Here is a 56066-nt window from a genome sequence, read left to right on the forward strand (position 1 = left end):
TGATTCCAGCTCCAGGGCAGGGGGCTGGGGCTGAGGGAACTTCAGAGAGACAGTACCCCTGCTCCCAGCCCCTCCCCATCCCCATCCCCCACCTCAGAAATGGGATCACAACCAGTGATCTTCCTCCATCCCCTCTCCCCTCTCTCCTAAGCCACCCTCCATCCCCGTGCCCTGGTGCTCACGTCCCTGAGCCCGACAAATGATTTACACAGACATGATGTACGACCCGCTTGCTCATCTAAGTTTTCCTTTAAATGAGGTGGGGTTTTTTTTGAAACAGCCTCACAAATCGATCCCCTGTCACCCATCCCCTGCTCCTGCTGTGGGTAACGGCAGGGAAATGGATCCCTGGGTCCTTGGGAGGAGCGGGGGCTCTTCCCTGTGTGTGTCTCCAGAGCCCCTCCGTGCACGTGTGGGGGGGTTTGTGCTACACGTGGCTGCACATCAGTATTTCGGAGTGTGTACCCTGGCTCTGGCTGTATATCTGGGTGTGCATGGCTTTATGACAACCGAAATGGAAAAGACAATTGGATGTCAAAACCTATCCGAGGAACCCATTTATACCCACAGACTTTTATGGGATTCCCACTGATTGATTCAAGCACCATAAAACTTCCCCCCAGCAGCTCCCACTCTTCACAGCCTTGGCTCTATAGGGGTGTGATTGACTCCTCTGCCTGTCCCCAGCATTCCTGTATGTGCAGCTTTTCCCCCAGATCCTTGTTGGAGCCCTTCCAGATCAGGGATGCAGCCGCTGTGCCATGCACTGTGCTGCTGGAGCATCCGGCGGGATGGGGGACAGGATCCTGCACCCTTTCCTTGGGATAATCTCTCCTCAGCCTCAGTTTTCCCTTCCCAGCTGGTTTTTCTCCTTGCAGAGGTGAACTTCACACTCTGCTGACGGTCTCCAAGTGACAGCCTTCGGTGCCACCAGCCCATTCCAGGCAGGAGCTGGGGTGCTTCTTGCTGTCCCCAGCAGGACAATCCATCATCCTGCACTGGTGCCACGTGGCAGTGGCACAGCCCTCGTGTGCCACCGTGGGAGCAGCTTCGGGAAGCCAAAAATCCATGTGTGGGCACAGCTCATCACCCCCAAACCCCAGCGAGGCTCTGGGACCCAAATCCCCATTTTTATCTGACCCCCCCATCCCCGTTTTTCCCCTTTATTCCCCTAAATCCTACTCAGACCCACCCAACACCCCATTTTTTTTGCTTTATTCCCCCAAATCCTAAGCAGACCCCAGAAATAAAGCACTTCTGGTTAGAAAAGAACGCAGTGTTTCCAGCTGGAAGGGATCTACACTGATCACCTCCCCACAGCCCTCCCAAAACTGGCCACAACCACCCTGAGCAGAGGATGTCCAGGGAACCTGGGCCAAGCAAGACCTCCTCTGCGCTCCCAAAAATAAAATAATTCCATGTCGGAAAGCTTTAAAAAGGAAATGGAAACCATAACGGAAAAGATGAGGAATAAAGGAGAAGAAATCTGAATGTAAAATAAATGAAAAGCATCGAAATGAAGGCTGTAATGGAGAAAGCACTGGCTGGAGCTGCAGGATGGGGGGGATGTCCCCGGGGAGGGCACGGCGGGGGCTGGAGCAGGTCACCGGTGTCACCAGGAGCCATCGAGGGACACAGAGCCCGGCACAGCCCACGGGGCTCCTCCCGTGGGTGTCGGGCCCCCGCGTGTCTGTGTTGGGGGGGTCTCTCCCGGAGGAAGGTGACGGGAAGACCTTCCCCACTATCCCCGGGGCTGCTGGCACGTGTCGGAGCGGCTCAGCCGGCAGTGCCCGCCAGCGCTCTCCTTTCCATGGCTGAGCACGCTGACCTTTCCCAGCGCTTCCCGGCTCAGCCTCCAGTCTCCGCTCCTGCCGGCTGAGGGATGCGCTGGGAGTGGGGAGAGGCTGCAGCCGAGCAGCCCCGGCCCCTTCCCCCCCTTCCCAGCCTCCCCCTCCCCAGCACTCACCCAGCACCTCTTCAAACTGAGACCTCCGGGGGTGTGTGGAGAACTTGGACACAATCAGGACACTGGAATTGCTGCACAGGGACAGACAGTGGGCGGCTGACAGTGTCCCTAATGTGTGACTGTGACACCAAGGAGTGATGGTGGCAGATGAGGGTGACAGGCAGAGTCTGGTCTTCCTGGTTCCTGGAGAATACAGAGGTCACTGCCAGGACTTCCAGAATTTGGGTTTGGTGCAGTCTTCCTGCCCCGCTTCCAGCTTTCAGAGCCCGCCTCCAGCCCAGCCCAGGGCACACCAGTTTCTCAGGGTGTCCCCCCACCACCCTGAAGGCCACTGAGGTCTCATCCTGGTGGCTTTTCCCCGTGGCAGCAAATCCTGGTTCCCCTGGGGCTGGGGCCGGGCTGCTCCATGTCAGCCCCCAGCCCGTGGCTGTCTCCCAGCACAGTGTGTCCCAGTGCCACGGGAAGGGCAGGCACACGCAGCTCCCTGTTCCGACATGTTCCCACCCCTCGTACAAAAGAGCTGCTCCTGGAATAAAGGATTTCAGAACCCGCTGTGCCTGTGTGGATAGAAACTCATTTATTTAATAGGCAGCAGTTTGGCTTTGTCATGTTCATTTAGTTTTTAATGACGCACAGTTGTGCCAATATTGATTTTAGCTTATAGGGACTCAAAAAATTTACTATCTGGAATTATCTGAAATGTAGGCGTTTTATCCGGCGGGCAGGAAGATGGATCTCTCCCGGCCTTGCTCCCGGCGTGGCAGTGGCACAAACCAGTTGGGAAGGGCTCAGTGTCACCCCATCCCAGTCTCCATCTCACCCGTGGTGGCAGCTGGACCTCACTTGGGGAAACTGAGGCATGAGGGGTGGTTCCCCAAGGTTTTTCCATGGGGTTGGGCTGGAAATTGGACCAGGAATTGGGTCTCTCCACCTCTATTCCATGAGGATGTTTGCTGTGGGAAGGAATGTACACGTGGAGCAGCACCACAGCACAGACCTGCCCCGTCACCCCCCACCCAACAGCCTCCTCCTTCTACAGGTAATGAGTCAGCAGCTCTCACGGGGTGACAAGTGACAGCAAATCCCATCGATGGCCCCTTGGAAGCAGAATTCCTCGGTGTGAACCAGCCCAAATCCATTTCCCGAGCACCTCTGTGCTCCCTGGGGTAACGTGGGTGATGTTTGGGGTGTGGTGACCCCCAGGAACACCCGGAGCCCCAGGGGGAGCAGAGCCGAGCTGGCTGGAGCAGCAAATCCAGCAGGTTGGGTGGGCTCAGCGTGGGGAGGGGGCTGGGCAGGAACCCTCCTGCCCATGTGCCCCCACTGCCCTGATCCCGACCCGACCATGGAATAATTCATTTTGAGGTTTGGCTGCTGCTAGAGGGATTGATTGAGGAGCTGGTAATTACATCACCCTAAAAGGCCCCTTGGGCTTTGTGGGAACACGAGTGGGGAAGGGAACAGCTGATTTTTAGGGTGGGACAGGCTTTGGGACCCCCACAGAGCCACGAATCCCTGTTCCCTTTGCTGGCCCTGCCAGGCACCGGATCACCCGCCGCAGCCTGAGCTCGGTGTCATCCATTATGCAAGTCTGTAAATATATTATTTACTATTTCCCCTATTTTCACTCATTATTTATCACCTGCAGGCAGGGCTGGAGCCCCCAGGCAGGATCCTGTCCCACTGCTGGGGAAGGGGCTCCCCCCTTCCCTCAGTAGCAGTGGAGGGGGTGGGAAGCTGTGGGTGGGGGCTCCAGGTACCCCCTGAGCACACCTGGAGGGGTTTAACCTGCAGGTGGATTAAATTGCTGGGTTAAAGCAGAGGAATTAAATGAGCCTGACCCAGCACAGGTGGGGTGAGGTGAGGATGATGGTTCTGTGGAGCTGCTCTGGGATGCTGGAGGTGCCCACCCTGTGCCAGGGTAAGGAGCTGCTGGACCTGCCCTTTTCCACGAGGGATAAGCCACGAGTAGTGCTGTCTGGGGACTGGTAAGATGGGCTTTGGGCTTATCTGCTTTTCTGATGCTTTTGTGGGGTTGGTTCTGCTGGCAGAAACCACAAGTTATGGGGTGTGAGCAGTGCCCAGGGCTGCTGTGGGCACCCACATGACTGTGTGTGCTTCAGGATGGTGATGGCAAAGTCAGAGGTGCTGGGAGAGCGTGAGCACATGTGATATATCCTCCTAAAAAGTGATCTGGTGTCCCCTCGAGTCCTTTTGGGTCTGGATTGTCCAAGAAACCGCCCCTTTTCTCTGAGCTTTGGATCCTGGGGCTCGGGAATGTGGTTATTGCAGATGCTCTGGCTTAGGGGAGGAGGTCTGGGGGGCTCTGTCAGCCCCAGCCTGGCCCTGGCTGGTGTGGGGGGTTCAGCAGTGAGCTGCTCTAAACCCCCCAGCTCTTGGAAGCGTGTGATTAAGTGAGAGTCTTGGATGCAGCCCCCAGCAAACCTGGCTTGTCCCCAGCTGCTGTTCCCGAGGAACGCTCGGAAGGTGGCCTTTAAATGTTAAGAAATCATGTTAAAATGAGCCAGAGCCTTAGTTTAAATTTTTAATCTCCTGATTTAAAAACTCAGCCTTGAGGTCTGGGCTTGTGGGTGGGGGCTGGTGCTGCTGAGTGGGTGTTTCTGTGCTGGTGGTCTGGGGGTGCAGGGCCAGGACTGACGCCGGTGGTTGCACCTTTGCCCTCTCACTGGACAGCAGAGCCAGCTTTTCCCAGATCCATGCTGGGGCTTCTCTTGGCTCTTTCCAGCTGGCAGGAAAAGGAAAACTCAGCTCTGCAGGGTAGTGTGTCTGGGGGCTGTGGGGGTCCCAGTCCCACGGTTCCAGTTTGTAGAAATGCTTCTGCCCCTCAGTACCTGTGACCTCAAAGATGCTCTGGAGGAGAGCTCACGAGTGTGAGCCTCTAGCTGAGGAAGGCCTGTGGGTCTGGAGCAGCAGGAATGATGTTTCCCCCCACTGTGGGGCTCACAGACCCTCTCACCTGGAGCAGCATGTGGGGATCCAGGTGGGAACCCCAACACTCTCCTCTTTACGAGGGGGAGAGGCCCCCAACTGTGTGAGCAGCTCTTGCCGGGCTGCCTCGAGCTCCTCCAGAGCTGCCTGTGCTGCAGGGAGGAGGACAAAAGCTTTGTATGGAGCAAAGGCTCCTGCTCTGCCAGCTCCCCCAGCAGAGGATGGTTGCTGGGACTGATGCCTCTTCACCTGCCCCGCCTGTGTGCAGGCAGAGGGGAAGGTGAGGAGCCTGTCTCGGGGTGCTCAGTTAGAGGGGCTTTTAGAGCAGGAGAAGGAGCTTTAACACCCAGAGGTGGGGGAACACTGGGCAGAGCTGCCCCTGCACCCTCAGCAGTGCTGGGGGAGCTGTGCTGCTCCTGGGGGGGTGTTTGTGATGCTGCTCCTGTGGTCAGTTGTGTGAGGGGGTCTGGGGAGGGTCAGGGCTGCTTGAGACTGCCAGTGTCTGGTGTTCATGGAATACTCAGGCCCATCTGCTGGGTGCTGAGGTGGAGCAGAGTTGTGGCAGTCATGGGCAGGTCTTCCTAGGAAGTTTCTGGCCTTTTATGGATTGTTCCCAAAGCACAGTTCTCCGAGGAGAGAGTCAGATCCCGCTCAGAAATGGGACTCCTGTCCCCAGAGCTGGGGAGGTGACACTGCTCTGCTCTCTGCCAGCTCAGAGCCCCCAGCACTGAGCACAAGATTGCTGTGGGCTTGAAGGGAGATCTTAATTGGGCTGAGATGGCCCAAACAGCTGATGCTGGGAGAGAGCTCTGGGCTGGGAAGAGGAGCAGCTCTGGTAGGAAGGAGAGGGCTTGCTCCTGGTGCTGTTCCTTTCCTCAGTATTTTTTAACTCATAAAATATTTAAGATGTTTCTGTTCCGAGACTGTTTGGAGGCTCCTTGCTCAGCATTCAAGGGCAGTGTGGGGCCCTGTTTGATGCCCCTTCAAGGAGAGGCAGCTTCAGCCCTGCCAAAAACGTGGTGTCTGCCTGTGACCTTCCAGGGTCTGGTGTGTGTGAGGCTGTGACTGATCCCAAGCCACAGCTCTGGGGAGAAGGAACTTGTCCTAAGCCCGGGTTTAAAGAGGGGAGTTAAATGATTGCAGAGGCTGCTGTGGCCTGCAGCACTACTCTGGATCGACTCTTCTGGCAGAGCTGATGCTTCTGGAGAACAAAAAAGCTGCTTTCAATCTTAATTACACAAAGAAGGTGTTGGGGAGCCTTGCTGCAGCCGGGGTTATCCTCACTGTCAGAAATGTGCACATTACTGCTGGTCTGGATCGCTCTGGCTTCTCCTCCTGCCTGTGGGAGTTTGTTACCCCATTGCCTGCGAGGCTGCGGAACCTCCCAGATCCAATTTCTCTTCCCTGCGCCAGTGCTGACAGCCTGGGGTTAGATCTATCTGCTTTCCCCTTTGATAGTGAGGAAGGACTGAGCTCCTGGAGTCTCTCACTCGCAGGCAGCACTTCCAACCTCTCCTTGCACTTCCCAGCCCATTCCCGGAGCAGGGAGCGTGGATGCTGCTCTCATGCTCAAGGAACAGGGATGCTGGGAGTCAGTGCCTCATCCCAGGAAGATGAGGGATGCTGAGGACGGCTGAACAAAGTTCTTGGCTGTTGTCCTGCAGCCTTTGGATAATGCTGATGGTCCCCAAAGCGCCTGACAACCCAGCAAAGACTTTTACATTTCAAACAAAGCCTTGATCTTTTTTTGGAACTTGCCTTGGTTTCAGAAAAGAGTTTTTAATTCAAGCCCAGCGCCGTATTTTGGGTTTGACTTTGATGCACCCTCTTCAAGCAGGAGGCAAAATAACAGCGTTCACATCCGCAAATAGCCCCGGGGCGGGTTCCTGCTGCCCGCGGGCGGCGGCTGCGCGGGGCCAGCCCCCGGCACTGGGGGCTCCGACCGCAGCCTGGGGACGTGCTGCTGCCGAGGGGGGCTGGAGACCCCCCCGCGCCGGGGTCAGGGGTTGAGAGAGGAGCTCAAAACCCGATGCACGCTCAGAGCTGTGGGTCTTCCTCCCTCCCGGAGGAGTGGGGTGATGTGGCTCGCGCTGGTCCGTCGGGATGTGCTGTCACGATTCCCAGTGTAATTACAAGTGGTGCTGCCTCGAATTGTGGCCCAGGTTGGGATTCTCAGTGACGTTGCTGGAGGATTGGGCCAAAACTCATGGGAGACGGAGAGATGCCCTGTGTGGGGCTGGGGTGGCTCAGCAGCACGAGGAGGACACAGACTTCCCACTCAGGCATCACCTGGAATGTCCTCAGGGCCACAGGGTGGGTGGCAATGTGGGGGTCACCAGAGCCCACTGCCCTCTCTGATCTCTGGGATGTGCCATCACTGCATGGAGCAGCTCTGGGCTCTTCCCCCCCCTCTCCTGGAGACAGGTGTGGCATTACCTGCTGGAACTTGCTCCCACTTGGAGGCATTTGGGCAGAGGAGAGCTGGCAAGGAGCAGGCAGGGCTGTGAGGGAGGATGTGCTCCGGGGGGAACATTGCTCTGAGATCCAAACTCAGTCAGTCTGGGTGACCGTGGGGAACCAGGTACCTGTGCAAGTGGGTAATAAACTGCTCACAGCTCCACAAGATTAATTGTAATAACCATAAATCAGTGCTGGCACCAGGGTCAGACCTGGATTTATGGCCCTGGAGACAGGAATTCCTGTTCTTTATGGAACAAAGCCCTGATCCTGCAGGGCTTCGGGAGCGTGCTGAGTGTTACTGAGGCTGCAGTGTGTGTGTAGGTGCCTGGGGAGTGGGTCCGAGCCCCCTGCGGGGACAGAGCTCAGCCCTGGCAGGGCAGCCTCTCCCCTGCTTGTTCCAGCCAGCACCGGGAAACACCTCCCCGAGGGGCGAGCCAGGATTGCTGCCTCCCACAGCACATCGATCCCGTCATCTCGGTTGAGAATGCCAGCCACGGAGCTGATTAATGCCGGGGTGGGCAAGTGCTGGGTTATTGTTCAGTCTCTCTTCAAGAGGTCGATGGGAAATTTGGCAGTAGCTTCCCAAGTACACACCGTGCACACAGACATTGTCCCCCCAAGGACTGTGTGGGTTTTACACGTGAGTGTGCACAGTGTGGTGGAAATACACACCGGTGCCCAGCACTGACACAGTTGTATTGATGCCTGTGGGAGAGTATTCCCTCCGTCTCTGCCCTGGTGTGACCCTGCAGTGCTGGGGCTGGCTCCAGGCTAATCTGCTCATGCTTTCGTTTCACTCTGATCCTTGCAGGTCCCTTGGCTCAGAGGTGCTGTGTGTGCTCAGGAGGCTGATCCAGCATTCAGGATGGATATTTCCTCCTGTGCAGATGGTGCAGGTCCTTGGGTGTTAATGCTCGGTAGCAGCCGTGACTGAGCTGCTCTCCCCCACCTAATGCAAGGCACGGTGACAGCAGAAAGCACAGACATCTTTGAAGGATGTGCGAGCCTTTGGGGAAATTTGGGCTTGAGGAATTGTGAGATCAGGCCTGGCGAGGTGGTGTGTTATTAGGGAGGTGCTGCTGGGTCATCTCAGGGGTTAGAGCTTTTTTTTTTTTTTTTTTTTTTTTTTTTGAGAACCCTAAAATGTTTGCTTTGATAGACCCGTGTCAATGAGTTCTGCTTTAGAGCTACCTGGGGGACATGCCGTGTCCCCTTCCCGGGGACCGGGCGCTGATGCTCGGAGCGCTGTCGGAGGGGCCGAGGCATCGCGGCGTGGGGATGGAGCCGCAGACGCGAGCTGCCGCTTCCACAGCGGGGGCACCGGGGGCGGGCGGGGGGGGAGGGGGGGGGACCCGCCCGCTCCTCACGAGCCGGGGGCGGCCGGTGGGGACGCGCCCGCTCCCTCCGCGGCCGCTGGGTAGCGCTCGGGGCCGCGCCGTCTCCCCGCCTCCCCGGCTCGGGCTGCCCCCGGCCCCGCCGTTCCCCGCCGCCGCAGCTCACTCCGCCGCCGCGCCGCGCAGGAGGAGCAGCAGCCGCGGCCGGAGCGCGCAGAGGGGTCGGCGCGGCGCCCCCAGCCCGCCCCCCGCGCAGCGCCCGCGGCTCCGAGCGGGACCCCCGCGCCGCCGCCGCACTTTCCTCCCTTCCCCGCGGGGGGGGGAAAAAAAATCCCCACCCCTGAGCCCCGTCGCCCGCAGCCGCCGAGGAGGGGATGTCCCCAGGCAGGAGCTGAGCGCCGGGGAGGGGCCGCCCCCCGCCCCCAAACTTTTCGCTCGGCCCCGGAGCGGCGGGGACCCGGCCCCCATGGAGCCCGGGCGGGCAGGAGGGGCCGGGGGCGCGGCGCCTTGCGCTTCCCGTCCCCTTCCCTGACGCGGGGCGCAGCGCTCGGGGAGGGGCTCGGCTGCCGGCCCCGCGCCGGATTTGGGGGGTCCCGGCTCCGCGCGTCCCCCGGGAAGCTGCCGATGGTGGGGAGCTGCCTGCCGACCCTCCCCAACCCCACGAGGAGCCCTTCAGCCCCGCGCCTTCGCCTCGCCCTGAGCAGCGCTGCTGCGGGGGTCCCTGCGCTGGAGCCGCCCGGATTATAAAGTCGGGGAAGTTGTCCCCCCCCAGCCCCCCCAGCCCGTCTCGGCGGAGCCATGGCGCGGCTCCGGAGCTGGGGGCTGCTCTGCTTCGCCGTGCTCGCCCTGCCCGGCCCCCCGGGAGCCGGCGCCCAAGGTAAGGGCATGCGGGGCATGGCGGGAGAGGGACCGCGGAGAGGTGGGGGGGTCTCCGCGCTGCGCCCCTCAACCGAGCGATCTGCCACCCCCGGGCTGGGAGAGCGGTGTGCCAGCCCGGGGGTGGGAGCGAGTCGGCCCCGGAGCTCCGCCCGGGGAGGGCACAGCATCCATGGTGTTCGCGAAAGCCTCCCCGGAGCCGGGACCCGGGGCCCGCCGGTGCTGGGCGCAACGCGGTGTCCGCGGGGGCTCGGGGGGACAAGCGGCGCGGCTCTGCTGTGCCTTCCCCTGCCCCATAACTGCCCCCAAGCTGGGGATGGGGGGAACGTGTTGCTCTGAGCTTGGGGTAGAGACTGAGCTGAACCACCTTCGGGAGGCTGAGCATGCCCGGGGGTAGCGGCGCCCATTTCACCCCCTCCCTTCCGACCCCCGTTGTACCGCGGAACCTGGGGTGCGAGTTTGGGGGGCTCCCAGGGAACAGTTCATACCATAACGTTGGTCTCGTGGACCTCCAGCCGCTGGTCTGAGGGGGCAGGGGCCTGGGGCTGGGGTGGTTGCACCCCTGTGCCCTGTGGGTGCCCGGGGCTCCCTCTGCACCCCAGCAGCCCTTGGGGGCCACGATGCTGCTAAGCAGCGTGAGCCCCTCTCAGCTCCTTGCCCTTGTGGCTTGGGCACGGCACAGGCTGGTTTTAGCCGTTCCACTGCCCCACAGGGATATAAAATTAGTTTGTGGCCCTTTGGGGTGCAGCTGGGGTTCAGAGATGTTGAGGGGCCCTGGAGTCTCCTCCTTGTCAGCGAGGGTTCCCACGGGGCCACAGAGGAGGCTCCCGGCTGGCAGAGCTGCAGCGTGGCCGCCTCCGTCCCTGTGCCTGGACTGAGCGGATCCAGACTGGAAACGGGGGGGCACAGTGGGGTGCAGCGCCGGGGGTCCTCACCCACGACATTTCTTGCCCTTGTTTGCAGCAGCAAGTGGAGCCAGAAGTCCCCGTGCGCTCCCGTCCTCCAGCTCCCCCCGAGCCTCCCCCAGCACTGCTATAATTTCTCAGTAATTAAGTTCAGAACATAACATCTAAAGCAGCAGTATATTATCCGGGCAGGCCCTGTGTGGGGAGCTCTGAAGGTCTCTTTGATTGATTCACTCCCTTGCCGAGTTTCTCTTCTCCTGGCTGGCGTCTCCGGCTGGCGGGTCCCCTGTGATCCGTTTGTTCCCTGCCTGCGGGACGGGCTCCTGGGGTGACCCAATCTCCTTCCATTTATCCGTGGGGCTCCAAGGTATGGCTGTGGGGTGGAGGACGTGGGGCTGCTGGTGCTCCAGCCCCTCTGGAAGGGTGGGGAAGGGGCTTTGCTCCGCTCTCCTGGCGCAGGAGCCGATCTTTGCGGCTCCGGCTCTCTGCGGCGCGTGTCACGTCCTCGCGGGTGCTGTGACATTGCTCAGTGCCCGGCCCCGGCGTGGCAGCGGCCACAGACGAGCTGGCTGTGCTGGAGGGATCATTCCCAAAGCCTGGCACGTGCCTGTCTCCCCTGCCGCGGGTGGCACTGGGGATGCACCGGCAGGGTCACCTCCCAGCTGCGGTGCCCGTGGGGTGCTGGCACTCTCCGCTCTGTCCCGTTGGGATGGACTGGGTGCTGGGTGATGGAGCTGGGGAGAGGGCAGGGTGTGGGCAGGGCGCCTGGCACTGAGCTCCGTCCTCTGGCTCGTTCCCACTGCGGTGGGGCAGGCAGGGCATCCCCGCAGGGCTGGCAGCAAGGGGCAGCAGCGCTTTGTGCCGGGTCTATTGATTCTGGCAGCCAAGGAAAATGGGATCAATAGGGAAGGGAAGGGAAGGAGGAGATGACGGCGTGAGACCTCCCTGGCCAGGGCGCGGGGGCTGCCCGGGCACAGGGTGAGGCGCTTTAACACCTGCGGTTGGTAAAACAAAGGCCCCTCGCTGCCTGTGAGAGAGGGGATGGAAGTTTAATTACAGCCCGTCTGCGCTGTGTAATTATTAATTACCCATGGCAAAAAATAACTTATTGATTAGGGGCCTGGCGCTAATTACCCGGAGCCCAATGCGGAACCGGGGGAAGGCTCACAGGCAGCGCTGCCCGGGCGGGAGCTGTCGCAGTGCGACCGGTGCCGGGCCTGGAGGGCTGTGCCAGGGCTGGGGGGCACAGGCAGCCCACCCTGCCAGCAAAGGGCCCTTCGGCTGATTAACAAGGCAATAAAGGGCTCCCCAGGAGCTGGGGGGAACTTGAGGGTCCCCAGCCCCCTCCTCCCTGCTGTTTGCAGGCTTTGTGACCCCCAGGGATGTGGTTTGCCCCCACTCAGTGCTGGGGGGCACAGCCCGGGACCCCCTGCGCTGGCACAGCACCTCTAATGGGATTGAGGAGGCTGTGACCAGTCCCAGGAGGGATTTGGGAGGCTTAAGGTTCCAGACGGGATTTGGGGCAGGGGCCTGCAGTGGGCAGCTTCCATCAAAGAGGCTTATTAGAGGTGGCAGTGGGGGAGTTCCAGCGTCTTCTGTGCCCCACGCGTGGAGCTTGGGCACGTCTGCACACACGGAGCCCCACGGGCCGAGCAGGAGGAGGATGAGGACAAGCCCCTGTGGGATGTGCCAGGCTCGTGCCAGGAGTTGGATGACGGGAGCTGGTGGTTCCTCTATGCCAGTGGCATCAGGGCAGGAGGGGATGGCAGAGTGTGAGGTCTCCTGCCCTGGCTCCCTTGTCTCTGCCAACGCTGGCACATTTGCTGGTGGCTTCATGCAACGCTCCAGCTCGGGAAGGAGAGTGGCTTTTAGGGGAGAGGAAGGGAAGATTAAAATTTGATGCTGCTTGGGAAGCCATTAGTGCCTGGGCACGGCAATGATGAAATTTTGATGACCTGATAACCGTAAGGGAGGGGGGCTGGTCTGGTCCCAGGCAGCCCATGTCATTGGACCCCGTCACTGTGCCGGTCCCCAAAGATTTGGGGTGCCAGTGGTCTGCCGAGGGGAAGGACAGGCAGGATGAGAGCTGCCGGTGGGATGGAGGGTGTCTGGGGCTTGGACCCACCTCTGTGGCCTGTGGGGCCGGAGCTGGTGGGCAGGGAGGGCTGGGGATGGCTGTGCAGCTCCTGCCCCGGTGCCATCCGGGGACCGGGGTGAGTGACAACATCGGGTGCTGCCCTTAGTGACAGGGACTGGGCTGTGGTGGCATTTCTGCTCGGCAGGAGCGGGAGGAGAGCGGGAAGGCGGGAGCAGGCAGATGCTCGACTGCTTGAGAGCCTGGGAGAAGGCTGATAATTAAACCGGGAGGAGGGAGCTGGCGGGCGGCGCGGTGAGGGGTGACCCTTCCTCCGCCACTCTGCGAACCGTGTCCTTGTCCCCAGCCTGTGCCTGTGGCTGGTTCCTGCCTGGGGACAAGCTCCAGCCACACACACATTACTGTAGGCCCTACACAAACTGGTTGGGGGTGTGTTGGTGTTCTAGCAACAGTGCTGGCAATGCCTGGGGTGAATATGGCCCCGGGGGGCAGCGCTGTGTGGGGGCAGAGCCCTCTGGGTGCCGGGTGGGTGGGTGAGTGGTGGGTGCCCTCCCCTCTGAGCCCTCGTTACCGCCCCGAGCTCGTTAGCAAGTGGCGTGTGGCTGGGTGAAAAACGGCCAGGAATAAATATGCTGCTGTCAGTGGTGATGTGATTGTGCTAACGAAGGGCGAGCCGAGCCCCCGCGGTGCCCGGGGTTGTGCCAGGGCTGGTGGCTCTGGTGCTCTGCTGGTGCCTCAAAGCCTTGGCCTTCCAAGGTGCCTGTGGGGATCCAGCAACCCTCTGGGGCTGGGATGGCCCAGGGTGGTGGGTACTGATGTAATGGGGTGTCCTGGGAGCTTCTCCTCCAGTGCTGGGGAGCGTTGCATGGAACTGCTGGAAGGGACACAGGGCCGGGGTCACCCAGAGCGGGTGACGATGCCAGGGACTGCCCTCATCCCTGTGGCTGCTATTCTTTTTTGGGGTTCCCACCCTCCAGAGCCATCCATGGAGAAGGATCCAGACTCTGGATCTGTTCCTGCCACTCTTTGCCCCACCAGCAGGCAGGAATGTGCTGGCAGCAGCTCCCTGCTGGCCTCGCTTGGCATCTCTCACACCCTGGGCATGCTGGAGATGCCACCAGGGTGGGCACTGCCCTCAGCACCTCTCTGTGGGGCTGGGGACCGGCTGTTGGGCTGTGTGTTCCCCCCATCCTGCTTCCAGGGATACTTTGGGGGTGCATCCCCTGCTCCCAGCGATACTTTGGGGGTACATCCTGCACCTCTTCCCTACTGATGCTTCACCTTCAAGCCCCTCGTCCCAGCCTGAGTCCCACCACCTGCCTGTGCCCAGGGCAGGCAGTGGCCCCCTTGACGGCCTCCTCCCCTTGCCCCCAGCCCCGGGGGTGCAGGAATGCCTGCCTGGAAAGCCATGCCGGGCTCGGGTTGCCTGGGAACTGGGAAACCTGATCCCTGGGAACGGGCCGAGGGCAGGGGACATTCCTGGGCTGCAGCTGGTCCCCGACCCCCTTTGTCTTCCTGCTCTGATGGGGCCCCCAGGAATGGAGACTTGGGGCGTGGGGGGCTCTCAGCCTCAAGCAGGACCATCCCTGGGGATACTGTGACTGGATGCTCTGGGGTGACACCTCCCTGTGTGGATCGATCGTTGTCACCACCATGGGCTGGGGAAGGGGACCCAGGCCAGGTTGGACGGGCTTGGAGCAACCTGGGCTGGTGGAAGGTGTCCCTGACTGTGGCAGGGGGATGGGACAAGATGAGCTTTAAGGTCCCTTCCAACCCAAACCAGTCCAGGATTCTGTGGAAAGCCCTGAGCACTGGGACCAGCTGCCACCGCGTGCCAGCAGCTGGGCATCCCGGCTGGCCGTGGGGATGGCACGGTGGCAATTTCAGGAATGCTGGGGTCCCCTGTGCTGAAGCCACCCACCCTCCCTCCCTACCAGCCGTCATTGTCCCTGTCACCCACCTCGGTGTGTGGCAGCTCCAGGCCAGCTGTCCTGAGCATTCTGGGAGCTTCCCTCCACCCCAGGCAGCTGAGGGGAAACTGAGGCACTGGGTGGTGGTGGGTGCAGAGGGAGAGGGACCACAGCTGGTGTCCTGGTGGCAGTGGGTACAGTGGGAAGGGGACCCTGGCATGGTGCCAGCTGGTGTCCCCCTTAGTGCCCGCGTTAGTGGCTCTGCCAGCTCCCCTCCATCCCTCCCTGTCCCTGTGGAGGTGCCGAGGCCCCGGGTGCAGGGAGTTCTTGATGAGTTTGACCATTAGCGGAAGAAGCCGCCGAGCTAATTTTAGCCGTGGTGGTTTAATTGCTTTCTGCACTGCTGGGTGAGCCACAACCTGCGAGTCCTCGGCTGTAACCTTGAGCCCTCCCGGCTCCCTGCACAGCCGTGCCGGGTCCCGCCAGGGCAGGGAGCAGCGCGGGTGGGAGCGGGAGTGCTGCTCCCTGGAGGAGTTTCTCTAGGATGTTGGGGTCTGTGTGCGTAGCCAGGAGGGGTTGGGGTGCCCGGCAAAGTCCTTCTACCCTGGCTTGCTGCACGGGTGCCCCTTGTGTGTCATGGAGAGTGAGGGCACGTGTGATGTGGGGGGACTCTGGCTGTCCCCCGGAGGCCAGCAGGTCACCCCGGCTGTGGGGTTGCAGATCCCTGTGCTTGCAGTGGTGAGTCTCCTTCATCAACATGACAAAGGGAAATGCTGGATTTGGACCCCCTTAAATGGGAATTATGGGATCCAGAGGGCATTTCCGCGGGGCAAGAGCAGGGCTGGGTACCCACGTGTTCTCGGTCCCCTGTCGGCAGGGCTGGGATGTGTTACCGGGATGGCTGGAGGAGCCTGTCCCTCTGCCCCCGTCCTGCTGGGCCACCTCCCAAGCACATCCTGGTTCACTGAGTGAGGAATCAGAGCTGAATCTGGGGCACAGGTCGGGCATTATTGGGGTTTTATGGGGACATTGCTGTTCCTTTTGGGAGCCTGTGTCCCCCAGCGGGGAGCAGTCGAGTGCCGGGCTCTGTGTGTGGCTGTTCCCATGGGTCTCTGCATGGTGGATGCTCAGTGCTTCTCCTCCTCTTCCTCCCTGCCTGGGCTTGGGAGTCAGAATGAGAGCTTGGGGGGACATGGAGGGGTCCTGTGTGGATCTGGCCTTCCCTGAAGGGCTGGTTGGGGATGGAGCTGGGTGCGGACACGGACACGCTGCCGGCTCCCGGCCCAGCGTGGGGCCGGGCTGGAGGGGGCTGGGACCGGCGGACACAAAAGCTCTGGTTTCAGCAACCCGCCTCCTGCATGCCTGAAAACAGCTGATGGCCGTGAAGGGGGATGAAATGGGATTAGCTGCTGTTTCCAAAGGGAGCACGTCCTGCCGAGCTGGACAATGCTCCTGCTGTGCCCCCGCATCCCGCCACAGCCCTGCCCAGGGGGGCTCGGTGCTGGCTCCCCGGGCTTGGGGTGCTGCCTCCTGCCCTGGCTGTCCCCGGGGGGCCTTGGGGTCTGCTGAGCCCCCTGTGCTCCAGCACTGGGTGCTGCACTGGCTCCCGGGGGTCCTGGAGACCCTGGGGTGGGGTGGGAGCTTCTGCCTGCCCTGCAGGAGCCCCGAGGGGTCGTGACTGGGCACGACCTGCCCTGCAGCAGCACCGAGCACCTCTCAGGGAACACCTTGGGGTGGCAGGAGCTCGGGGCTGTCCCACCCCGGCGAGCAGTGACACTGGGTGCCCAACCTGGAGCCCCGCAGCCAAAATGGAGCAGGGAAGCTCACGGCCCAAGGGGTTTTGCAGGGTGGGCACCTCTGCCTTGGCACCCCCCCCTCAGTGCCGGGGACAGGGCACAACGGGGACCCGCGGCGTGTCCCGGGGTGGGAGCCACACGTGGCCCCATCTGCGGTGCTGCCGGGGCGTGCGGCGCCGTGCTCGGTGGAGTGAGCTGATGTTTATTTTGATAATGAGTTCTCAATGCGTTCACGAACTAATAAAATCAACTCATTAGGGGTGGGATGCTTAATTCCGAGCTCTGCCGTTGGGAGAGACCTCCCCGCCGGCTGAGCACCGGGAAGGGCTCAGCACCGGGCTCCTGCCTGCGTGTGAGGGGAGGGAGGTGATGGGTGCCTTCATCACCTTGTTTTCTCTGTTTTCCTCATTTGTAGGGTGGGAAGAGAGGCTGTGGGGGCAGCGGGGCTGTGCAGTGGAGGGTGGAAGCAAGGCACGTGCTGGGAGCAGGGCAGGGAGCTGCCACAGCCCTTCACCCGGGGCGCTGGGGGAGTCTCTGCTCGCTTGGCTTCTCCCCATAAGCTCCACGTCAGGCTGGAATCGCTGGCGCGGTGTCGGCTGGAAAAGCCCCTCTGGCTGGGAGAGCCACAAGTGTGTGAATTAATGCAATGACCAGAGTTTGCTGCTCTGCCCTGGAAATTGAGGGCTGGCTGGGAGGGGGGGGAGTGCGGGCTGCCAGTTATTCCCGTCCCCCACCCGTGAACAGGGACGTCTGCAAAGGAAACGCTTTGGAAAAAGCTTTTTCTGAGGAAAACTCATGTTTGCTGTCATGCTACAGCTATTTATGTTTCAAGTGAGCAATGCAATGACTAATTAATACTTAGAAAAGAGGATGTCTGGGCAACACCCCAGTAAATGGGCGAGTGCCCGGTGCCCGCTGGCTCGGGGCCGTGCCACGGGGAGGGGGGTCGTGGCCACCAGTGCCTTCGTCCCGCCTGGCATGGGGAGGGCAGGAGCTGGCAGAGTATTTTCCATCCCACGGGGCTGGCGACTCGATTGCGTCAGTGCCCTGGGAAGGGCTCAGTGGGGTTTTTCTTGTGGTTTCTCTCTTCTGTTTTTCTTTCCCCGCCGTGTTTTTTCGGTTGGGAAATGCTGCCTCGTTGGGATTCTCGTGGCGAGCCTGGGAAGCGGCTGTTGTCTGTCTGTCTGTCCGTCTGCTGAGCATCCTGAGGGGCTGGGTGATGGGGGACACGGGTGCCACTTGCTGAAGGGACATCCCAGGCGCTGTTGGGGCTCCTGCAGGGCAGGTCTGTGGTGGCTTTGCTTCCCCACCCCTCCTTGGCCGCCGTGGCCCCGGGAGCTGCCACAGCACAGGGCTGTGGTTGCCTTCCAGGAATTCCTGGAGGGTACACTCAGCATGTTCCATGGGGCTAAATCCAGCCCTGAGCTGTATGTACTGTGCCACACTGCCCTGGGCTTCTGTGTCACCCATCCCACCCAGTGCTGGGACCACCCTGGGGTTGGGATCTGGGCTGTTGAGACCCTCACCCTTTTTGGCAGCTGGGTGTGGAGCCGGTTCCTGCCAAATCCATGTGGGGAAGGTCTGGTCTTGGCTGCAAAACCATTGGGAACAGGGCTGGGAAGGGCTGAGGTGCAGGGAGGGGGATGTGTGCTGACGCCCTCTCCTGCCCAGAGGGTCTGGCTGGTGGCTGTTGGGGGGTCTGGAGGTGATGTCCATCGATCCTTCCCTTCCTCAGTATTTTGGAGTCTCTCCTGGGGAATTCAGCCCCAGGATCCGGCCCCTCTAATAGCGTTGAGTCACTCTCTGGGTGTCTGTGACTCACAGCAGTGACCCAGATACGGCGGAGCCGCGTAATCGTGGCCTTCCCAGGATTGCTGCCGTCGGAAGGAGTTTGCTGGGGAAGAGTTTTGGCCGGAGCCTGGAGCTTGTTAAACATCCCCAGCTGGGCTCAGGGCTGTGCCCTGCATGGGGACAGGCTCAGCAGGGCAATGCCCAGCTGTGCCACCCAGAGCTGAGCAACTCTGGGGACTTATCCCCAGGCTGGGGGGGCTCCTGTCCCCTCGGGAACATCTGTGCATGGTCCCTTTGCTGTGGGTCCCTTCCAGCTCCTGGCAGCTCCGTGTGTTTGGGTTTGGAGCTCCGTGCCTTGGGGCCAGGACTGGGGCCGTGCTCCCGGGGTCCGTGTGCTCGGAGCCGGGTGTGGGGGTCCGTGGGGGCTGCCCGGTGCCTCGGAGCACAAAGCTCAGCTTGTCGGCCCCCTGGGCTCAGGGCTGGGGACACACAACGGGGCCGTGTGTGAGTGTCTGTTTGGGGTTTCCCGTGAGGGAAATGTTGGTTTTTCCAGCGGCAGGGACGGGCAGGCACACAGCCCTGCTCTGTTCCCAGCTGTGGGGCTGAATAAGTCGCTGTTTCCCAGCCAGGGCTGATGTTTCTCCATCAGCTCTGGGAACATCTCAACCCTTACCTGGCCCACGTTGGCACTGGGGTACACCTGGCTGGATGCCACAGGGGCTGGGTGCCGAGGGCTGTCCTGGGCTGTGGTCCATGGGAATCCTGAGGGGATAATGCTGGCATGGCACGGGCTCTGCCACAGTGGGCAGAGGAGGGTCTGTCACCAGTTTTGGGACCCTCTGATGGCTGGGGGGATGTGCTGGGGGTTGTGTTGTATCTGGAGGAGAGTTTTCCAGGATGAGAGAATGGCATTGTGTCCAACACTGCTGCTGGGAGAAGAGAGGTCCTGAGCATCTTTCCAACCCCCCTTATCCTGGGGGAGCTGGGCTCCCCCCTCCCCATGTCCCCCATCCCTGAGGGGGTTCATCCGGGCATGGCGAGGCTGCCTGTGGCCCGCTGAGCCCGCCGAGAGCCCCGGCTGTGGAAGAGGAGCTTGTTATGGAGCCATCCTGCTTTTAATTAACAAATTAAAATCCTAGTTAACAATCCAGCCCCAGGGCTGTTGGAGGCTGGGAGAAGCTGGAGCGTTTGTTATGGAAACAGCAGTTAATTAACAAATAAATAAATAAGTGTGGGCCTGGAGACAGATGTGGGAGGAGGAAGGGGAGATGGCAGCGTGGTCAGGGTGTCCCACTGGCCTGGCCTGGCGGGATGCAGTGAGGGAGGAGGATGTCCGTCCATCCGTCTGTTTGTCCTGGGGGCTGCCATGGCCCTGGCGGGCAACTCACTGCCCATGAGGGGCTCGTGCTGGCAGTGCCAGGGCAGATCCATCCATGTACTGTGCCAGGGCCACCTTGGCTGCATTTGGGGCTCCCGGTCTCTGCCTGGGCTTTTCCTGAGTGCCGCTGGCTCTGGAAATCACACCCGCTGCCTCTTCCCCCACCCCGAGGCCGGGAAGCGCCGCGGGAGATCTCCCGTGGAGATGGATGAGGTGTGACACTGGCAAAACTGCTGTGCAGTCTGCAGGTGACACCAGTGCCGTGCTGGGGGCTGTGGGAGGAGGGGGGACATCGTCGGAGGGGTATCATTCCGGGGGCATCGCTCGGGGGCTGCTCCTGCATCCCTGTGGCGGGGACTACTGCAGTCCCACTGGCATCACCTTTGCCCTGGGATGGGGCTGTATGGGAGGATTTGGGAAGCCCCCCTGAGCTGGGTGCTGAGGCCGTGGTCCTCCCTGCTGTGCCCTGCACTGGTCAGTTTGGATTAGCCACAGGGATGTCACCAGGAGCCCCGAGCAGTGTCTGCTGCCAGTGGGGATTATCGCTGTGGGTGGGTGGTGGGTGCTGATGGGGCAGTGCCAGGGCTTGGGGTCACTGTGCTGCTCCCTCAGGCGCTGTGGTGTCACCTGCAGGTCTCACTGCCCGTGCTACAGGCAGGGGTGACTGTGGGGACTGACATGGGAACGAGACCCTCTACCAATGATTTGGGAAGGGGTGGCTGTTGGGACCAATGTGGGGACATGACCCACTGCCAGTGTGAGAACATGGCTGGCTGCAGGGACTGATGTGGGGACATGACCCCTGTGTCAGCCCACTCCAGGGCCCTGCAGGGTTTTTGCAGGGGTGAGGAGGGGGCAGAGCCCACATCCCTCCTGCAGCTTCACCTTTCCAGAGGCTTAAGGGTGGGGAAATCAGTTTAAGTGCCATCTCTGCAAATCCTGCGGCGTCACACGGGCAGGAGCCGTGCTCCACTGAGCAGCTCCTCCAGGTCCGCTCTCCCTCAGCCTCCCACCTAATCCAGTTACCACACCTCTGCAATCGGCTTATGGCTTGTAGGAAACCCCAGATCCCCTCCGAGGGAGGTGCAGGGAGCAGGGCAGCGGTGCCAGAGCTGTGGGTTCTGCTGGGCTCAGCCCAGCTCCTCACTGGGGTGGCAGTGGCTGGCTGTGGCTCCCCTTCTTTGCCAGCCCTCCTGGGGTAACGGGCACATGTGCTTGCCCCCTTGCTGGGACGTGTCCCCATGTCTCCAGGGCTCTCCCACCACCCAGAAAACCTTTTTCCTATGTGAGGGAATTGCTAAAGCAGTTGCACGAGGAAGCAGAGGGTGGGATGGAGGTGAGGTGCCTGTGTCCAGCCACGTCCCTCCAGGTGGGCAGGAGCTGTCACCTGAGTCCAAGGGCCAGTGTTCCCATGGCCAGCAGCCCTCCTGCTGCCCGTGCCCCTTCCCTATGGCAGGGCAGCGGCTCCCCGTGCTGTGAGCAGCCCGACAGGCTCTGCAGGAGGCGTTGGAGCAAGGAGGGATGTGTTTGGCAGCAAGGTCGACGTGGGGCACGTGCGGGCAGCAGACGGCTGGAGGGCACCGGGTGCCTCCCAGCTCTTCCCTCCAGGGCTGCAGTGGTGCCTGGTCATGGGCAGGATGGGCACAGCACCTGGCACAGCTCCAGGGCTTGCTGCTGCAGGGATGTGGCTGCTGTGAGATGCTCCTGCATCCCTCAACACTGGCAGCACATCCCTGCTCTGGCAGCGGCTCGGGGCCGTGGCCCCTCTTATGGACACAAAGGTGGTTTTATTCCCATGATCCCAGTGTGATTGGAGCTGAGCAAGGGAGGTGTTCCAGGCTGCTCTGTCTTGGCTGAAAACCCTCTTAGCTCTGAGGAGCAGCAGCTCCTTTTTGATGTGCCTCCCGCTGCAAACCCGTGTCGTCTCCTCACTGCTTCAGGCTTAGCTTGGACTGTGGTGGTGTGGGAGGATCCCAGCCCGAGCCCCCCATGCCTGTCTCATCCAGAACCCCCCGTGCCTGTCTCATCCAGAACCCCCTGTGTTTGTCTCACACCAGCAAGGAGGCAGAGCTGGCTCTGCCAAGAAGGAAAATCACATCCAACACTGGGTTTTCTGCATGGCAAAGGAGAGGGCTGGAATTAGCAGCCCCAGTGGCCATAGGGCACCATGTCCGAGTCCCTCACTGACCCAGATCACTTTTGCTGCCTGAGAATCCTGTGGAACTGGGGAACTGGCAGCTTGGAGGGGAGGGCTGGGGCTGGGGACTACTGTGGCCCCACTGGGCTCCCTGGGACGGATCGGGGCTGTGGCCGGGATGGATGGAGACGTGTGTGGGGCAGGGGCTGCCCTGGGGTGGCACTGTGGGACATGTGGGTCCTCACCATCATCCTGGTGTTGCACCTGCCCTTGGGACAGAGCAGCACTCGGAGAAGGTGCTGTGTGGGTGGGGAGAAGGAACACCTGGTGGGACAGGAATGGGGGACCAGGCTGGGGGACTGGAGGGATGATGCTCTCCAACGTGCTGCAGCACTGGAGCACCGTGAGCTCACAGGTCCGAGAGCATCACCCTCAGCTGACCCTCCAAAAGCTGTGCCACGACCCTGCTGCCTTCCCGTGCCCCCAGCTCTGGTAGGAGAGTTTTCCACCGTTGCTCTCACAGCCTCGGAGCACCAAAGCCCTCCTAAATAATTCAGGCAGGCGAGTGCCGTCCGCGGGGGCCGCGGATAAACGCGGTAAATGGCTGAGAAATGGAGCGTGTCCCTCGGGAGCCACCTCCTCAGCGGGTGGCCGGGCCCCTCTCCTCCCTCCCGGCCCAGGTGGTGATTCCAGGCCGGCACAGGTAGAGGCGCCGGGGAGGAGGAGCCGGAGCAGAGCTGCCGAGTCCACTGGAGCATTGGGAATTGCATTTCACGGCTGGGCGGGCTGGGATACCAACCCGGCCCCGTGCGCCGGGCACTCGGAGAGGAGATAAGATTTGATTAAGAAGGCTGCTATTAATTTATGGCAAGTACACTCACGGCAGTGGAGAGGTTGCTTTTAATTAATAGCCAGAAGGAGAGTTTTAAAGCTCTTGGTCTCAGTGGGGGGAGAAGGGAGGGAGGGCAAAGCAGGGAAGGAAGGGAACAAAGTAAGTTGGGAGGATTAATGGTCACATCTGCAATTATAAGTCTTTTTCTTAGTAAAAAGGGAAAAAAAACCACATCAAAAGACGTGCCATGGGTGGGGGTGTGCGGGGCGGCCGGGCTGATCCGTAGGGATGAGGTGGTTGGGATTGTGCCAGGTTGCTCTGTGTGCCAGGAGGGAATGGGGCTGCCCCATGGCACCAGCCCAGCCTGGGGGGAGCAAGGGACAGCTGTGTGTCCTTGTGCCTGGTCCTCTTCCAGCCCTCTCTGCTGGGATCAGGACTGAGGGCTGAGGCTGGGATAGATTTCATGGAAGAAATTCTTGGCTGTGAATGTGGTGAGGCCCTGGCACAGGTTGCCCAGAGAAGCTGTGGCTGCCCCATCCCTGGAAGTGTCCAAGGCCAGGTTGGACGGGGCTTGGAGCAACCTGGGCTAGTGGAAGGGGTCCCTGCCCATGGAGTTGGAATGAGATGAGCTTATAGGTCCCTCCCAACCCAAACCAGTCTGGGATTCCATGACTCTATGACTTTGGCTCTGGTGGATGGTGGGATGAGGAGGATGGAGCCGTCCTGCCCCGCTGCCAGCCCGGTGTGAGCCCCACGGAGGCTCAGGTTGCTTTGTACTGGCTCAGGTGTTGCAAGGAGGGCAGGCGGGCTCAGTGAGGTGCCCACTCCATGTCAACCCCTGCTTGGCTCCGTCCTTGGCACCCCCAGACGGTGCTTTGGTCCCCCCCAGTCCTCCCCGCTCGGCGTCACGTCGCGCTCCGCGGCTCCCCAGGTGCCGGGAGCACTCGGAATTTCAATTCCGTGTTTGCTTTTTATGAAGGGGATGGAGCCTTGTCTCAGGAATACTAATGGTTCTGGCGGTGTCGGGGAGCGCCGCTAATCCCCCTGCACCTGCCGCCGACCCCGGGGGGACACCGTGGGGGGACACCGTGGGGGGACACCGTGGGGGGACACCGAGAGCGCCGTGGCCGTGCCAGGGTGTTGTGGTGGCTCCGTGCCCTCAGTGCCTGTGGGGACACGTCATTTAATCAACCCAGTGGCTTTACCAGCATCCACTGAAAAATTGATGCTTCCCAACCGCAGGCTGGCATCCGACAAGCAGGGGATGTGACTCCCTGGGCAGGGACAAGGCCCTGGGGATTCATCTTGCCGAGGTGGCCTCAGCGGGGACCACCGTGTCCCCAGCGCCCCTTGGCCAGGGTGGATCCCCTGGGGCCACCTCTCCTCACACCCACAGCCAAGGCTGTGACCCCACCAGGGTGCTCGGGGACGTTGAGGTCCCCCATGGGTGCTGTATCTGGGGGCCATGGGTTGCCCCCGTGATGTTCCCCCCTCCCAGCCCCCCGGATGCGGAGCGGCTGCCGCGGCGCCGGGGAGCTGCGCCGGGAATATGTTCCACAAATGAATAATAAAAACAAAGGAAAATTACCCTCTTATTGAAACTCGTTTTATGAATAAAACAATTATTCTGGTAATTGAAAAAATGTGTCGTTAAATTAAATGCAGTGGTTCCTATTAAAATTTTAGTGGATTTCTTCTTCTCCTGTGTTTCTTTTTCCCCCTCTCTCCTTCCCTCCCTCCCTCCTGCCTCCGCTGGCGGCTAAAGGCTGGTAATTATAGCGGAGGGTTTCGTTTTCTCTTTATTGTTTTTTAATCTCTTCGTGCTGCGGAGCCAGCGAGAGTCTGATGCCGAAGAGATTTAGCTCCATCTCCCTGTTCCGGGGGGGCTAGAGCGGGAGGTTGGTCCTTGGCAGTGCCAGGTGGTTGTGCCAGTGCTCCCGAAGGGCTGGCACCCTCCTTTCCAGGCTGCCATCCTCCTTTTTGGGTGGTGGTGCCCTGAGAAGGATGGGGGAACCCTGGGAAGTTTTGATGGGAGCAGGGAGATGGCTCTGTCCCCTCTTCTGTGGTCCAGGAGTGTGGACAGCAGAGTGGTCCCTTCCTGGGATTGCACCAGCCACATCCTGGTGAGACCAGAGAGGGGCTGTTGGGAAGGAGAGAGGTGATGGTGCTGTGTTCCCTGAGGCAGGTGCTGGTCCTTGGTGTTGGCTGGGCTCCATGGGGCACCTGGAGCCTGCAGGTACAGGTGGGCTGGATTCAGGGCATCCCACTGGTGCTGGTGGGCATCGGCCCAGTTGGGATGCCCAGCACATCCCACTGATTCACGGGAATTAGCAGAATGGGCGCTAATGGGCTGATCAGCTTCCAATGAGCCAGCTGGGGAGTGCAGCAATTGGATGTCACCCCTGTCCCTAAGGGGCAGTGGGGGGTGACCCTGTGCAGAACACAGGCAGGGAAGGGAACTCTGTTGTCCCTGGGATCGTGGTGCCAGGCAGGAGGGGACCTGGGTATCCCATGAGCGGCTGGTGTTTCAGGCGTGACCAGAGGGACTTGTGGAGTGGGATCTCATACCTCCATCCCCATCTAATCTTTGTGGGGGGTGAAAGGAGGGGCTGCACCCTCCTTCTCCCCCCTGCCAGCAGCTGCTGGGCAGAGCCCTGCCCTTGGCAGGCATTCCGGGATTCCTCCAGGCTTAAAACTCCCCATTCCCTGCCATCAAGGGGGATTTGAGGCTGGGGAGAGGGGAGCTTAGTTCCCAGCTCACCCATTACGCCTGGGAATTAGGATCCATTACTGCTCTTTCGGGGGCCCTGCCCTACATCTGTGCCTGCTCTGGCACTAATGCCCGGGGCTCAGCCCCGGCTCTGCCGGCCCTGATGTAACTAAAGTGCAGGGGCCAAGACTGTGATCCCATTAGGCAGGATTAGTGCCGTGCCAGGGCCTGGCATTAAAATGTCATCAGCAGGGGAGGGAGAGAGCTGGGGTCGTCCCTGTCCCCCTTCCCGGTTGGCAGCTCTTGGAATCCCCTCCGTCCCCACTGGCAACTCGGCTCAGCTGCAGGGTCACCAGTGTGGGCAGGGTGGGGATGAAGCAGTTTGGTGCTTTCTGCATGGAGGGGACTGTGTTGGGCTGGCACAGCGTGGCACAGCGTGGCAGGACATGGCACAGTCCGGCGGCTCCAGGAGCTCCGCACCGTCCGTGCCGCCGGCAGATGTGCAGATGTTCCCGGAGACGCCCCTCGCTGCTGCCTGTGTTTGGAAAGTGATGAATTTCTGCACCAACTAATTAGCCTCTAATTAGCAAGCGGAGTGTAAACAGCCACAACAGATGGGGGAGAGGAGAATGAGCAGTAATGACCCTTCGTTTGGGGGGGGATGTGGCTGTCACCCACTGGGAACCCTCCCATTGGGTCCAGGATGGGGGGAACGGCAGCCCCTGTCCGTGCTGGCTCTGTGGTGAGGTGGTGAGCACCCCACACACCTTGGATGTGGTGGTGCCATCACCTGTAGTGGATGGTGGGAGAGAGGAGCTGTCCCCAGGGAGCAGAGCTGAGATGCCCAGTGCTGCCAGAGAGCAGAGGGAAACTGAGGCAGGGGGGCTGCAGGAGGGACTGGGGGCAGGGGGGCAGCACTGCTCCCACCCTTCTCCCCTCTGAGAGCTGGTGGGCAGGGGAACACCAGGAACACCTGGTCTTGTTCCTGGAGGCCTCTCTGGAGACGTTGGCACTAAACCAGCTGCATTCCCCTCCCCGGGGTCCTCCTCTCCTCCTGCCACCCTCAGCACTGGGCTGGGGTCCCTGCAGGGGCACAGGGCTCCCAGAAGAATGACAAGGATTTCACTCCCAGAGCTCAGTGCCGCCTTCACCCCTTGGAAGAGACACCGGGGACCCCCATCCCCGCTGTCCCCTGCCGTGCTTGGGGTGGGGTTGACTCCCTGGGTGCGGGGCGGCCGCCGTGACCTTCGCGGGCGGATCAGCACGGCACGATCAATACGGAATTAGGAGCCGCCTCTCCTCCTCTGCGCCGTTTTTCACCCCTTAATGCAGAACAGATGGCTCGGGCGCTTCAAAGCGCGATGAGCCTTAGCTGCTTAAAATCAAATTAGGATGTATGCAAACGGCGGGCAGGCCCAGGGGAAGGTGTGCCAGGAGCACCCTGCTTCCCAAACGCTTCCCAAACACCTCCCAGACGCCTCCAGGACACCTCCCAGATGCCTCCCAGGTGCTGGGTGCTGGCTCAGTGTGAGGGGTGCACTGAGCACACCAGGTCTCAGACCCACAGTGCCATTGGAGCGCTTGGCCAGACACTGCCAGCACAGCCCTGGGCTCCCGTGGGACCACTGGGGACCACCAGTCCCTGGGGATCAGCCTGTTGTGCCGTGCTTGGATCCTTGCTGGAGCAATGCATCAACTGCATCGCGCCCAGTGGACCCCAGTCTGGTCCGTGGCTCATTTACTGGTTTCATGCAGGAGGTGTTTGGATGCAGAGCTGTCACCTGGCTGTGCCACGTCCCCATCTGGGCGCTGCCGTAATCCCAAAGGCTCCATCCCGACGTGGGCGAAGCCCCGGCCTTGCAGGTCAAGCTCCTGCCAGGTGGTGGTGGGGACACGTGTGCCCACCCCCGCACACGCGTGCACAGGGACACGGATCCTGCACTGGGCTGTTCCCGTGGGCCTGGCTTGCTCTGCCCAGCAGCACACGTGTGCCCACTCCTTGGGCACCCCGAAAGCTGCAGCGCAGCTGCCACGAGCTCTCTGGACTGGGGAACCACATAGCCATGGGACAGGGGGCACAGACAGTGCTGCCAAACCCCACAGCCAGGGCCCTGAGCTGCCATGGTGCCACTGGGCACCACTCTGCCCCTGTGCCCTCTGGGCCATGCTGGGCTGCTGTGGGGTTCAGCCCTAGTGCCCCACACCAGCTTTGTGTGGTGCCCTGATGCTCCAGTGTCCGGATCCAGCCCGGACCTGAGGCAGGGACACTGGGATAAGGGCTGCCCACTCCAGCCAGCACTGCTGAAGGTCAGAGAGGAGGATTAAATTAACAAGCCACAAGCTGCTGCTTCCCTTCCTAATGACTTGCCTGGCATCCAGCACCACCGTGCCCACCCCTTTGCCAGGCAGGACAGGGTGTAAATCCAGTGGGCATTTCCATGTGGGTACAGCGAGGCAGGTGTGCAGGAGCCAGGATCCCGGTGAGGAGAGGGACCCCCCGTGCAGGTCTGGGGGTGTCTGGGTGCCTCTGAGCTCCTGCACACTCTTGGCACCCCCCAGGGTGGTGGGGCACTGGAGTGGGCTGAGCCCACAGTGCAGAGATCCGTGGCAGGAATTCAGCTCTCGCAGACGAGAAAGCGAAGCCCTACCCCAAAGAAAAAACTCGAAGCCGTGATTGAACGTGCACTTGAAAGCTGCTGGGGAATATGAATGTGCCTTTGAAGTAAAAGGGCTTCCATTTGTTAAGCAGAAAATGGAGCTGTGTGGTTCGATTTATAGTTTTACTTAGCAAATAAAACAGGAGAGGAGTAAGTGGTTCTACCTCGCTCTGCTCCCAGCCCCTCCGCCCCTTCACCCCCCGAGTTAAAAGCTTGGTGCTTCGGAGATGCTACAAAGGCAGCCAGGAATAAAGCAAAGGAGCAGCTCAGATAAACCCACAGTGGGCTGAGCCCTCGTCCATGGTCTTGTGGAATAGCTTGGGGGGGGATCAAGGGCCAGGGCAGGGCGACAGGGAGGGGGCTGCCGGGTTATGGTTATGCCCAAAGAACCATGGAATGGTTTGGGTTGGAAGGGACCCTAAAGATCATCTCATCCCACTCCCTGCCAAGGGCAGGGACTCCAGTGAGGAGCGGTCCTGGTGCCGTGGGGCCGGTGGGATGTGGGGCTGGTGGGATGTGGGGTTGGCGTGTCCCTCACCCCTGTCCCTCCTCTCTCCACAGACGATGTCTCCCCGTACTTCAAGACGGAGCCGGTGCGGAGCCAAGTGCACCTGGAGGGGAACAGGCTGGTCCTGACGTGCATGGCCGAGGGCAGCTGGCCCCTCGAGTTCAAGTGGCTGCACAACAGCCGGGAGCTCACCAAGTTCTCCCTGGAATACCGGTGAGTCCGGAAAGGGTGGTCAGGCATTGAAACAGGCTGCCCAGGGAGGTGGGGGAGTCCCCACCCCTGGAGGTGTCCAAGGAAGGACTGGACATGGCACTCAGTGCTCTGGGCTGGGGGACAAGGTGGGCATCGGGCACAGGGTGGACTCGGTCTTGGAGGTGTTTTCCAACCTGAATGATCGTGGGACTCTGAGTCCCCACTGATGCTGCCTGTGGTGAATCCCACCTGGCACACCGTGGGACCTGCCAGGGCTGCCATCCCGGGAGGCAGCACAGAGGCAGCAGTTGGCAGTTCAGGAGCTGCTGGCTCTGTTTGGAGAGCAAATGGGGAATTTAAGCAGGTCAACACCGGGGAGGAGGTGTTTGCACAAGCGGATTAACACCTTAACACCGGGCTGGGGATCACAGCCAGCTCGTGGCTCCCTGGGAACAGCTAAACCAGGGAAGGGGCAAGACAGGGTGGCAGGAGAGAGTGCCGAGATCCAGGCATCCAGCCCCGTGTGCCAACTAATCCCGCCACAACTCCAGCCCCTTGGAGCTGGCTTTTAAATCAAGGCGGGCACCTCTTGCCGTCTCTTCTGAGTGCGTGTGTCATCCTCTCTGTTTTAATCAATAATTCAGGTCGAGACAAGCCATTCCCCCTTTAAAGGCATCGAATCCAAAGGCTTCGTGTTGCTGTAGCAACGCGGGGCTGCTCCGGGATGCCAGGAACAGAGATAGTGTGGCTGGGTGACATCCCCTCCCCAGCACGGTGCCGTGGTGGGATCCTGGAGCCCTGGCCGTCCCTGGGGACCTTGGGGGCTGGCCCCCACTAAGCCATGGTCTGTCATGGCCCCGATGCCCCCAGCTCAGTGCTGGGTGTTGGCACCAGTGCCAGATGCCTGGTGGGATGGGCCCCTTGTCCCCAGTTCTGGTGTGGAAGCTCAGAGACCTCTTGAGCTCCACAATTCCCACAGCTCTCACCTGTCAGGAGTGACAGCTCATTCCCAGGCAGGACAAAGGTGCAGGATCCCGTCCCTGGGCTCTTCCCTGTTGGTTTTGGGGGAGCGGGTTGGGGCACCTGGGGGGCACCTCCAAACCCAGAATGGGGACTTCTGACTTCCTTTCCTGGATTTCTCCTGGGTTTGATCCGTGCCTCAGTTTACCCTTCTGTAGGAAAGAGGCCAGCACTGGTGTTTGCTCTGGGATGCTGGGCAGCTCCACATCGCTGCATCCCTGCTCCAAGGTGACTCCCTTCCCTCCAGAGCCCCTGGCCCCCGCCTCCAGCTCCAGCATCCAGCCAGAAAGGATTAGGGAAGGAAGCGAGAAAACAAACAAACACGCGGGGAAAACCCAAACAAACCCAGCGCAGCAAATGAAGCAAAGAGCTGCCGTGCAAATCCCTGCCTGGCTCCGAGGAACCTGCCGGCATCCCTGCGCTCTGCCCGCGGCTCCGTGGGGATTTGGAGTGTAGAGACAGTGTTTGGCTGTCTTGCCTGGCATTGGAGGCTGCTGGTGAGAAAGCAAAGGACCAAAATTAGTTATGATGGGCAGAAATTGAATTTTAATAGAGCTGTCGGTGGCGCGGAGCCAGCCCGCTCAGGCAGTGGGAAGGTTGTAATTAAAAGTTAACGAGTTTAGAAACAGAGTAATCCTTGGAGAGGGGAGGGCTGGTGCTGATGGCCAGGGAGGCTCGGGGATGCTCCAGGCCGTGTGGGGTCAGGAATGGTGGTGGTGTGGATGAAGGACACAGCGTGTAGCCAGTCCCTCCCAGCTTGGTGCTGGTGTGTGTCCCCTGGCGTGTCCCCACTCCAGGGACAGGAGGGACCTTCCCAGGGCCCGGCTGTGCCCACGAGGGAGGCTTTGGAGCAGGGCAGTGTGCTGTTGGGGGCTGTGCCCTGGGACCAGCTGGGCTTGATGGCATCACCTTGTGGTTCCCAGCCACGTTTGGTGGCATCACCCCATGGTTTCCGGACAGAGCAGTGTGTCTCCAAGCATTTCATCCTCCTCGTCCTCACCGCTGCTCCCCAAACCGTCTCCTGAGCGGGGCATCCCGCCGGCACCGCCGGCTGCAGTCGCCCGTGTGCACTGTGCCCATTTTGGGGGCTGGGGGCAGGGGCTCGCAGCCCCCCCGCTCCCCACAGATCGCCCCACTTCATCCTCGCTGGTGGTCGGAGGAGCTCACGCCACGTTCCAAGGGAACGAGCCGCTCTCCCAGTTTGGCAGCGTGTTTCCATGGCGACCGCCCTTTCCTTCCCGCAGCAATTCCGACGCCAGTTTGCCACCGGAGCGGCTGTTGGCGAGCGGAGAGGGCCAGGTGGGCAACGGGCTCGGCAGGTCCCTGGCCCTGAGCCAGAGAGGGCCTGAGCTGATCCCTCAGGAGCATCCCTGGGGACCGTGGCGGGATCACGGAGCGGTTTGGCTCTGTGTTCATGCGGAGCGATCCTCCCTCAGGAGCATCCCAGGGGATCAGGCATGATGAGGAACTCCAGAAGGACCAGGCTCTGTGTGTGTGTGTGTGTGTAGACATCCCCCCTGGGGAGCATCCCTGGGGACTGTGGGGAATCAGGAACCAGCCTGGCTCTGTGTGCACATGAAGCCAGGGATTCCCCCTGCGGGAGCATCCCTGGGGACCACGGGGAATCAGGGACCAGCCTGGCTCTGTGTGTGCATGGAGTCATTCTCCCTCAGGAGCATCCCTGGGGACTGCAGGGGGATTGGGGACCAGCCTGGCTCTATGTGTGTGTGGAGACATCCTCCCTTGGGAGCATCCCTGGGGACTGTGGGGAATCAGGGACCAGCCTGGCTCTGTGTGTGCCCATGGACCGTGTCCTCAGGAACATCCCTGTGGGAGATGTGGGATCAGGGACCACCCTGCCTTCCCCCCCATGCTGCCTCCATTGCCTGCCACTGGCATGGGGTGCAGAGGCAGCTTTCCCATGGGATCCCCACTGCCTCCCGAGCCTGGAGACCCCCCAGTGACACCCCACCACCCCCTGATGCCCGCTGTGTCCTCGGCTGAGGTGACAGCAGGGCAGGTGGCAGAGCCTTGCCCGCACAGCCTGGCCCTGGCACCGCTGTGCAGGGCCAGCTCTGTTTTTCCCTGCATAATCTCCCCAGTGCCAGGCTCTCCACGAGCTCTCCAGAGCCCGACTGCTCCTCGTACGAGGAATCATAACATGCAAATCAGGCAGCTTGATGTCTTTAATGAAATCCTCGGAAGGAAGGCGCTTCTCTGGTGAATTGAGGATATTTATTTCTCATACAAGAAATTTAACATGCAGATTAGTTGGGTCTGGTAATTTATCACATGAGATTGTCCTATTAAGGGCTGCATCGAGTCCTGCTGCCGTCGGAAATTACCTTACACATAGATTACCTCTGGACAGACTCCCATCCGTAGGGATGCGTCTTCTAGCTCCTAAATCAGCCCTCGTGCCTCTCCTCATGCCCCTCTGCAGCTGGTGCAGGAGCGCAGCAGCTACTAAAGCATCCCCCACCTCTTCCTAAGAGCTCCCTTTGCTGGGATCTTGGAAAAGAGTAATTCCATCTCCAACACCGGCTGGCTTTGCCTCAGCTCCCCCCAGCCAAGCAGGGCTGGCATGACAGAGCCTCCCAGTGCCACACCCTGCCAGCCCCAGGGTGGATTTTCCAGCACGTGGTGCATCTGATCCATTCCCGTCTCCTTTCAGGAGCCTTTCTGCATGGGCTCACCAAGATTTGGGGCAGATTTTTGGCTCTTCAACCCCTCCCTCTTTGCTGGGCTGTTTTGGGGTGCGTGTCCCCCAGGATGCAGGGACACAGCAGCTGCACACACAGGACCCTGCCAAGCCTTTAAGGCCCATTGAGGCCCCCAAATGGTTGGTGCCCGTAGTTTGTCCCCAAATTATGTAAAATACAGAGCCCGAAGCCTCTAAAAACCCCAGACCTAGGGGCAAACAGAGCAGTCCACCCCTGGATTCCTGCTGGAACCCCAACATGTGCCACTGCTTGCCAGGAACTGATCCCTGCTCTGGTGGGACCAGCTCTTTGCCAGCCCAGGTGCAAAGCCCAGCCCTCTCCTCTGTGGAGCTAATTGCCATGCAATGATTTAATTAATGGGAGCTGATGAACACTGGAGGGGCTGCAGCCAGGCTGTGTGGAAGCCCAGCAGGGAGTTCCTGGTGCCTGTGGCTCCAGCCTGGTTGGTGTCACCTTCGGCGTCACCACAAGTGGCAAAGCCTCCAGGAGTGCTGGGGAGGAGCACTGAGCTGGTAATGGGCAGCATAGGGTGGTTTTCCTGGGAATACTTGTGCTGGGCAGGCTGCTGTCTGTCTCTGTGCCTCGTTTGGAATTGGGGAGGATACGTGGAGCTGGTGTGAGTGAGCAGCAGTGATTGCTGGGCACAGGGCAGCGGTGCCAGGGAGCCACACTGGCATCGGGGCTGGCAGGAGGCACATGGTGGGATGGCGATGGAGGGGATGTCCAGGCAGCCACGGAGGAGATGGACAGGGAACTCTCAGACTTGGGAATGCCACCAGAGCTGGGTGATGGCCGAGCTCCTGGTTAGTGACGCGCCGGAGCCCTCCGGATGCTGCAACATGGATCGGGGCTCGTGCGCCCGCCCCGTCCCTGCTCCATGGGAAGGAGGCTGATTAATACACGAGCATTAATTATTAACTGGCTCATTGTTCTGGCAGGGCCAATTGAGGCAGCGATTTACAGGGCCGCCGGCGCCCGCCCGATTCCCGTGACCAAGGGAAAACACTTCAGGCGAGCGGGGAGGCGACGGCCACGTGTTTGAAAACAGAGCCCGTTCCAATCAGGAGCTAATTGAGATCCAATAACAGAGTTAACGGGGGCTGATGGAATACCAGGGGGGCGTTTAGAGCCATATTGAGCGTTGGCCCAGCGCGGGTGGAGGTGCCGGGACGTGCGCTCGGATGCTGCGAGTCGTTAAACCTCTGCTAAGTGTGTTTTAATGCTCACTTGACATTTCATTATCCCGCAGTAACTATTCAAATACACGTCCCCTCCAGAATTAATTAATCGTTATACAGGATATTAATCAAAGGGGACTGTGCCAATGTGCTTCTACCCAAAATCCGATCCAGCTGTTGCTGTTACTGGGCGGCATTGGAAGAACCTCGCGGATTTCTGTGCTCTTCTGGCTTTCAGTCTGATGGATCAGATCCTTTGGCTGATGCTTTTCCCGGCCCCTCTCCACCCCCTCAATCTAAGAATAATTCGGCAGCGTCAGCCCCACGCTTCTCAGCAACCCTACAATAACAGAGGCACGGCAGCAGCCAAGGCTGGGCCATGGCTGTGCCGGAGCGGCGCGGGGAACAATCCTGCTGGAACACGGCGGTGCCGCTGCGTGTCGGAGCTGCCTGCCAGGACTGCACGGTGAGGAGCTGGTCACGCTGCTGTGCCCTGCCCTGCCTCACTGACGGCATCAGGGATGGATGGATGGATGGATGGATGGGCGGATGGATGGATGGAGAGGTTGTCATTCCTGACGAGCAGCCATCCATCTGTCAGATTGATCCGGTGCCAAAGCTGCTTCTGCAAACCCGCCGGTCCCCCGGCACGGGGCTCCTGGTTCTGGAGCCCCCTCCTGACCCTGGGGCTGAGCAGGGCACAGCCACTTCCTGACGGAGCCCGAGGCCACCGCTGTTTTCCATCGGCGTGTTCTCCTGCAGCGCGGGTCAGTCCTCGCTGCGGAAGGGCTTTTCCCCACGGATGATGCCCTGTCAACCTCCGTCTTCGCAGAGCATCCAAACAAACCCCTGGAACAGCGGAGTCAGCAGCGAGAGCTGTGCTGGGAGCTTGGCCAGACCTCACCTCCGTCCTGGCTGGAACGGGGTTAGGATGGGCAAAGCCACCCGGTCAGGGCAGCAGGATCGGTCCCAGGTGGAGGAGCTGCTTGGCACAACGGAACCAGGAGCTCCTGGCCATGGAGGAGCCACTGTGGCCTCTGTTCAAACTGGGGGGGCTGTGTGGGGTGACATTCCCCACTTCTGCCCACAGCACATCCCCCTGTGAGGGGGTGACAGCAGCGGGGACATCAGGGGTGACATTGGGGGGGAAATCAATTCTCATCCCCTTCCAGCCAGGCGTGATGGGGGAAGGAAATCAAATCCAAGTGGTGTTGGATAAAAGCCTCCATGGAAGGCGAGCGGGAGAGAACAAAGTCTGTGCTGGTTTGGTTGATGACTGCGGGCCGGGCTGCGCTGGGAATTGATTTCCTTTCTCCAGGCTATTTTCAGCCACTGAGGTGTGTGTGAAAGTGCTGCTGCTTAATAGCTCCTCCAGCTCCTGTGGGGGGGGACCAGGCCCCTTAATTGGATCTGCAGGAGTGTCCCCATGGGAGGGGCAAAGGTTCTGTTTGCCCATGGAGGGGTCCTGGCTCCCAGCGTGGGGGAACAAAGTGCTGCCGAGGGCCTGTAGGTGCTCCAAGGGTGGGGGCAGTTTGGGTCCCGTGAGCCGTGCCAGGGGCTTTGCGCCGTCCCCGTCCCAGGATGAGAGTCTGGAGGGGATGTGGTGCACAGGGGTCTGTTTGGGGACACACGTGCCCCTCTACCACTGAGCATCAGCGAGTGTCCGTCCATCCATCCATCCGTCCGTCCATCCACGTGCGTGTGTTCGGGAGTCACCGTGTGATTTATTAACGAGGACACCGCAAGGAGAGCGGGCCCATTATTCCTGGCGTCGGCATCCGCCACTGACAGCTCCGTGGAATTGAAATATCTTATTTAAAGCCTCTGGGGAGCATTTTTAAATATCAGCGGTGACACTCAAGGACTCGTCCCCAGAGGGCACCCTCCCTCCTCCCGCGGGGACGAGTGACCCCAGCGCTCCGCGTGGGTGGGCGAGTGTCACCAGCGGGTTTGATGCCAGTCCTGCCGTGCCCACCCCATCTCCCTGGTGCCACCGGGCGAGGCAGGAGCCCTGCGTCCCTGTCCCCATCTCCCATGCAGGGAGGTGGGCGCGGGGCCCACTGCGCTTCCCGGCGGAGGGAACGTGCTCCTCAGGTCTTATGAAAGTTTAATTTACGCTCAGTTCTCAGAAGAACAAACAAAGCTCTGCCGAAACAGCCCGCGGCTGTTTTAACGCAAGATTAGATTTTGGGCAAGGAGGGCTGAGCTTGCTTATTTATTCCCTCTCTGCTTTATCTCGGAGCGCTCCCCGTCGGGGATGGCAACGCTGCAGCACCTGCCCGGCCCCCCAGAGATTTGGGGGTGAGGGAGCAGGAGCTCCTCCTCCTGCTCTGGGTGGTCTGGTGGCTGCAGGGTCCAGTTGGGGACTGGGATGATGCTTGGGGGGCGGGCGAGTGGGGATGTGGTTATTTCCTTTATCTGCTCCTCGTCTGCTGGTGCTGGCAGCTGATAAGAGCAGGGGTAGGGATGATAAGGGGGTTCAGCCATGACTCATCAGAGCGGTGCTGGGCTCAGCTGCTCTCAGGTCCAGGCTGAGTGACACCAGCGGACCCCGGTGTCACCACTGGGGCTCAGTGCAGGGGTCAGGACAACGGGTGCCAGTCCCCAAGAGCCACTCCCGTGTTTGACAGCTCAAAGCCACTTGTCCAGCGCCTCCAGCTCATGGTGGTGGGTCACATCCCTGCCCTGGCTCACGCTGCATGTGTGGTGCAGCAAAAGCACCTCCTTGTGTGTGGCCAGGAGTCCCCCTGTGGCAGTGAGGGGCACTGGGGTGTCTCCCCAGCATGCACACACGTGTGTGTGTGCAAATGTACATGCCTGCACAGACACACACATACGTGTGGTCCCAACAGCAGCTCGGGGAAGGAGCTGGCACATGGCACGGGTGCTGCTGCCCAGCAGTAAGTGGGGGGCTTGTGTAGGACCTGCAGCCTCTCCCAGGGGCTGTGCCGGTGCCGTGGATGTCCCCACACCGCTGAGGTGCCTCCTGTCTCCCACAGGTACATGATCACCTCTCTGGACCGCACACACGCCGGATTCTACCGCTGCATCGTCCGCAACCGGATGGGAGCCCTGCTGCAGCGCCAGACTGAGGTGCAGGTGGCCTGTAAGTGACTGTCCTGCTCCGTGGGGACCAGATGGGGACACCCAGCTCCCGGCACTGTGGGACAGCTCTGGTGTTGGTGCAACTTATCACCAGCACATGTGAGCCTGGAGCACCCCTGGGGTGACACTGGCAGGAATGTCCAGAGATTTAAGGAGCAGATGAGAGTTCTGAGGCCTGGGATGGTGGCTCTCTCCCTCTCTGGCATCCCTTTCCTCTGGCTTGCCCCTAGTCCCATCCCCTTAAACACCTCCTGAGGAGCAGTGACAAATCAGGAAGCTAATGAGAAATTAATAAGGCAGCTGTGCTAACAACTAATGATAATGGCAAAGTCGTTAAAAAAGGATTCTTTACATGTTTTTAATTACAGCAATTAAGGGAAGTCAATAAAAATCCCCTGCCCCCCCCCATCTCCATGCCCCCTGCTTCCCTCTGTCTCCCTCAACTGCTGTGTGCTTCCAACCTGGGAATGGTGGGGTGGGATGGAGGCAGCTGTGTCCCATCCTTGTCCATGGAGTCAAGGTCATGCTGGGATGCTCCCAGTGCTAGGCCACGGGTTGGGACATGGAGAGAGGCCAGGGAGCTGTGGGACTGAGCCCTCCTTGCTGTGGCTGCACCCCCTGCTTGGTAGGGAACACACAGACAGGAGTCCCCTGTTGAGTGTGTGATGGGGCTGCACAGCTCCAGGTGCTGGAGGGATGATCCTGAGGAACAGCCTGTGGGATCTGAGCCACCCCCCACCATCCCACACCGTGACCCAGGCAAGCTGCCCCAGCCAAGGAGAGGACAGAGAGCAGACCCCGGAGCAGCCCCCTGCACCCACTGGGGAGCCCCTCCCTGCAGCCTCCAGCCTTCTCCGCAGCCAGACCCGGAGCTGGATCCCCGGGCGCGTTCCCGGCCTCTCCCCAGCCCCTGACACGGTTCTCCCCCACGTTTTGCAGACATGGGGAGCTTCGAGGACAGCGAGACGCAGCAGAGCGTGTCCCACGGGGAGGCGGCCGTTATCCGCGCGCCCCGCATCGCCAGCTTCCCGCAGCCACAGGTCACCTGGTTCCGGGAGGGGCGGAAGATCTCCCCCAGCAGCCGCATGTGAGTACCCCTGGGGCCCCCCCAGTATCCCTCCCGCACCCAGGGGGCTGCATTTCCCCTTGTGCCTGCACTAGGGATGTTTAACCAACGTCTCGAGCGCATCGTGCTAAAGCCCCGGGACAGACTTGGTGACTAATGGCTGTTTGTCAGCAGAGAAATGAATTTTTTAATAAAAAATGAAAATAAGAGGGAGGAAGGCAGGCAAAAGGGTGTGATGGAGCCGAGCACGGCACACACACGTGTGCCAGGTGTCCCCGTGGGGCTGTGGCAGATCCTGGTGCTGCCGGAGCCCGGCACTGGCAGCCACAGCGTGCAGGAATTGAATTTGTAACCCCCATTATGCAGGAATTGAACTGGTCTCCTTTCGATTTGCAAAGCGGGATTGAGGAGATAAAACTCCTTTATCTCATATTTAATGGTAAAAAAATATATTCCCCAAAGCATTTTATGTTTCCAGCAGATTAGATCGTTCCATTAAATAAAAAAAAAAAAAAAAGAAAAAAAAGAAAAAAAAGAAAAGTCCTATGAATCTGCACCATCCCACGGGCTCTGCTTGGAGTGGGGGGGCTTGGTTCCCCCCATCCTGGGGTTGGTGCCTGGGGCAGGTGGGAGGAAGGCTGGGGGGTCCCATGTGGGTGTTCCCCGGGCAGGTGAGGTGCTGGGTGGGGATGAGGGTCCCAGCTCTCGGTGTCTCTGTCCCCATTGGGTTCACATCCCCGTCTCCTCCCACAGAGCCATCACGCTGGAGAACACCCTCGTCATCCTGTCCACGGTGGCCCCGGACGCGGGACGTTACTACGTGCAGGCGGTGAATGACAAGAACGGGGACAACAAGACGAGCCAGCCCATCACCCTGACTGTGGCCAGTGAGTGTGGGGGGCACTGCCCCCCCAGCCCTGCCCACCCCGGGCCTGCCCCAACCCCCCCACCCTGCCTCGCCCCCAAATTTAATTTGCGGTAAATCTCCTCAGAGGCTCCAGCTTCTGCTGACACAACAGTTCAGCTGCCTCAGAATTTATTTAGGCACTCGGGGCTGAGCTGCAGGTGCTGGTGTGTCACAGGCAGAGCTCCCGCTCCTGCTCCAGCTGGATCTGACCATGCCCTGGGAATGGGCTGTGGGATGGGGTGCTGCAGTGTCACCTGTGTTCCCCTCTCTCAACCCCGGTGCTCCAGATCAGTCCCTTCCTGGGGGATACCCCTGTAGCCTCATCCTTCCAGTTCTCTTGGTCCTTCCAGGACCCCTTTGGGTGGTGACAGCCCATCCCATGGGAGATGCCCCAAAGTGGCATCAGTCCTGTCAGACTCTCACCCACATCCCCTCCCACTGCTCCATGAGGGTTATCCCTATCCGTGATGGGCTCTGACTGTCCCCCTTCCCCATTAATCTGTTTTCCCATCCCTCGGCGTCCTGGAGCGCCATAAACATCCCAGAGCCCATGTTTATGGATTCAGCTCTATCAGCAGCTTTCGAGCTGATCGCGTTTTTACAGCGCCTACATGAGGGTTTTTTATTGGTGCCATCATTTTGCTTTATGTACTCCCTCCTCCCTGCCTGGTGGCCGTGCCGCGGGCTCCCATGGGAGGAGAGGGCTCAGGGAGAGCTGGCAAGGCACCCTGAGGGACCCTCGGTCCCTGCCACCTTTGTCTCATCCGTGCCAAGGATTTGGGTGCCTCCTCTGGGGGCTGGGGCACACCAGGGTGGGCAGGGGGTGCTCATGGCTGTCCCTCTGGCCTCCTTCTCCCCAGATGTGGGTGGCCCAGCTGATCCCATCGCACCCACCATCATTGTCCCACCCAGGAACACCAGTGTGGTGGCCGGGACCTCGGAGGTGACCATGGAGTGTGTGGCCAATGCCAGGCGAGTAGCGGGATGGGGATGGGAATAGGGATGGGGGATCTCCCTGTTGGCATTACCCAGCCCCAGGGCTGGGTGCCCCCAGGTCCCTTCCCACCAAGGTTTCTGGGTCATGCAGGATGGATGGCTGGGTGCTCCCAAGTCCCTTCCTACCACAACTCCTGGGTCCTACGGGGAGGTGGGGGGGGGTGAGTGCCCCCAGGTTCTTTCCCACCACATCTCCCGAGTCCTGCGGGATGGAGGGAGACGGATGGCTCAGTGAGCGCTTGGGGCTCTGTCTTGACACACTCCTGGCCCCCCCAGGCCGCTGATCAAGCTGCACATCATCTGGAAGAAGGACGGGGTGCCCCTCTCCAGCGGGATCAGCGACTACAGCCGCCGGCTCACCATCCTGCACCCGGCACTGGGCGACAGCGGCTACTACGAGTGCGAGGCTGTGCTGCGCAGCAGCAGCGTCCCCGCCGTGGCTGCAGGGGCCTTCCTGTCCGTCCTGGGTGAGCTCCTGCCCTGGGCTGAGGTGGGGAGGGACAGGCGGGTCACCGGGGTGGTCCAAGGACCCCGGCTCTGCCCCAGCCCCCTGCCCATCACCACATTCCCTTGGCAGAGCCCCCGCAGTTCATCAAGGAGCCGGAGAGGCACATCACAGCCGAGATGGAGAAGGTGGTGGCCATCCCCTGCCAAGCCAAAGGTGAGCTGCTCCCCAGGCCCCTCCCCGCGCTGCTGTGACCCCGTGCCTGACGTGGCTCTACCCTTGCAGGTGTCCCCCCTCCCGAGATGGCCTGGTACAAGGACGCTGCCCTCATCCACCTGGAGAAGCTGACCCGCTTCCAGCTGCTGGAGGACGGCAGCCTGCAGATCAGCGGGCTGGTCCCCGACGACACCGGCATGTTCCAGTGCTTCGCCCGCAACGCAGCTGGAGAGGTGCAGACCACCACGTACCTGGCCGTGACCAGTAGGTGCCAGCCCCCCCCAGCCTCTAGTCCAGGGTGCCCTGCCTTGGTAGTGGGATGTACCAGGGACCCCCTGGTTGAGGCTCAGGGACCCCAGGAAACTCCTGTGTGGACGGGATCCCTCCCTCACAATGCTCCTGGAGTGGCTCAGCTCCAGGCTCGGCACAGGGAAGGGCTGCAGGGTGGGCTGTACATCTCTGTGCCCCGCAGGCATCGCCCCCAACATCACCCGGGGTCCCCAGGACAGCACGGTGATCGATGGCATGTCCGTCATCCTCAACTGCGAGACCTCGGGGGCTCCACGCCCGGCCATCACCTGGCAGAAAGGTAAAGGGGCTGGGAGCAACCCACTGCCGGGCTCGGCGGCCACCAGGCTTGGCCGGTGGCCCTGGGGCTGACGGGGGTCCCCGGTGTCCCCAGGGGAGCGGGTCCTGGCCAGCGGCTCGGTACAGCTCCCGCGGTTCACGCTGCTGGAGTCCGGCAGCCTCCTGCTGAGCCCCGCGCACCTCCCCGACGCCGGCACCTACACCTGCCTGGCCACCAACTCCCGCGGCGTGGACGAGGCCTCTGCTGACCTGGTGGTCTGGGGTAAGGGACTCCCCGGAGTGCCCGTGTCACCTGCTGTGGCAGCCGGGGTGGACCCTGCCTGGCTCTGTGGGCACGGTGCGGGATGGAGCTCTCTGGGACTGCCAAGGATGGGCACTGGTTTTTGGGGTGTCCCTGCTGGTGCCACTGCCACTGGGCAGTGCCAGTGGCTCATTCTGTTCCCCCCACAGCAAGGACACGTATCACTGACCCACCGCAGGACCAGAGTGTCATCAAGGGGACCAAGGCTGTCATGAGCTGTGGGGTCACCCATGACCCCAGCGTGGATGTCAGGTGAGTGTGATGGGACTGGGAGGGTTGGGGGCTCCGGGCACACCCAATCTGGTTGCTGTTACCACTGTCTGTGTGCCTGGGGAGGGAGGTGGGGGTCCTCCATCCCAGCTCTGCGCTGGTGGTCCTGCAGTGCCACCTGGTGCCCTGCAGACAGGAAGCCCTGGTCCCCTCTCCTCGCTGGGGGGCTGCAGGGTACCAGCACATCTGGGTGCCCTGGCACAGGTACGTCTGGGAGAAGGACGGGGCACTGCTGGGCCCTGAGAGCGGCCCACGGGTGCGGCTGGACGAGGTGGGCACCCTGCACATCTCCCAGACCTGGTCGGGTGACATCGGCACCTACACCTGCAAGGTGATCTCGGCCGGGGGCAACGACTCGCGCAGCGCCCACCTCCGTGTCCGGTGAGACCCCCCCTCCTCCCCGCCAGCACCCCACGCCTGGGGCTGTCCCCCTCCCTCCCTCCCTAACCCCCCTGTCCAGGCAGCTCCCCCACGCCCCCGAGAGCCCCGTGGCCGCCCTGAGCCCCCAGGAGAAACGGGCCATCAACCTCACCTGGGCCAAACCCTTCGACGGCAACAGCCCCCTGCTCCGCTACGTCGTGGAGGTCTCTGAGAACAGTAAGGGGCTGCTCCCACCCCCCGCCCTGCTGGCACTGGGGAAGGTCCGCAGCACCACCCCAGTGCAGGGGATGCTCTGGGGAGCCTGGGGACCCCGGGACTCATCAGCTGGGCAGGGGACCCCAGCGTCCTGCAGGTCAGGTCCCCCACCCCGCTGCCCCTGTCCCCCCACAGACGCGCCCTGGACTGTGCTGCTGGCCAGCGTGGACCCCAAGGTGACATCGGTGACCGTGCGGGGCTTGGTCCCCGCTCGCTCCTACCAGTTCCGCCTCTGCGCCGTGAACGACGTGGGCAGGGGGCAGTTCAGCAAGGACACGGAGAGGTGAGCCAGCTCTGGGGGTCCCAGAGGGGCTGGCAGCCCTTGGGTGCTCATCCCACCTCGTCCCCGCAGGGTGTCCCTGCCCGAGGAGCCCCCCTCCGCACCCCCTCAGAACGTCATTGCCAGCGGCCGCACCAACCAGTCCATCATGATCCAGTGGCAGCCACCGCCCGAGAGCCACCAGAACGGTGTCCTCAAGGGCTACATCATCCGGTAGGTGCCGGGGGGGGAGCCCGGGGATCCCACCCCTGGTGTTGGTGGGGCCACTGGCAGCTCTGATGGCACCTGGTCACCAGGTACTGCCTGGCCGGGCTGCCCGTGGGGTACCAGTTCAAGAACATCACCAACGCCGAGGTCAACAACCTGCTCCTGGAGGACCTCATCATCTGGACCAACTATGAGATCGAGGTGGCTGCGTACAACAGCGCCGGCCTGGGGGTCTACAGCATGAAGGTGACCGAGTGGACCCTGCAGGGAGGTAGGCAGGGATGGGCAGGAGTGGGCAGGGATGGGCAGGGACAGGCAGGGACAAGCAGGGGTGGGCAGGGGTTTGGTGGGCACCCCGATAGCAACAGGTTGTGCCATTGGGGTGATGGGGATGGGTAGCAGGATGTGAGGGTCCCAGGGAGACTGGGATGTGCTGGGGATAGGTGACCAGGGGCTACAGAGCCCCGTCGGGGGCATCACCCTGAGGTCCTGGCGGGCTGTCACCCAGATGATGAGGAGGACCTTGTGGAGCTTGAAGCCACTCTGAGCTGTCCCTTCATCCCACAGTCCCCACGGTGCCCCCAGGGAATGTGCAGGCCGAGGCCACCAACTCCACCACCATCCGCTTCACCTGGAACCCCCCCAGCCCCCAGTTCATCAACGGCATCAACCAGGGGTACAAGGTGAGGGTCAATTCCCATGATCCCTCCAAAATTGGGGCAGCTGGGAGGAGAAAGCTCCTTGGTCAACCTTCACAAACTGTCTTGGCTCCTCCTTGCCAAAATCCTGGATTTTAATTGGATATGTCCTGACTGTTAAAATAATATTTACTGTTATTTAACACTTGCATGGGCTCAGAGTCTCCCATGCTCTGCAATTAATTCCACATTGAAATTAATTCAAATTTACATTAATGAAATTGAATTAAAACATTAAACTTGTGTCTTAATCCACTCCGAAGAAGTTCGGGAATTTAATTGCCGCTGGATGAGATAACCAGCGTGAGCAGGATATTTAACATTCTTATTAAATGCCACTTAGTATTTTTGATTAGTATTTTTAGGGCCTAATTAGTGTTTAATTAAGTTGCTACAGGCTATCTCGCACAATACCAATTAAATGCCCAAACATCCCTCCTGGATGCGGGCGATCCCACGCCGTTATCGACGGCGTTAATCACAGCGCACGCTCCGTGAGAGGCATCTCATTGATATTTAATCAACTCTGAATTAACGCAGGGAGGCCGGGGGGGTGGTGCCCCGAGGATGGTGTTTGTGGTACGGATGTGTGTGCAGAGGCAGCACCCTCACCCCGGCTCCTTCCTCCCCGCAGCTCATCGCGTGGGAGCCGGAGCACGAGGAGGAGGCGACGGTGGTGACGGTGCGGCCCAACTTCCAGGACAGCGTGCACGTGGGATACGTGGCGGGGCTGCGGAAGTTCGCCGAGTACTTCACCTCGGTGCTGTGCTTCACCACGCCGGGGGACGGCCCGCGCAGCCCCCCCCAGCTGGTGCGCACCCACGAGGACGGTACGGGCGGGCGCTGCGTTCCCGCGGGACGGACCCTGCCCACCCTCGGGGCGCCCCCGGGGAGGGGGGAGCGGCCCCCACCCACACGGGCCACTCGGTCCCACTGCCGGGCCCCGGGAAGCCCCGTCCAAGGGCAGCCCCCTCCACGCTCGCTCCTTGTGGGGGTCCCGTGGGTGCTGAGCCTGGGTGTCTTTGGGCAGTGCCTGGTCCCGTGGGACACCTCAGCTTCAGTGACATCCTGGATACATCCCTGAAGGTCAGCTGGCAGGAGCCGCTGGAGAAGAATGGAATCCTGACAGGTAAGGGAGCACCAGCAGGTACTGACTCCTGCATCAGTTCCCTTCCCACTCTGTAGCATCTCTCCTTGGTCCCCTTCCCACCCCACAGCATCTCCCCTTTATCCTCTTCCCATTCCACAGCATCTTCCCCTAGTCCCCTTCTTACCTTGGTCCTCTTTGCACCCTGTAACATCTTCCCCCGATCCTATTCTCACCCCACAGCATCTCCCCCTGTTCCCATTCCCACCCCACAGCATCTCCCCAGTGTTCCCTGCCCACCCCTGGCCCCGCTCAGCCCCTCGGGGTGGGCAGTGCAGGGGGCTGACCCAGGGGGTGCATTCCAGGCTACCGGATCTCGTGGGAGGAGTACAACCGCACCAACACGCGGGTGACCCACTACCTGCCCAACGTGACCCTGGAGTACCGTGTCACCGGCCTCACCGCCCTCACCACCTACACCATCGAGGTGGCCGCCATGACCTCCAAGGGCCAGGGCCAGGTCTCCTCCTCCACCATCTCCTCAGGGGTCCCCCCAGGTGAGGTCGGCGGCACGGGGATGCCGGGGGGGCTGTGGGTGGTGTTGGGGGAGTGAGCGGCCAGTGCCACCCATCCCACCCTGTCCCCACAGAGCTCCCCGGTGCCCCCACCAATCTTGGCATCTCCAACATCGGGCCCCGCTCTGTCACCATCCAGTTTCGCCCGGGCTACGATGGCAAAACCTCCATCTCCCGCTGGCAGGTGGAGGCACAGGTAACGGGGGGTTCAGCAAGGGGGAGCGAGGGGGTGTTGGGGGGCAGCTCACCCCACTCCCATCCCACAGGTGGGCCAGAATGGCGAGGCTGAAGAGTGGGGGCTTGTCCACCAGCTGGCCAACGAGCCCGACACCCGCTCCATGGAGGTGCCCAACCTGAAGCCCTACACCTACTACAGGCAAGTGGCCAGGGCGGGGCTGGGGTGTCATCCCTGGGGGAACAGAGCCTTCTCACCCCCTGCTGTGACCCCCCTCGGTGTCTTCTCTAAGGGACCAGAGCCCTCTTGTTCCCCACCATGAACCCCCTCAGTGTCTTCCCCGAGGCACCAGAGCCCTCTCAGCCCCCACCATGACCCCTCTGTCCTCTCTCAGTTTCCGCATGCGGCAGGTGAACATCGTGGGCACCAGCCCCCCCAGCCTGCCCTCCCGGAGGATCCAGACCCTCCAAGCCCCCCCTGACATGGCACCTGCCAACGTCACCCTGAGGACAGCCAGTGAGACCAGCCTGTGGCTGCGCTGGATGGTGAGTGGGGTCTGTGCCCTATGGGCATGGGGATCACAGGGACTGGAGGGGGATGGAGGTGGGATAGCTGTGGGACATCAGGAGTGATGGTGTGTGTCTCTGCCAGCCCCTCCTGGAGCAGGAGTACAACGGGAACCCCGACTCCGTGGGGTACAAGATCCGGTACGCGCGCGCGGACGGGCGGGGGCAGCCGGGGGTGCACGTGATCCGCGACCGCGTGGAGCGGGAGTTCACCATCGAGGACCTGGAGGAGTGGACCGAGTACCGGGTGCAGGTCCAAGCCTTCAACGCCATCGGAGCGGGGCCCTGGAGCCGCTCGGTGCTGGGACGCACCCGGGAGTCAGGTACCGCTGCCCACCCCGTGGCACTGGACAGCCACCCCGGCCGATCCAGCCACTGACCCTCTCTGTCACCCCCCTGCAGTGCCCTCCTCTGGCCCCAGCAACGTGTCAGCACTGGCCACCTCCTCCAGCAGCTTGATGGTCCGATGGAGTGACATTCCCGAGGCCGACTGCAACGGCCTCATCCTGGGCTACAAGGTGAGCTCCTGTCTGCAGCCTTGCCCATCCCCTGCCTGTGCCCTGCAGCCTCATCCACAACCTTGGGAAGCATGGCTTTCCCTGGGGGGAATCACCCTGCACACTGCCGGGTCCCCAGTTGTGCCACTCTGCCGAGCTGGTACCCACGGGTGCCAGCCTTGCCTGGCTGTGTCACACGGGGTCTGTTGCAGGTGATGTACAAGGAGAAGGGCTCGGAGGGCCGTGCCCAGTTCTGGCTGGCAGAGGGCAATGCCTCCCACAGTGCTCAGCTGACTGGGCTGGGCAAGTACACGCTGTATGAGATCCGTGTGCTGGCCTTCACCAGGATCGGCGACGGCACGCCCAGCCGGCCCCCCGTCCTCGAGCGCACCCTGGATGATGGTGGGTGACAGCACCTGGGTGGGCTCGGGGGCCCCTGGGTGCCTAAGGTCATCCCATCCTATCCCATCCCGTCCCTGTACCTTGGGGTGATCCCTCTCCCCCTGACCAGGACACCCAGGGCTCCCGTTCCCAGGAGATGGGATCTGGCACTTTGCCCACACTCATGAGCTCCCTGGTGAACCCCATCTCTCCCCCTCCAGTGCCCGGGCCCCCCGTGGGGATCCTCTTCCCCGAAGTGAGGACCACCTTGGTGCGGCTGGTCTGGCAGCCGCCCGCAGCACCCAACGGCGTCATCCTGGGTAGGTGGGGAGCCATCTCTGTCATGCCATGCTGGGATGCTCTGCAGAGGGGTTCAGAGGTCCTGTGGGAGCAGGAATCAGTGTGGGGAGGGAGAGACCAGCTCCCTGCGATCCCCTGAGCATCTCGGAGCCCTCAGGGCTGGAGTTCCCCACTTGAATGTCGGTCCCTGGGTGGGTGTGAGGGAGCCAAACCCCCAGTGCTGTCCCTGTGCACAGGTTGGCATGGAGGGAGCGGCACACACAGAGGTGGCCCAGGCTGGTGTCGCCTCCCCAGCCCCACCTTCCCTCTCCCTTGCCCTCAGCTTACCAGGTCACCCACCGTCTCAACACCACGGCGGTGAACGCGGCGGCCGTGGAGGTGCTGGAGGCGAGTGCCCGGCAGTTCACGGCCACCGGGCTCCAGCCCGAGGCCACGTACCTGTTCCGTGTCGCGGCGCAGACCCGCAAGGGCTGGGGGGAGGCGGCCGAGGCCCTGGTGGTCACCACCGAGAAGAGAGGTAACGCTGGGGGGTGCGGCCCGGGGCGGGGGGCTGTGCGTGCCCACGCAGTGCTCCCAGCCCTCTGCCTCCCCCAGCCCGCCCGCAGCCCCCCGGGAAGCCGCTGGCACAGCAGGAGGAGGTGCGGGCGCGCAGTGTGCTGCTCTCCTGGGAGCCGGGCAGCGACGGGCTCTCCCCCGTGCGCTACTACACCGTGCAGAGCAGGGAGCTGCCCGACGGAGAGTGGGCTCTGCACTCCACCACTGTCAGCCACAACGCCACCGCCTTCGTCGTGGACCGGTGAGGGGGCTGGGGGTGATGGGGAGCTGGGGAGAGGATGGGGAATGCTTTGGGTAATTTGCCTGTGCCTCAGTTTCCCCATCTGATGAGAAGTGCTGGCCTTGTGGACTGGCTCAGGGGGTCACCTGCTGGCTTCACTGTCCCCATCCTGCTCTGCTCCCCCCAGGCTGAAGCCCTTCACCTCGTACAAGTTCCGCGTGAAGGCGACGAACGACATCGGGGACAGCGAGTACAGCGAGGAGTCGGAGTCGCTCACCACCCTGCAGGCGGGTCAGCACTGGCTGCACCTCCTGGGGCAGGGAGACGGGGTGCCCCGCTGCCCACGGAATTCCTCCTGTGCCCAGGGCATCCCCCCTGCCCTGGGCATCTCCGGAGCCTCACCACCCTGTTCTCTCCCACAGCCCCTGAGGAAGCTCCCACCATCCTCTCCATCACCCCGCACACCACCACATCGGTGCTCATCCGCTGGCAGGTGCTGTCCCCTCTGCCTCACGGGGTGTCACAGGATTGGCCTCCTGGCCCCTTGGGAGGTGGCACTGAGGCGTTCTGGGGACAGCCACCTCGGGGTGCCGGGGAGCCCTGGGTCAGAGCAGCCCCTCACTGTCCTCCCTCCCCGTGCAGCCCCCGGCCGAGGACAAGATCAACGGGATCCTGCTGGGGTTCCGGCTGCGGTACCGGGAGCTGGTGTACGACAGCCTGCGCGGCTTCACCCTGCGCGGCATCGGCAACCCCAGTGCCACGTGGGCCGAGCTCACCCGTGAGTGCCCATGGCCCCCCAACCCTGGGGCTGGGGGGCTGGGGGTGACCCGGGGGTGGCAGGTGGGGGATGGGACAGCGCAGCTTCCTGTGCACCCCGGCCTCTCCTGGGTACCAGGGTCAGGCTGTGCCCCTTGGAGTTGTCACCGGGTCCCTGGTGCCACCAGGTCCGTGGTCTCTAACATGTTTGTGTGCTGTCACTGGCTCTGTCCCACTGTGCACAGCCCCCGTGTCCCTGTAGCTCAGGTGTCTGTACCTAACACGGGGGTCTGTGTGATGTCCTGCTGTCTGTCTGGGTGTGCTGCTGTCCTCAGCCCCCACAGGGAACACGGTCACATCCATGCTGGGGACAGCAGGGACATGGGTGGCAAGGGCAGTGCCTGAGACAGGACCTTGCCCTGTCCCCTGTGGAGACCCCCAGCTTGTGCCACTCAGGAGATGGGGCTGGAGGATGGAAAGGCTCCTCAGTGCTGTGACAGCCCTGCTGGCACCTGGGGGTGATGACAGGGCCCTTGCAGAGGACTCCTGGCCCACCCTGGGGGATGGCCATGCTGTGGTGGGCGCTGGGAGGTGGGGGCCCCCCCGTACTGTGTGTGGGACTAACCTGCTCTCCTGCCCGTGCTGCCCAGCTGTCTACGCCGTGCACAACCTCAGCGAGGTGTCCCTCACCCAGTACGAGCTGGACAGTAAGTCACCGCTCCCCTGTGTCCCCCCGTGTCCTCCCCACTGCCACCCTTGTGTGTCCCTCCCCTCCGTCTGCCTGCACTGCGGGATGAACTGGGGCACCCAGGGACCCCTCTGCCTGTCTGCTCCGGTTGCTCCTTGGGGACAACCCCTCTTCCCCAGCGAGGGGGGCTCTGCCGGGTCCCCTGGGGGTAGCAGGACCCCCCCACCACCACAGAGAGGGCCTTACTCACCCCTTGTCCCTTTCCCCCAGACCTGAGCAAGCACCGGCGCTACGAGATCCGCATGAGCGTGTACAACGCCGTGGGAGAGGGGCCCCCCAGCCCCCCCCAGGAGGTGTTTGTGGGGGAAGCAGGTGAGTCCCTGTGGGGATGCCCGCGGCCGGGGGCTGTGGGGAGGGGGCTCTGCTGCCCTGGTACCCCACACTGCCCAGTGAGGCAGTGCACCCCCCACGTCAGTGTTGGGGTTCCCCTCCCTGGTCCCGGCTGGGCGGTGACATCTCCCCTCCCTGGCTGCAGTGCCCACCGGAGCGCCCCAGAACGTGGCTGTGCAGGCGGCCACGGCCACCCAGCTGGATGTCACCTGGGAACCGCCACCCGTGGAGAGCCAGAACGGGGACATACAGGGCTACAAGGTACCTCCTGGCAGCCAGGAGGGGCTCGGGGACACGGGGGGCTCTGGGGAACTGCTGCGTTCCTGGCGGGCTCTGGGTGTCCTGGGAAAAGCTGGGAGGTGCGTGAGTCTTGGGAAGGGATTCTGGGAAGATGCTGGAAGATGCTGGGTATCCCGAGGAGATGCCGGGTGTCCCATCCCGGTGCCGAGCGGCGGCGGGGCGGCAGGTGGCGCCGTCGGCCGTGGAATGTGGCCGGGATGCACCGGGATACATCGGGATGCAGCCGGGATGTGTCGGGATGCAGCCGCGATGATGCATCGGGTTGCTGCCGGCGTGCAGGGCTCTGTGGGGTGTTTGGGCACAGCAAAGGGCTCAGGGAAGGCGAGGTGGGTTGGATCCATGCGTGACCCAGGTCTCCATGCCCTCTCCTGCCGCTCCTGCAGATCCACTTCTGGGAGGCGCAGCGGCAGAACGAGAGCGCGCGGGTGAAGACCCTTTTCCTGCCCGAGAACGGGGTGAAGCTGAAGAACCTGACGGGCTACACCTCGTACTGGGTCAGCGTCGCCGCCTTCAACGCCGCGGGAGACGGGCCCCGCAGCCCCCCCGTGAAGGCACGGACACAGCAGGCAGGTGGGGCCCGTGGCACAGCCCCCCAGGCTCCGTGGGGAGCTGTCTCCATGGGCGGGTGTCTCCTTGGGTCTGACTCCAGGGATTCCCCTTCATCCCAGCTCACCCCAGCTCCTGCAATCCCAAGCAGAGCAGCCCTGGGCTCACCCTGGAGGGTTTGTGGGTTGGGGGCACATGGAGATGGAGGTTTAAGCTGAGTTTTGAGAAGGAGGAAGGTCTGGGGAAGCGAGACAAGGAGATCTCAGTCCCCCATGGAAATGGCAGGGTCTTTGCTGCAGAGGGGATGGGGCACAGAGGGGTGTGAGTTGATTGCCACCGTTAGGGTGGAGGCAGGGAGAGGGGCTGGCTTGAGCTGGGAGTGTCCCCTGGGAGCTCTGAGCTGGCCCTGCTGCTCTGCCCCCTCACAGCCCCCAGTGCCCCCGGGTCCATCCGGTTCAGCGAGCTGACCACCACGTCTGTGAACGTGTCCTGGGAGCCACCACCGCTGCCCAACGGCGTCCTCGAGGGCTACAGGCTGGTCTACGAGCCCTGCACGCCCGTGGATGGTGAGGGCTTGGCTGGGCTGTGCTCGGGGGGCAGCTGGGAGGGCTCTGGGGGGGACCCAGCTCAGCCTCCGTCCCCACAGGTGTCAGCAAGATCGTGACGGTGGACGTGAAGGGGAACAGCCCCCTGTGGATGAAGGTGAAGGACCTGGCTGAGGGGGTCACGTACCGGTTCCGAATCCGGGCCAAAACCTTTGCCTACGGGCCGGACGTTGAGGCAAACATCACCACGGGGCCTGGGGAAGGTACGGGGGACGTGGGGGGGATGTGGTGGGGTCAGGGGGAGATGTGGTGGGGACTGGCATAGCTGTGTGCCAGTTCATGCCCCCTCCCTCAGCTCTGCTCTGGTCCCCAGGTGCCCCCGGCCCCCCCGGCGAGCCCTTCATCTCCCGCTATGGCTCAGCCATCACCATCCACTGGTCGAGCGGGGACCCCGGCCAAGGGCCCATCACCAGATACGTCATCGAGGCCCGTCCCTCAGGTACTGAGCTCCTCTGCTTCCCGTCCACACCTCGATACCAGACGATACCAGACGTGCCCTGGGGTCAGGAGAGAGGGAAACTGTGGCAGGGAGTGCTGACCTGTCCCAGGCCACCTGACAGGCTGGGTTGGGGATTAGGACCCAGTGTCTGTGGGTTGGCCGTGTGCTGATCCGTGAGGAAAATACTGCAGAGCAGGGCTGGTGGAAAGGGCAGCACCCAGAGGGCACACGGTCCTGGATGGAGGCACATCAGCCCCTCGCCCTGGGGTGTCCTGCAGAACCAGCCCTTCCCTCCCAGCCCCCTTCTCTCTTCCAGACGAGGGGCTCTGGGACATCCTCATCAAAGACATCCCCAAGGAGGTGACCTCCTACACCTTCAGCATGGACATCCTCAAGCAGGGGGTCAGCTATGACTTCCGTGTCATCGCCGTGAATGACTATGGCTACGGGACCCCCAGCACTCCCTCCCCCTCCGTGTCAGGTGGGCAGCACGTGGGTGTCCTGGGGGGTTGCTGTCCCCCCTGTGCCAGAGGGAGGGCCCTGGTGTTGTTCTGTTCTCATGGCCATCACTGAAAGCCATCCCCTGGCTCCTACAGAGTCCCAAATTCCACTGTCAGCACTCCCATTCCAAAGCTCCCTGTTATCCCCTTACCACGTGCATCCAGGTCTTATAAAATTCCCCAAGGGACGCCGTGCCCTGCAGTAGGGTCTGCGCATCCAGACTAGTTGTCCCCCACGCCTATCCCCCTCTGACCCTCCCTGCTGTGCCCCAGCCCAGAAAACCAACCCATTCTACGAGGAGTGGTGGTTCCTGGTGGTCATTGCCCTGGTGGGGCTCATCTTCATCCTCCTCCTTGTCTTCGTGCTCATCATCCGCGGGCAGAGCAAGAAGTACTCCAAGAAGTCAGACTCAGGTGAGTGTGGGAGTGTGCTGGGTGGTGACAGGACCCTCCAAGTGCCAGCCCTGATCCCATGGGAGCCTCCTGGGGGTCTCCCTGCCTGCCTCTGGGGTCTGAGTGGAGCGGTGGGAGCCTCCCTTCCTGCCTGCCTTGGGAACAGCTGCCCCAGGGAGCCAGTGACACATGATAAGAATGCTGTGGCCTTCCCAGAGCACACTGGGAGCTAAAGATTAAATAACTGACTTGTCCCACAGTCAGCTGCAGAGGCAGGGCAGCCCGGGGGCTTGCAGAGGTCACTGGGATTAGCCAAACACAGCTCTGTTTTCTTAGCTCTATCAAGGGCTCAAATTGTGGGGAAAATCCAGACCTCCTCGCTAAGCAAACAGCCCCAGAGCTGGGAGCTGCAAGCACTGGGGCAGCTCAGGGGGCTGAGCCAGGGCAGGCAGGCTGGGCATGGCCCATGGCACTGAGCACAGGGCTGGCACCTCCTGGCTGTGGTCACTCTGGAGCCAGCACAATTCCTTCTGGACCATTCTCCAGCCCCCCTGTGCAGGGCCAGACCCGCCCTGTGCTGTGCTGCCTGGGGAGGGTCTGGGAGAGGCTGAGCATCCCATCCCCCAGGGAACAGCTCCAAGGCGACCGCCCTGAGCCACGGGGAGATGGTGAGCCTGGATGAGGGCAGCTTCCCTGCCCTGGAGCTCAACAACCGGCGCCTCTCCGTCAAGAACTCCTTCTGCCGGAAGAACGGCATCTACACCCGGTAGGGACCCCCCACCACAGCCCTCTCCCCACACAGGGGGACTGTTTCACTCATCGTGTCCATTCCTGCTCCATCGTGGGATGGGCACAGGGCTGGGACCCCCGGGGGTGACCCTGTTCTGCCCCATGGCCCCTGAAAAGCTGGGACTCCCTGAGACCCCGTGGATCATGGGATCAGGGTTTTTTTGGGGGAATTGGCCAACCAGCTTAGGGATGGTCCCTGAGCCTGCCCTGGGAGTCGGCTGGAGTTGTCCCCAGGTGGCACAGCCCCGAGGGGAGGGGACACATGCTGACCCCCTGCCTGTCCCCGAGGTCCCCACCCCGGCCCAGCCCCGGCAGCCTCCACTACTCGGACGAGGACGTGACCAAGTACAACGACCTGATCCCCGCCGAGAGCAGCAGCCTCACCGAGAAACCCTCCGAGGTCTCCGACTCCCAGGTGACCACCCAGGGCTGCACGTGGGGATCCACTGGGGCAGGATGGAGGGTGCTGGGAGCCCTCCCTGGGCATCAGCCCTGCGCTCTGCCTGCCACGAGGCAGATCCTGGTGCTCGTTCGGGAATAGAAACGCTGCTCCTGCCCCATCCTGCTTTTCAGGCAGCAGCATCCCCATGGCTTGGTGGCACAGAGCCTGAGCGAAGCTGGCCCAGCCCCCGGCCCGTGTGCTGGGGATGTGACACCGTGGGGGGCTCATGGGGCTGCTGGGGACAGGAGCTGGGGGACGGGAGGTCAGCGGGGCTGGGGGACTGTCCCGCTGCCCGGTCGCTGGTGGCAACGTCCGCGGCTCTGCCAAGTCCACAAAATGCCACCTTTGTCTTGTCCCGGAGCAACGGGCAGCTGTGGCCGGGCAGGAGCGTGGCCATGGGAGCTCCCCGGGCAGGCAGCCCCAGGGAGGCCATGGGAGCATCACCCCCGGGATGGATCCCGGGCGGCATCTCAAAAGACGAGGCTGACGCCCAGGGGAAGGTCTGGGGGTCCCCGGGGCTGTCCCCGAGCAGGAGGGGACTGTCCCCAGGGGGGCCCCCCCTCGCTGCCCGCACCGGCTGTTTCCTTGGCAGATGCCAGCCCCGCTCCCTGCGGCCCGAGCGGGGCTCGAGTGGCTTTTGAGGAGCTGTGAAGAGCGGCGGGAGCTGGCGCTGGCGCGGGGCAGTTCCCACCGCCCTCAATGGGCCCTTTGTGCGCCGCCGGGGAAGCTGAATCCAATTACCGGCAGCGCCGAGGCAGAGCCCAAAAACACCCCTCCCGCCAGCCCCGGGGGCATTGCAGCCTCGGGGGGGGGCCAGGAACCTTTTGTATAAGGTTTTGTTTTGTTTTAGCAAGAGGCAGAAACCCCCCAGTGGTGCTGCTGCCGTCCCAGCCTCTAAATACTTTTGGGATGTGCTCGCCAGCATTCCCAAAAGAGCACTGGGAAAGCACCAGGAAAACACTGGGAATCCCAGAATCATTTAGGTTGGAAAAGACCTCTGAGATCATTGAGTCCACCCTGTGCCCGGTGCCCACCTTGTCCTCCAGCCCAGAGCACTGAGTGCCATGTCCAGTCCTTCCTTGGACACCTCCAGGGATGGGGACTCCAAACCTCCCTGGGCAGCCCCTTCCAGTGCCTGACCACCCTTTCCATGGAGAAATTCCTCCTGATGTCGCAACCTGAGCCTCCCCTGGTGCAGCTTGAGGCCATTTCCTCCTGTCCTGTTGCTGGTTGCCTGGGAGATGAGGCGTTTGGGGCATTTTGGGGCTGGCGGGTGATGCCCCCCCTCACTCCCTCATCCTGTGTTTCAGGGCAGTGACAGCGAGTACGAGGTGGATCCCGGGCACCAGAAGGCCCATTCCTTTGTCAACCACTACATCAGCGACCCCACCTACTACAACTCGTGGCGGCGGCAGCAGAAGGGCATCTCCCGGGCACAGGCCTACAGCTACACCGAGAGCGACTCGGGGGAGCCCGACCACGCCCCGCTCTCCAACAGCACCTCCACGCAGCAGGGCAGCCTCTTCCGTCCCAAAGCCAGCAGGACTCCCACCCCCCAGGCCCCCGCCAACCCCCCCAGCAGCCAGCCCGGGACCCTGTACCGCCCGCCCAGCAGCCTGGCCCCCGGCTCCAGAGCCCCCATCGCCGGGTTCTCGTCCTTCGTTTGATATTTAAACGGAAGCAAAAAAAAAAAAACAATCCACCACCAAACGGAGAGGAAAAAAAACTTGGAAAAAAAAAAAAAAAAAAACAAGAAGAAAAAAAACAAAAAAAGAAAAGCCCCAAGAAATTAAGAGGAAAAAAAAGCGGCGAGGGGGAGAAGAGGAGGAGGAAGGGGAGAGGCTGAAGGGCACCGCGGGGGAGCAGCCTCAGGCCCTGTTGGTGTTCCGCCTTCTCGGCAGCGCCGGAGCAGGAAGTGCTGTCCCCAGGTTGGGGAGCAAACCCAGCTCCCCTCTTTGGCCAAAGCTTCTGCATCGTGGACTCCTCGGGTGAGGTGGGGCAGGGGGGCTCTGGGTGCACTGGACGTTGCCCTTGGCACCCACGGGAGCTGCCCTGGAGCTGCTGCCGGACTCGCTGGGATCCCGTGGGTGCTGGGGGCTGGGTGAGGGGTCCCTGCTGTGCCAAACCCCAGCCCTTCCACTTGTGGCTCCCCCAGGACGTGGGGACAAGCAGTGACACAGAGACCCCCGACTGTGGAGGGGAAGAGGAGCTCTGCTGATCTTCGAACCTCTGGACATGAACCCCCTGCTCTGGACCCGCAAAGCCTTTGGGAGAAGGGGGCACCCCCTGTGCTGGGAACCCAGGGGACAATTAATTCCTTCCCTCGCTTGTGCCTGGCCCAGCACAGCCCCGCAGGAGAACCCAGGACTTAACCCCAGGAGAGCCCCGCTGGGGTGCACGTGGTGCTGAGTCCCCCCTGATTTTGCACCCCGGGGGATCTGGGGAGGACTCAAGTGGGGCAATACAGCAATTGTAACCCCCCCTTGGCATTTCTGGTGGTTTGGGGCTTTTTAATGGGGTTTTGTGCAGAGGCCTGAGGGCATTTAGGAGTGGCAGTGCCTGGGGGGTCCGTGGCCATGGCCATTTTGGGGGTCTCTGCACAGCAAAGCCCCTGCAGTGCCTATGAGTGAGCCAGCACCAGCCCGGCAGGGCCACGGCGCCCGGGCTGAGCCGAGGGAAATGCCAATAAACAGCCTGAGGATCAGTGTGTCACCTCTCTGTCACCCTGCT

At 61.8% G+C, this 56066-nt stretch overlaps 1 protein-coding gene across 1 annotated transcript; it reads left to right on the plus strand.

Moving 5' to 3' along the window:
* The first annotated feature begins 8932 nt into the window (after positions 1–8932).
* On the plus strand, positions 8933–55110 carry SDK2 (sidekick cell adhesion molecule 2). Its single transcript, XM_027725386.2, has 45 exons — positions 8933–9586; positions 28358–28517; positions 36417–36523; positions 37462–37609; positions 38342–38475; positions 39356–39467; positions 39768–39958; positions 40069–40152; positions 40222–40416; positions 40625–40741; positions 40835–41002; positions 41191–41293; positions 41516–41692; positions 41772–41908; positions 42083–42230; positions 42300–42440; positions 42524–42705; positions 43002–43117; positions 43767–43962; positions 44163–44261; positions 44585–44776; positions 44869–44990; positions 45061–45170; positions 45364–45514; positions 45621–45858; positions 45938–46053; positions 46245–46434; positions 46635–46733; positions 47036–47230; positions 47308–47509; positions 47676–47779; positions 47911–47981; positions 48131–48266; positions 48895–48951; positions 49203–49304; positions 49468–49583; positions 50006–50192; positions 50597–50734; positions 50815–50976; positions 51087–51212; positions 51529–51693; positions 51986–52126; positions 52733–52871; positions 53183–53309; positions 54647–55110. The coding sequence occupies exons 1-45, from the start codon at positions 9508–9510 to the stop codon at positions 55001–55003; spliced, it is 6537 nt and encodes a 2178-aa protein (XP_027581187.1). The 5' UTR covers positions 8933–9507; the 3' UTR covers positions 55004–55110.
* The last annotated feature ends 956 nt before the right edge of the window (positions 55111–56066 follow it).

This window comes from Pipra filicauda, unplaced genomic scaffold, assembly GCF_003945595.2.
Source record: "Pipra filicauda isolate LSUMZ 115617 unplaced genomic scaffold, ASM394559v2 scaffold80_size11013439_pilon, whole genome shotgun sequence".
Taxonomy (NCBI): domain Eukaryota; kingdom Metazoa; phylum Chordata; class Aves; order Passeriformes; family Pipridae; genus Pipra; species Pipra filicauda.

Bases quoted from the DNA above. Each gene is read 5' to 3' on its own strand.
- SDK2 (XM_027725386.2), top strand. From the start codon at position 9,508: ATGGCGCGGCTCCGGAGCTGGGGGCTGCTCTGCTTCGCCGTGCTCGCC. The intron at 47,510-47,675 runs GTGAGGGGGCTG...TGCTCCCCCCAG, and splicing joins ACCGCCTTCGTCGTGGACCG to GCTGAAGCCCTTCACCTCGT. The intron at 48,952-49,202 runs GTAAGTCACCGC...CCTTTCCCCCAG, and splicing joins CACCCAGTACGAGCTGGACA to ACCTGAGCAAGCACCGGCGC.